This window comes from Trachypithecus francoisi, unplaced genomic scaffold (genome assembly GCF_009764315.1).
Source record: "Trachypithecus francoisi isolate TF-2019V2 unplaced genomic scaffold, Tfra_2.0 Lachesis_group5, whole genome shotgun sequence".
Lineage (NCBI taxonomy): Eukaryota > Metazoa > Chordata > Mammalia > Primates > Cercopithecidae > Trachypithecus > Trachypithecus francoisi.
Window position 1 is genome coordinate 130,373,618 of NW_022681470.1, and position 66,040 is coordinate 130,439,657.

Consider the following 66,040-nt stretch of genomic DNA (forward strand, 5'->3'; position numbering starts at 1 on the left):
CCGTGCGTGGTCATGTGTGCTGCAACTAAAGGCCCATGGCACCCCTGGTGCCCTCCCCTACCAACCAGGGCTGGAGTTAAGGCCGGCCCCTCTGGACCTAGGACATGTGCCCCAGGAGGGGACTCTGTCCAACAAGCCAAATCAGAGGCCACAAGGCATGCTCCTGGCTGGCCAGGGCTGGGAGGACACCATGTTCACCCCTCCCTCTGGCAGCCTGAGAGGGACCAGCTTCCCTGTTGAGAAGGACTTCATAAGGCCCAGGAGCCATCTGGGGTTGCAGAGCAACTGGCTGGGAGCTGCCCTGGTTCCTTCCACGCCATGCTAGTCATTGCCCACCAAGAGGGGTCCGATGCAAGTGCCCGCATGCAAGGGACTTACCTCTGGACCTGCCTCTCCGTTCTCACGGGGCCCAGCAGGGCCTAGTGTTGTGGCCAAGATGGGGTTGCAGGGCTGGGCCCCATTAATGGTCCTGGGGCTGGGTAGGGTGGATATGGAAGGGACGGAGCACAGCATCCCTGTTCAAAATTTTACAATGGGAACCACGGGCCTCTGACAGCCAAGTCTCTGGGCAGCTTCCGAAGGGAGTGCAGAAAATGCATGGCTCCATTCTGAACCCTCAGGATCCCCAGAGAGCAACCTGCTGCCCTGAGTTTTCTGGAAGCTCCTTCGTGCCCCTGGGCCTCAGTCTTGGAGACTGCCAGCCAGGCCGGGGTGGGAGAGGACCAGGGTTGCATTCCAGGGTAGGGGGCTGGCTGCATGGGCCTGTGGAGCTAAGCTGGTAGGCAGGGGTGGGCCAGCCTGTCTCCCTTGCAGAGGGGCTTAATGCTCACGGAGGCCTGGGTGCCAGGGACCCTCGATCGGGTTTGGCTGCAAAAATAGCAGATGTGAGTGGTCAGCTTCTCCACCAAGTCCATTAAGTCCCCACAAAGCTGGGCCCCACAGACCTGGGTCTTTGGTGTCCTCAGCATCCCTGTGTGGCTTCTTGAGTCTGACTCTCAGGACACCCCAGCAGGCTGCTGATCACAGAGCAAGGGGTGCATGGATCCTTCAGGGCACAGGGAGCTATTGGGGCACCTCTTGTCACTCCTGGGGCAGTGGCTTAGGATTCGGGCTGGCTCCAGACTTCCTCCTTCACCTCTTCATCCCAGGGCTGTGTGGTCTGGGTAGCAGCCCTGATTCAGAACCAGGTGGGAGAGGCCTTGGCTGTCACCTAGTCCCCTTGCCACCTCACATGAGACACTGTCTCCACAGTGGGTGAGATGGTCCCAGGCATGGGTCCCCCTCTGCCCTCCGGGACCGTCCACTCCATGCCTGGACTAGATCATTCCCACACCTGGCTGAACTCTTGGATCTGGCTCTGGCCAGGGCTCCTACCCGTGTCCTCTCCACAAATCCTCTGGGTCAGTGACACTGATTCTCTTGTTCCCCTGGCTCAAGGCTTATTGCCCTGACATCCTTGGAGGGGTGCTCTGGAGCAAGCGGCCCCTGCTCCTCCCGGCATCTGTTGATGTTGGGATGGTGGTTCAGGGAGCTCGCACAGAGGGGAAAGGATGTAAAAACCACAGGAGGCGTTGAGGGGTCTTTCCCCAGCCCCCGCCTGTCTGAGCAGCATGTCCATTACATATGCGCTCAGCACCTGCCCAGAAGCTGCTTAGCGTAGAGGAGGAAAAGGCAGAAAAAGAGGTGTAGAAGGAAGGGCCAGGTAGTAGGGCTGGTGGAGCCAGGGCCCTCTCCACTATCAAACACTCCAGAGGGTGACTCGGGAGGGGACCTGGTGCTGGAGCCCACCGGGGGTGGCAGGTTCCAGCACTGGCTCATCAGTTCCTCCACAAAGGCTTCAAAGTGCCTGAGCCCGGTGGCATCCTCCAGGACCCATGCCTGGGAGAACTGGTCCTGAAAGAACTCCTTCCCCCATGCTGGACTGGGACAGGTTCATGGTCACTCAAGGGACAGGGAGGGCATCAGGCCAGGAGGCGTTCCTGGGAGGGGTTGGTGCCCACACCCCGTTTCCAACACTGCCACCTCCCACTGGGCAGCACTGGGTCATTCTGTGGCCACCCCTGGGGTCCAGCTGTGCACAGGAGGCCACGGCCGGGGGGAGGCCCAGGCAAGGAGGTGCCCACCATACTCCCACCTTTCGCATGGATCATTCATTTCAAGGGTGGGCTCAGGGTCTGGGAGAACTCGCTCTGCCCTGCCCAGCCCTACAGGCCAGGCCTGGCCATCCCTGGCCATCCCTTCTGACCAAAGCAGAGGGTCATGGGGACAGCTGTCTGTCCCGTGAGCTCCCCCAGGAAACCTCAGGCACAGGGGTACTTGCTTCTGTGACCCTTGAAGGCTGTGGGTGCCATTGCCATTATTGCATGCTTCATCTTCAGGCTGAACCCCAAGGGGATCTGTGGGAACAGCAGGTGTGAGAGGACCTGGCCCTTCCAGGCTGGAACCTGGTGGCCCAAGCAGGGCCCATTGTGGTTTCATTCCCCTGGAGTGCCAAGGACCCCTCCCCATGGGATGAGCTGCCACTGTGAGGCTGGGTCAGAAGAGGTCTTGCAGCTCCTCATGGAGGGGACTCATCTCAGCAGGGATGTGGCTCCTGGAAGGAGGGGCTCCCCAGGGCCTTGGACTTCCCATGTGGACACCTGGCCCATTCTGCCCTGGCCTCTGCTGTGGGATGCCCCTTCTCGAGCGTTGCCTACCTTGTGTGACCTATGGGGACCCGCCTGTGTCTCCTGCTGGATGGGGGTGAGCCAGGTCCTCCTGGGGGAGCCAGGCAGTGCAGGGCAGGAGGGTCCCTGGGCTGGGGGCTTCCAGTGCCTCATTACCCCCATTTAAAGCACCAGAGGGGCCGACGTAAACATGGAATTCTGGGCACGCAGCTCATCCTTGTCCTGATGGGAGGAGCAGAGGTGCTCAGGGCCCCTTGGGCTGCCCCCAAAACATCCCTATTTCAGGCCCCTCTGCAGCCGTTCCCTAAGGGGCAGAACACTGGGCAGTCCCCAGGGCGCCCCGCCACACCTGCCCCCTGCATGGACTTTCGGTGGACACACTTCCCTTATCCTCGTTCAGCCAGAGCCCAGCCCCCGTCCCAGAGCCTCTGCTTGCTCCAGAGCAGAAAAAGGAAACCCAACTACAATCCCATGGAGACCTCCACATCCCAGGTCTGACCCCTGCTGGGACTCGACCTCTCAGCCCCCATGAAGAGGAGCCAGAACCTCCCTCTCCCCCTGATCCCCAAGCTTCTGGGGAAGAGCCGAGGGGACCGTCTCCTCATCAAGTCCTCATGAGCTTCGGGGATGATGTGCATAACACGTGTCCCGGCTGGGCTTAGAGTCTCTGGGGCCTGGCACAATTTGAACTGTAGAATCCTGAGATCCCACAACTTTTCACAAAATCAAAGCCTGCTCCCTAGATGTGGAGCGGTCAACTGGAAGAGCTAGGCACTGGCAGGGGTCCTCAAACCCCCAGACCTCCCACCCTCCCATTTGGCCACTCCAGCATGCAGCCTTGACCCAGGAGAGGAGGGGCAGGAATGTCCCCTGGATCCTGGCAGGAGGAGCTGCCCAGTAGGGCCCTGAGCTGAGGTATTAGGAGGAGAGGGCTGCCATGGAGGCCGAGAGGGAGAACGTGGCAGGTAGGGGCCAGGAGGGTGAGCGGGGTGGGTGCTGGGGGTGCATTACCATCTTCTGGAAGTTCGTGGGATCAGGCGAGGGGACATGCGATGAGGAAGCATTACTGTCTGGGTTTCATCTGCCTGTCCGAGGGTGGCGAGGGTGGCTAGGAGCACAGTCAGCCACCAGGAGGCAGGAGGACCCTCAGGGAGGTGAGCATTGCCTGCGCAGTCGAGGCTGGAAGACCGAGGCTCCAGGATACAGAAGGCAGCCACAGGGAGGCTGCAATGCCCTCTGCTGATGGGGATGAGAGGTGTCTAAGTCAGGGTGTGGGGGTCCCTATCCAGTCCCAGGCTCCTACTTGACCCACAGCAGGCAACATCCCAGAGGCTCCAAATGAGCTGGGGACACAAGGAAGGCGCCTTGCCTGGACGGTAGCCAGGGTGACCGTCCCCGGGCCTGGCTGCGTGAGTCCCTGGGGGCAGCTGTCCACCTACCCTGCAGGGAGTGGCTCTCACTGGCCAGCAGCTGGGCCAGCACTCCGAAGGTGTCTTTTCCGGGCAGATAGAGGAGAGTGACAGCAATGTGGCTCATGATCCTACAGTAGCCCAACTCCTGCAAGAGTCAGAGTCACCATGGAAGGATGTCACCTGGGAGGGCTGAGGTCACCTGAGAGTACTGACATCATTGGGGAGGCTTGCCACAGGCCCTGGGGAATTTGGGGTGCAGCCTCTTCACCCCTTTCCTGACACTGGGTGTCAGGACTGAGCAGGTCATGCATGTCTCAGTTGACAAGGAGTCCAAAGAGACCCCTATGGTGAGCATCCAAGCCCATGTGGCCCAAGAGGACATAGGAGAGGACCATGAATGTCCTTCCCCTTCAGATGCCAGACCAGGGAGGCCACCGTGCCAAGCTTGGGACAGCATCTGTGAGCTAGGCTGGCCAACAGGGCGGGCTGGGGGCCTGCCACATACAGGGTCCTGGGAAGACCCAGGGGCTGCCTGCCAGGTACGAGAGGGAGGCTGGGTCCAGACCCTGTGTGTGCAGCCCATGGAGCCAGCTCAGTGGCTGTCCCTCCAGGATCGATCTGGAAACTGGGGACCCACGGGGAGCAGGCACTTTGGGAACCCCCTCCCTGTCTGCTGCACTCCAATGGGGTTCGGGCAGAGGGGACATTGGATCCCTGCCAATTTTCCAGTGAAGAAGCAGCTTCCGCGGGATCCACACTCATTTTGTGACAAGAGCCACGCCCATCAGGTACTGTGGCAATTTGTCAAAAATGCCTCCTGGGAGGACCATTCTGGGACACTGACCAACTCCTGGGCCTTGGGGCAAGCCCAGGAGGAAGGCGTCATTTCTTGTTCTGAGATTGGGGGTCAGGCTCAGGTCAGACCAGGAATCCGTGCCTGAGCCCCCTCCATCTCAACATGACCCCTCCGAGACCCTCCCTCCCAGCCTTGCTTGAATATTCAAGCCAGCAGCGAGCTTGAGTCCTACCCGCTGCGTCTTGGTAGGTATCAGATACTGAATTTTAAAGAAGCGATGATACCCCGACCCAAGACACCCATGCCTGTGGATATGGGAATGTGACCCGGGAATATCGTTGCCCGGGAATACTCAGGGGTTAGATGCAGAAAACGCCACCAGGACAAGAAAGACATGCTGCAGCCTAGGAAAGAGAGAAAAGAGGGTTTGGGTTCACACGGATGCTGATTTGTTCTCTCTGTCGTGTTCCAACAAGGAATCCAATTCCAGGTCCAGACGATGCGTGGAATAAGCAGTGAGCTCTTCAGGGTCACTGAGTTTTATGAAATGTTTTGGTAAAAGTGGATTTTACTATTCCCGTGTTGAAGGTTGTCTTGGTAGCCTTCAACTGTGGGTGACGGTGGATCAAGCCGTGGACGTGGCATGCGGGCTTTACGTGGCCCTCAGTTTTCAAATCAGTGGGGTCAGTCTCTGAGACTCTTCTGGGACATGTGGCGCGAGGTCCACTGAGTTTCATGAAGAGCCGTCCAATGGGCTTTCAAAGGGGCTGTGCCCTGTCGCATTCCCACCTGGCAGGGACAAGGGTCCCCGGGGCCCCACATCCTCCCGGCATTTGGTGTCGTCAGTGTTTGGGAAGGCTCCCGAGCCCCTCATCCTGCCACCCTCCCGTGGGTCACCGCACTTTCCACCATTTCTCATGATTTTGTTCATTGCTCTGTCTCCTTGGGAGCCACTTGGGCTGTGGCCCCACATATCCCAGCCAGGCCCAGGGCTTGGAGCCAGGAAGGCACTAGGTTCATGGTGCTAGCTTCCCCCTGGGCCTGGAGAGCTTTTGGTGGCTCTGTCACCCCTCCTGGGTGACCCCTGCCTCTCCTCTGGTGAAGCCCCCATCCCTCTGGTTCACCCCATCTCCCCAGGGAATCTCTAGCCCGGCAAGCCTCACTGTATTGTGGCTGGAACATCATGTGATTTCTCAGTGTACGGCTGACATCCAGGTTGATCTGGTGGAAGTTCCCAGGGGGACTTCTTTCCCTTCATCTTCATGACCTCCAGGGCAGGGCCAAGAAGAGGAAGCAGCCTCTGAATAGAAGACTCACTGCCCCACACGGCAGTCATCCACAGGCAATCCTTCAGGAAGGAGGGAAGGACGGAAGGAAGGAAGGAAGGAAGGAAGGTTGATTTCCTTCTGCAGAAAGCTCCTCCTCTGGCTTGGTTCCTTACAATCCAACTAGTCCTAGAGCTTAACTCACCTTTGGTGCTCGTGTCACCAGTCTCTGCCCAGGATGTTCATCTGACCACGCCACCTCCACCTTCAACCCAGGCTCCGTGTTCCCTCCAGCTGGAGGCTTGGGCTCCTGTCACAGCCTGGCTTGTTTGTCCTGCTCTGGCTGACTTCGGAAGGGTTATACCTCATATTTCCACCAGTTCTCGGCCTTCACCTTCTGGATGTTCAGGAAGTGTGACCACACTTGGCCCCACACCTCTGGAGAATTCCTTTATACATTCTGTCAATCAACTTGCGACAGAACACTCTGGAGAAACAGGCTCTGGGACAGCCCCAGGGAGGATCAGAGCCTGAGGATTCTGGAAGTCTCTAGCCTTTGACTTGTTGGTTTTTCAGGAGAGGTGCAGTCTACCTAGGACCAGGCCTCCCTCCCACGATTCAGAGTTATGAATTCTGATCTTGACCTATTCCTTCCTTCTGTTTGCCAGGGAGTGTCCTTATCCCTGAGATAGTGCAGGCCCATGCCCTGGCATCACACTGTCTCCAGCAAGTTGAGGTTTGCAGGGACAAACAGGAGAGCTGGTGACCAGACCTGCTGTCCCGGGTGAGGACCATGTGTCACCCACCCTCTGAGAGGCAGGCAGTGCCAGGACCCAGCCATGGGAGCCCGTCCCCCTAACTCTGTAGAGAACAGTCATGGAGGCCCTCCCTCCCCATGTCATCTCCTTGCCACTCCTATATCCCTGCCCGTTTTGAAGCATCTTGAGTCATTTCTCTGTGTCTCTCATCTCCCGACGTCTTTGCTGTCAACTATGATAAGTTAGCGGAACTGCCAAGGCTTCCTGGAGCAGCCTTTGGACGCTGTATCCTGGGCTCTGAGGCCCTGACAGGACTGAACCACAGAAAGAACCAGGAAAGGGCAGGCTCCGGGGACTGAGACCTTCTGACTGAACAGGCATCCGTGACCTGGCCTCATGACCTGGGACATGCCATCCTCAGGCCACAGACACCGGACTTTGGTCAAGTACCAGCCTCCAGGTGGGCTCCTAGTGCAAGCAGGCAGCAACCTCCGAGCCATGACTGCAGTTCTCAATTTGGAGTTTGGTCAAACCACCATGGGGACAGTCTTGTGGTCGGGTCCAGCAGGAACTGCCGCCCCTCCTAGGGACAGCCTGTCTCTCCCACTCACCGCCGCCAGTGCCCATGGGCTGCTGACCACCCGCCGAGTCCTCCTGTCCCTGGACCAGCCTCTCAGAAAGCAGGTCTTACCTTTGCCTCCAGGGCACTGACGGATGGCAGCTTCGTCTCACCGTAAGGCAACTCAGGCAGAGCCGAAGACCTGCGCTGGGCTGGGAGCTGTCCTCCTCCTCCCCTAGTGGTCCTAGGGAAGGACCAGCCATGTCTCTCCCCGCCCCACCCCTGGTCTCAGCCCAGGAGACACACAGGGAAGGTAGGAAGAGAGTCTCCCTGTGGGCTGATGCCTGTGAAGGGACAGGAACTGGGAGAAGAGGGGTGTGTGGCAGGCAGGGACCACTAGGGTCCTGTAGAGCATGGGCTTGGGCTACACAACAGGGCTGCCCCTCCTGGGCTGGAGGCAGTGCTCTCTGCAGGAACTGAGAATGTCCAGGCCTGAGAAAGGACGTGTACGGCCCAGGGTGGGTGACCGGGTCCCAACAGCAGTCCCCGAGGGAGTGACCACATTACCAGGCCAGGATCCTGAGACCTACCCAGTGCACTGAGGGTGCACCTGGGGCCTGTCTCACCTGATGTCCCAAAGTGCCCCACAGGGTCTGATCTCCTAGCCTCCATCTACCTCCCCTGGGCGGGGGGGATTTGCTTTGAGTTGTCCCCACCTTTCTGAATGGAACTAATGTACTTCTTACATATATTGACTGATGTCTCATGTCGCCTTAAAATGTATAAAAGCAAGCTGTGGCCCGAGCATGGTGGCTCACACCTGTAATCCCAGCACTTTGGGAGGCCAAGGCAGGTGGATCATGAGGTCAGGCGTTCGAGACCAGCCTGGCCAACATAGTGAAACCCCATCTCTACTAAAAGTACAAAAAATCAGCCGGGTGCGGTGGCTCACGCATGTAATCCCAGCACTCTGGGAGGCCGAGGAAGGCGGATCATGAGGTCAGGAGATCAAGACCATCTTGGCTAACACAGTGAAACCCCATCTCTACTAAAAAATACAAAAAATTAGCCTGGCGAGGTGGCGGGCGCTTGTAGTCCCAGCTACCCAGGAGGCTGAGGCAGGAGAATGGCGTGAACCCAGGAGGTGGAGCTTGCAGTGAGCTGAAATCGCACCACTGCACTCCAGCCTGGGCGACAGAGCAAGACTGTCTCACAAAAAAAAAAAAAAAAAAAAAAAAAAATTAATTTGATTAGCTGGGCGTGGTGGCAGGTGCCTGTAATCCCAGCTTCTCAGGAGGCTGAGGCCCGAGAATTACTTGGATCTGGGAGGCAGAGGTTGCAGTGAGCTGAGATTGCACCACCGTACTCCAGCCTAGATGACGGTGCAAGACTCCGTCTCAAAAAAAAAAAAGCAAGGTGTGTTCCGACCACCTTAGGCACGTGTTGTCAGGACTTCCTGAGACTGTCACGGGCACATCCTCAACCTTGGCAAAATAAACCTTCTAAATTAACTGAGACCTGTCGCAGATTTTCTGGGTTCACCCCTCAAAGGGTAAAGAGTCATGCAAATTAAGACAACTGGCACTGGTTCCCTGACCAGGAATTGAACCTGGGCTGAAGTCGTAAAAGCCCATATTAGTCCCTGTACCACAGGATGGAGTGTAAATTCAATAGAAATCCAAAGCAGGCAGTACAAGCATTTAAAGGACTTTAACAAAGGAGGAGTTTCTACACTAGAAAGGAGGTTGGCATGAGTTGGGGAGATGTGTCCTGCCTCAATGAGGCCTTTCTAAAAACAAAACCCATCCCTGGGGTGAGATTGGTGGTAAGAGTGGGAACAAAGGACTCACTGCAGAATCCCGAGGTGATCGGTGACTTTGTAGCTGTCAATATCCTCAGGCCCCATGTCTGCAGGAGCCTCCGCTCAGCGTCCCTGTGACCCAGAGGGGATTCAGGGTGAGGGGACAGAGGTGAGGGGTGTGGAGGCACGAAGTTCACAGCGGCTGGTCCTGGGCCTGCATCTGAAGGGAGCCCAGGACACTCCAACCAGGACACAGCTGGAGACGGGTGGCCCCACCTCCCTCGAGGGAACAGCCCGACCCGGACCTGCTCATATTTGTCAATGATGTCCCTGCTCCTGCGCGGGCAGGGCAGCTGTAATCCTTTTCCACATCCATCCTGAGAGACAACATTGTCCAAAGGCCACGCTGCACCCGGGCGCTTCAGAGAACACCCAAACTGCTTCCACCCAACTCTGACACACCGCTGGCCAGGTGAACCCCATGCCACCACCACTCCGGGTGAAAAGGGGCCAGACCTAGGGTCCCCATGCATGCTGGGGTTTCTGGAGTCCCTGCCCCAGCCAGAGGTGGGCTTCTTTCTTTTTTTTTTTTTTTTTTTTGAGGCAGAGTCTCACTCTGTCGCCTGGACTGGAGTGCAGTGGCCGGATCTCAGCTCACTGCAAGCTCCGCCTCCCGGGTTTACGCCATTCTCCTGCCTCAGCCTCCCGAGTAGCTGGGACTACAGGCGCCGCCACCTCGCCCGGCTAGTTTTTTTTTTTTTTTTTTTTGAGACGGAGTCTCGCTCTGCCGCCCAGGCTGGAGTGCAGTGGCCGGGTCTCAGCTCACTGCAAGCTCCGCCTCCTGGGTTACGCCATTCTCCTGCCTCAGCCTCCCAAGCAGCTGGGACCACAGGCGCCCGCCATGTCGCCCGGCTAGTTTTTGTATTTTTTAGTAGAGACGGGGTTTCACCATGTTAGCCAGGATGGTCTCGATCTCCTGACCTCGTGATCCGCCCGTCTCGGCCTCCCAAAGTGCTGGGATTACAGGCTTGAGCCACCGCGCCCGGCCCCGGCTAGTTTTTGTATTTTTAGTAGAGATGGGGTTTCACCGTGTTAGCCAGGATGGTCTCGATCTCCTGACCTCGTGATCCGCCCGTCTCGGCCTCCCAAAGTGCTGGGATTACAGGCTTGAGCCACCGCGCCCGGCCAGCTTCTTTCTAATGATTTGAGAACGGGGAGCCTAAACACAGAGGCCCATTGTCCCCAAATGCCCTGAATCAGGCACACACGGGAGGAATGGTGTCCATTTGCCGAGGGTAAGGGGCCCGTGGTGCGCTATTTCAGACACCTGCAGGCAGACTGGGGTCAGGGACCAGAGAGCTCCATATGCTCAGCCTCCCAGGGTCACGCAGGCACCATGAAGATGCCTAGATTCTTACAGGGAACGAGACACCTCGTGACTGCTCCATTTCACCCCCATCTCCGCTCCCTCTGGCCAGCGAAGCCACTTCAAGAATAACACCAACCAAACGGGAGGGTGCTTGGTTTGGGGTCAACGCAGCCTCTCGGCTCATGAAGATGTCTCAGGTGGAGAGACAGTGGATCCCAACTTCTGAGCTGTCAACAGAGGAAGGAGCCTCATGTTCTGGGGTCACTGAGAAAGAACTCTGAGGACTTGGTGCTGGAGAACCCCAGAGGGTCCCTTCCCACGAACATTCAGAACAAAGAAAGGGCGAGGTCTGTAGAGGAACAGACAGAGAAAAGGCCTCGTGGGGAAGAGCCCGAGTGCCCGGTGAAGAGCACCAACGATCATCAGCCTCCAGCCAACCCTCCAGGGCACCTTCATTATCCACAACTGCCCGAGGACAGAGGGCTCCCACCCCACTCCCAGACAAAAGACCCCGTATGTCCAGTGGGTCCCCACAGTGACCCCCACTGACTGCACCCGAAGTCAGGGTTGATGAGATCTTCTCTGGCAGGGACCCACGTTAGGGCACAGATGGATGGGAGACCACCCTCCACCCCCACCCGCAGGGGCTCTTCCAAGGCCACGCTCTATCCTATTGCTGTGAAAACTTCCGGAAAGATTTGGGATCTAGGGCATAAGGGGCACCGCGTAAGGGAGTGAGTCCCACACAGCACAGGGCAGGGGTGAGAGCATGGCCCAGGGTCACGTCTGGGTCCCTGGACCAGTGACCACCCCTATAACCTCAGACATCTCACCGGTCGAATGGCTACGCTTGGGGACAGCACCCACCCCCTGGAGTCACCATGAGGATGAACAAGACAACCATGTACATGGTCAACACAGAACAAGCACTGGTGAGTGCCCAGGAATGACCCTCTTGGGCAGCTGCCCAGAGACCAGCATCACCCACCAGGTAGTGACTGTCACCAAGTCAGCAGAGAAGGAAGAGAGCAGGTCATACACTCGAGTCACATCTGGCAGCTGTTCTGAGATGTGCCTCTCGCCTAGAAAAGAGCCCTACATGCACAACACACAGACACCGATGTGTCTCTGACTGCTCCATGACACAGAGGCAGGCGGATAGGCATTTGGCACAGTAATATTTTGGGGTCACAGCACCCACAAAGGTCCCAGAGTCAGCGTCCTTCGCCCCCTGAACTGTCCACCTGAGTATGTGTGATGTGTCTGTGCATGTGAGCATCACGTGTGGGTGAACACATGTGTGAGTGTGTGTGTCACTTCTCAGGCCAGGCCTGGCTACCCCACTCACGTGCACACCCACGTCCTCTTCACTGTCACCCCAGGGCCCATGGTCAGCATCAGAGCATCCATGGGTGCTCCTCAGTCTCTGCTCTCTCCACATGGGTCTGTCCTGGGGATATAGACAGAGTAGGGGCAGAGGACAGAGAGCTGGCCCCTCCCTTGGGGAACTCAGGTAGTACATAAAGTGCTAGGCTGAGGGGCAGGCCTGGATTCAACTCACCTTCTCACCTCCTCCTCCCAGTAGACCTCCAGGGGGCTGTGACTCAGGGATGGAGGCAAGGAGGCATCAGGGACAAACTGCCTACCCGAGGTCACCCAGCAGCCAACTGACCAGACCCCACTGACCCAGTCCCCGCTGACCAGGTACCACTGGCAAGTTCCCCAATGACAAGGCCCCCACTGAACCAACCTTGGATGACCAAGTCCCTGTTAACCAATCCTCCCTGACCAGGTTCCTTTTCTTTTTTTTGGACATCTTTAACTTTTGTTTTTCTTCATTTTTTTTGAGACAGGGTCTCACTCTGTCGCCCAGGCTGGAGTGCAGTGGCACGATCTTGGCTCACTGCAGAGTTGACCTCCTGGGCTCAAACGATTCTCCCACCACAGCCTCCTGAGTAGCTGGGACTATAGGTGCACACCACCACACCCGGCTACTTTTTGTATTTTTAGTAGAGAGGGGGTTTTACCATGTTACCCAGGCTGGTCTAGAACTGCTGAGCTCAAGCGATCCTCCCGCTTGGGCCTCCCATAGTGCTGGGATTACAGAGATGAGCCACCACTCCCAGCCCTGACCAGGTTCCTAATGACAAGACTCCCGCTGATCAGACCCCTGACACGCAGTGCCCAAAGTCCTCTACCAGTGCCCCCTGACTCAGCCCACAGACCCTCTTCCTGTGGCTACACCCGCAGGCCAGCCCCTGGGGGTCTTCTTAGGACAGGGCTCCTCATCCAGGACAGTCAGCCTCAGGCTCCAGGTGTCCCCAGAAGACTCTCTGGGTCCGTCTCCAAGGGGACAGTGAGGGGTCCTGGTACCAGCTGGACATGTCACCCAGCCCTGTTCCTGAGCCTTGGAGCCAGAGGAACAGAGGGATGTTTGTCAGACCAGGCTCCCCCTTCTGCTGGGCCTCCCAGGGCCCTTCCAGCAGAGACTGGATCTAGAGATACAGTAGAGGCAGTGTGGTAGCCAGCCCAGGACCCCCCAGGCTGGGCTGAGGACCACATACAGAGACTCTCCCCAGGCAGCCAGGAGACCCTTTGCTAGTTTCACCATACCTGAGCAGATGGGCAACAGTTCTTCCCACTGGGGCCTAGTGAAGACGCACGCAGGGAGGGAGCTTTCCACCCCTGCTTCTAAGAAAAATGGCTGGTTCCAGGGCTGGAGCAGAGAAAATACAAGATAAGCTTGGAAAATCTTATGTTCATCATCTTATGTTAGGCCAGAAAGTAGGGAAGTGCTCAGAGGAAACCAGTGACAGATCAAAACCACATTAAGTCAGGTTGACATGACTACCACATCAGGGAGCATTTGAGCAGCAAAATAACACGCTTTCCTTCCCTTCTCCCCTCTTTGTTAGTTTTGTTTTGTTTTAGTTCTTTATCCACGTTGAAGGAATGAACAAATAAGAAAGCCATCATTTGGGGCCAGGTGAAGTGGCTCATGCCTGTAATCCCAGAACTTTGGGACACAGAGGTGGGGGGATCACTTGAGGCCAGGAGTTTGAGACCAGCCTGGGCAACATAGTAAGACCCTATCTCTACAAAAATGAAAAAATTAGCCAGGCATGGGAGCACGGACCTGTGGCCCCAGATACTCAGGAGGCTGAGGTGGGAGGACCACTTGAGGCGAGGTTGCAATGAGCTACGATCACATGGCTGCACTCCAGCCTGGGTGACAGAGGGAGACCCCCTCTCATAAAAAAGAAACAATAAAACAAAAAAAGAGTGAAAGAGGAAAGAAGAATTGGACGAAGTGGGGAGATTATCTCACACTTTAAAAGGGCATTTGGCTGAGAATATAAAATGAAGTAGAGACAAGATAAATTATACAGATCACATAACTGATATAATAAACAATTTTATTAAACCCTGTCTTTACCTTATGTGTTATTAGCATAACTATTATGATAGTTTGATCTGAATTAAAATACAGAGTAGACAGGCATGGCCGTGGTGATACACACAGGCCTATTTTTAGTTGAGAAGAAAGGCAATTCGGCTGGGCGCAGTGGCTCATGCCTGTAATCCCAACACTTTGGGAGGCCGAAGCAGGTGGATTATCTGAGGTCAGGGGTTCAAGACCAGCCTGGCCCCTGGCCAACATGGTGAAACCCCATCTCTACTAAAAATACAAAAATTAGCTGGACATGGTGGTACGTGGCTGTAATCCCAGCTGTTAGGGAGGCTGAGGCACGAGAATCACTTGAACTGGGGAGGTGGAGGTTGCAGTGAGCCGAGATCGCAGCACTGCACTCCAGCCTGGGCGACAGAGTGAGACTCCATCTCAAAAAAAAACAAGAAAGGAAACTCAATATTCTGCTGAGACACAATGTTCTATCACATAAAAAGTTAAAGGCTTAGGAATATTATTTTAGCTTTGAGGTATCTGTATTACCACATTTAGAGAGAGTTCCTGAATTGGCCGGGCATGGTGGCTCACACCTGTATCCCAGCACTTTGGGAGGCCAAGGCACGTGGATCACTTGAGGCCAGGAGTTCAAGACCAACCTGGGCAACATGGTGAAACCCCATCTCTACTAAAAATACAAAAATTAGCCAGACGTGGCAGTGCATGCCTGTAATCCCAGCTACTGGGGAGGCTGAGGCAGAAGAATCGCTTGAACTCAAGGTTGCAGTGAGCCGAGACTGCATCACTGCACTCCCGCCTGGGCAACAGAGCAAGACACTGCCTCAAAAAAAAAAAAAAAAAAAGCTTTATTTAAAAAATTTTTAGCCGGGCGCGGTGGCTCAAGCCTGTAATCCCAGCACTTTGGGAGGCCGAGACGGGCGGATCACGAGGTCAGGAGATCGAGACCATCCTGGCTAACACGGTGAAACCCCGTCTCTACTAAAAAATACAAAAAAAAACCTAGCCGGGCGAGGTGGCGGGTGCCTGTAGTCCCAGCTACTAGGAGGCTGAGCCAGGAGAATGGCATGAACCCGGGAGGCGGAGCTTGCAGTGAGCTGAGAACCGGCCACTGCACTCCAGCCCGGGCAACAGAGCGAGACTCCGTCTCAAAAAAAAAAAAAAAAAAAAAAAAAAAAAAAAAAAAAAAATTTTTTAAAGAGTTCCTAAATCGGCCAGGCACGATGGCTCATGCCTGTAATCCCAGCACTTGGGGAGGCCTTGGCAGGAGGATCACTTGAAGTCAGGAGTTCGAGACCAGCCTGGCCAACATAGGGAAAACCCTATGTTTTAGTCTCTACTAAAAATACAAAACTAAGCCAGGCATGGTGGCGCATGCCTGTGATCCCAGCTACTCGGGAAGCTGAGGCAGAAGAATCGCTTACACGCGGGAGGTGGAAGTTGCAGTGAGCCGAGATCGCGCCACTGTACTCCAGCCTAGGCAGCGAGACTCTGTCTAAAAAAAAAGAGAGAGAGAGAGAGAGAAATTGGTGAGGAGGGCATGACCAGCAGTTCAGTAATGGCAGAGAAAAAGGCAGACAGGGAAAAGGGCTAAAGTTGGAGAGCTAGCCTTACCTCACTCTAAGAGTTGGCTAATCTCACTCTAAGTCTCAGCTCAGGCGTGATCTCAGAGCGTGACTCTGTCTCAAAAAATAAAACAATAAATAAAGCATCAATGCCTAGTATAGGATGAATCTTTGTGTGTGCGTGTGAGACAGGGTCTTGATCGGTCACCCAGGCTGGAGTGCAGTGGCACGATCATGGCTCACTGTAGCCTCAACCTCCCAGCCTCAAGTGATCCTCCTGCCTCTGCCTCCTCCTGCCTCTACAGGTGTGTGCCACCACACTCAACTGATTTTTTTATTTTTTGTAGAGACAGGGTCTCGGAATGTTGGCCTGGGCTGGTCTCAAACTCCTGACCTCAAGCGATCCTCCTGCCTCAGCCTCCCAAAGTACTGGGATTACAAGCGTGAACCATCATGCCCAGCAAAATTGATAACTTTTGTGTTTCAAAGGACACCATAAAAAAAGTGAGAACACCTTTTGGGATCCTTGTGCACTGTTGGTGGGAATGAAAAATGCTATGGCTGCTAGGAAAAAGAGTATGGCCATTCCTTAAATAAATAATAAATACGAAGTAATCATATGATCCAGGAAGTCCGCTTCTGAGCATACCTTAAAAAACTGAAAGCAGCAACTCACATATTTGTTCACCCATGTTCACAGGCATATTATTTACCATAGCCAAAGGTGGAAGCGACCTAAATGTCCATGAAAGGATAAATAAGGCCGGGGGAGGTGGCTCATGCCTGTAATCCCAGCACTTTGGGAGGCCAAGGTGGGCAGATCTCTTGACCCCAGGAGTTTGAGACCAGCCTGGGCAACATGGTGAAACCCCATCTCTGCTAAAATTACGAAAATTAGCTGGGCATAGTGGCACACGCCTGTAACCCCAGCTACTCGGGAGGCTGAGCCATGAGGATCGCTTGAGCCCAGGAGGCGGAGTGCAGTGAGCCGAGACTGCACCATTGCACTCCAGCAAAGCGACAGAGCAAGACTCTGTCTCAAAAATAAATTAAATAAATAAATAAATAAATAAATCCAGAAATGTGATATCGACGTACAATAGAATATAATTCAGCATTAAAAAGAAGTAAATTGGGGACAGGCACAGTGGCTCATGCTCCCAGCACTTTGAGAGGCCAAAGAGGGCAGATCACCTGAGGTCAGAAGTTCAAGACAAGCCTGGCCAACATGGTGAAACTCCATCTCTACTAAAATACAAAAATTAGCCTGGAGTAGTGGTGGGCACCTGTAATCCCAGCTACTCAGAAATCTGAGGCAGAAGAATCGCTTGAACCTGGGAGGCGGAGGTTGTGGTGGCTGAGCGCCACTGCACTCCAGCCTGGGCAACAGGAGCAAAACTCCATCTCCAAAGAAAAAAAAAGAAGTAAATTGGCCGGTGGCAGTGGCTCACACCTGTAATCCCAACACTTTGAGAGGTCGAGGCAGGAGGATCGCTTGAACCTAGGAGTTCGAGACCAGCCTGGGCAACATAAGGAGACGCACATCTCTACAGAAAATAAAAATAAAAATTAAAACAATTAATTAGCCAGCCCTGGTGGTTCGTGCCTGTGGTCCCAGATACTTAGGAGGCTCAGGTTGGAGGCTTGCTTGAGTCCAGGAGTTGAAGACTGCAGTGAGCAATGATTACACCACTGCACTTCAGCCTGGGCCACAGAGCAAAACCCTGTCTTCTAAGAAAAAAAGAAGAAGAGATAAATTCTAACACATACTTCAAGGTGAAGCTCGAGGACATTATGCTAAGTGAAATAAACACGTCAGAAAAGGACAAATACTTTATGATGCCATTTACATGAGATTCCCCCAGTCAAATTCACGAATTCAGACAGTAGAATGGAGGTTGCAAAAGACCCTGAGGGAAGCGGTGCACAGGGACTTGTGCAACGAGACAGGTATCAGTGTTGCAAGACGAAAACAATTCTGGAAATTGGCTTCACAATCTGAATGTATTTAACAATACTGAAGAGAACACTTAAAATGGATGGGAGGCAAAGAATACATTCGGCTTAAATGCAAACGTCCTGGCAGGGACAAGCCGCACTGAAGCCAGGCCAGCTCAACCACGCCCCTTCCTGCTCCCTTGTCACTCAGTGACAAAGAGGCGGGGCTATTGGATTTGTCCAATCAGGACCTCAGCTGAAAAGCTGTGCGTGGCCAAGCTGCGCATGCGCAGTGCGGACGTCGCCATTCCTGGCCCACGGCAAGATTGCGTTTCATCTGCTTCTGAGGGCGAAGGTGGCTCTGGCGCATCCTTTGTCGCGCCGTGACTTGCAGCTACTGACAGATCCTTAGGTAGGACACCGGGACTTCCCGGACGCTGGGAAATGGTGAGTGTGCGGGGCCAGTGTCCGAGGGGAGGTTTCTGGTTGGAATCGTCTGTGGCCGAGGCCGGGCACCTCGTTGCTGTCAACTCCGGGGTCTGCAGACCCAGGGGCCACCACGGGCGCAGTTCGGCCCTCGGTCCTCTCCGTGGGGCCTGGACCGGCAGTCGGGAGCCCCAGCGTCCTATCCCATCCCCGCGAGGCGACCTCGGCCCCCGGCCCTGGAGCCCCTCTATGGGCAGCTCCGCGCCCGCAACCCCGCATCTCCCCGGATTGTTCGGTGACAGCGGGAGGGTCCTGGGGAGATACCATCTCGGTCTGTGGGGTTTGTGCGTCTAAGAATCCACTTGGCTGGAAACCTTACGAAGAATCCACGGGCACGTTTCCTCACTTGTGATAACCGAAGCCTGGGGAGGTCCTTGCTGCCGGGGTCAGGAGGACAAGAGGAGCTCCCAGAGGTTCCTGTGACTGCTCAAACGCCCCTGCTCTCACCACCAGGGACGTCATGACCCCTTCTAGTGCTCCCAGCACTCAAGCCTGGGGTTTTTTTTGACCTTCTGAATGTGGGCTTTCTTTTCGAACTTCGAGGACGGGGACTCCTTGTCATAACTGATCAGAAAGATTGTGTTTCTTGCCTTTGGACTCCTTGATCAAACATTAATTCTAGCCACCCTTCATTCTCGTTTCCCTTTGCTCTGGGTAATTTTGTTACCTTGTGTGAATGTGTGCGATTTTTAGTTTCTTTGGTTTCTGGATGGAATTTATCGTGAGCTTGTTCAGGTTTTTAAATTTTTCTTGTTTGTGTTTCTTTATCTGCGTGGTTTCCACCCAAGAGATTTCTTCTGTGTTGCAGTGCCACGATGATGGAAAATCTCTGTATGTCATTTCTTCCATATAAGTGGTAGGACTTTTTTTTTTTTTTTGAGACGGAGTCCCGCTCTGTCGCCCAGGATGGAGTGCAGTGGCACGATCTCGACTCACTGCAAGCTCCGCCTCCCGGGTTCACGCCATTCTCCTGCCTCAGCCTCCAGAGTAGCTGGGACTACAGGCGCCCGCCACCACGCCCGGCTAATTTTTTGTATTTTTAGTAGAGACAGAATTTCACCGTGTTAGCCAGGATGATCTGGATCTCCTGACCTTGTGATCTGCCCGCCTCAGCCTCCCAAAGGGCTGGGATTACAGGCGTGAGCCACCGCGCCCGGCTAAGTGGTAAGCTTTGAGATTTGTGAGAGTGATGTTTATGACATACACCACTTTGATACATTCCGATTGTAGGTGTACGTTGTGATTTTTCTTTCCTCGTGTGGTTTTAATAGGTCAGTATGTTTTTCTCTGAGCAATTATCCAGTGGAAGGTTCCTATGTCTAGAGTCATTGTGGGAATTTTTTTGTTTGTTTGTTTTTATTTTCGTTTTTGTTTTCGTTTTGAGATGGAGTCTCACTCTGTTCCCAGGCTGGAGTGCAATGGCGTGATCACAGTTCACTGCAACCTCTGCCTCCCTGGTTCAAGCAATTCTCCTGCTTCAGCCTCCCGAATAGCTGGGATTACAGGCGCCTGCCACCACGCCCGGCTAATTCTTGTGTTTTTTAGCAGAGATGGGGTTTCACCATGTTGGCCAGGCTGGTCTTGAACTCCTGACCTCAGGTGATCTCTGCCTCAGCCTCCCAAAGTGCTGGGATTACAGGCATGAGCCACTGCACCCGGCTGATTGTGGTTATTTTTTTGATACTGATATGTCAGTAATCTAGTTTGGGTACCATACCCTGAAAGGTGTAATATATAGTTTTTCAGAATTGGAATGCTAATTATTTTTGTATAAAATAATCATCAGTAAGTAATGGTTTTCCTAAGGTGGTTATTTGTAGATCATATCTTTTATCTGTCTGTGTACTTGGGTCAAAAGCTAGTAGTGAGTCTCCTCATCTTAATTCAAGTAGGCTTAATATACATTACTTTGAATCTTCACATCCTGATGGTTTGGATGTATCCAGTTGAGCTATAGCTGCTTTATGATCTGCCAGTGTTTTGTAAATAGTTTTCCTGACTGTATTGGGTTTCTTATGTTATTCCAAGTCTCAGTTAGCAAAATACTTCGCTTAGTACATTGGGTTTGTAGTCTTTCACCATCAAGTTTCTTAATATAAATAGATTGGTTTTTAAGATGCCTACCTTGTAATCAATATTGTAATTAAACACCTTTTGATATTCTGTGAGGTAATTTATATGAGTCATCATTGATTGTATTTCATTAAGTGTCTGTGAGATAGAGGAGAGTATGGAAGTGGTAGTTGACATGTGGGAGTTAAGTTTGTGTTTAAAATCAAACCCTGCTCTTAAGAAATAAAACTGTGGGCTGGGCACAGTGGGTCACGCCTGTAATCCCAGCACTTTTAGGAGGCTGAGGCGGGCGGATCACCTGAGGTCAGGAGTTCAAGACCACCCTGACCAAAATAGCAAATCCATCTCTACTAAAAATACAAAAAAAAAAAATTAGCCGTGCATGGTGACGCACACCTGTAATCTCAGCTACTCGGGAGGTTGAGGCAGGAGAATTAGAATTGCTTGAACCCAGGAGGCAGAGGTTGCAATGAGCTGAGATAACGCCACTGTACTCCACCCTTGAGACTGTCTCGAAAAAAAATTAAATAAATAAATAAAGGTAGTTTGCATATATTGTAGCCAAGTTTGCCATCCAATGTGAATTTAGTATGTGTTGTATTATGTCAAATTCTGAATGGTGCTGTGTCTGTTCATTCAGTTTGATTTGTAAAGCTTGTTGGTCTAGGTACGTGTAGCCATTTTAGTAAATTATACTGAAAAATGGGTGAGGGTAAGGTTTTTTCACCTGTAGGATGATGAAATATAGTTCTAATATATGTTAAGGTGGAAGCATATTAATGTTGGTTGCCCCTTAAAATGTATGTCTCATTGGGTGGTGTTGATTCTGTACATATTTTTTTGTAAGTTTCTCAGTTGCGGTGTTTAACTGGTACCCTTGAAAACAAGTATATTCGCTGGCACTATGGTCATGGCGGAGGGGACGGCAGTGCTGAGGCGGCACAGGCCGGGCACCAAGGCGCAGGCAGTTCTGCCTTGAGCTAAATGGACTTGCTGTCAAACTTCAGAGTGAATGCCATCCAGATACTTGCACACAAATGACAGCAACTGAACAATGGATTTTTCTTTGTGCAGCTCATAAAATTCCAAAAGAGTGTCCTGCTGTAGACTATACTAGACATACACTTGATGGTGCTGCATGTCTTCTGAATAGCAATAAATATTTTCCCAGCAGAGTTAGCATAAAGGAATCATCTGTAGCGAAACTAGGATCAGTATGCCGTAGGATTTACAGAATATTTTCACATGCTTATTTTCATCATCGGCAGATATTTGATGAATATGAAAATGAAACATTTTTGTGTCATCGGTTTACTAAATTTGTGATGAAATACAATTTGATGTCCAAGGATAACCTGATTGTACCAATTTTAGAAGAGGAAGTACAGAATTCAGTTTCTGGGGAAAGTGAAGCATAAAGGGAATCATATGGAAAAATGTACTGATCATATAATTAACATTAATTATGTACTGTATATATCATTTTAGACACATCAATCATGTATCCATATTATAGCATCTTTGTTTAGTATAGGTTTTTGTATGCTGGGTTTGCCTTTTAAAATGGGAAATACTTTTTAAGTTATTCATAAGCTGTATATTCACCAGTGTGGCACTCATGGTTTTTAAATAAGATTAGTATTATCTGTTTATAATGCCTGTTAATAAAAGAATTTACAGTTTGGTTAAAAAAAAAAAAAAAAAGAAAAGAAAACAAGTATATTTAAGATAACTCTGTCTACATAATCTTTTGTTGTTTTAGCATGTGTTTCAGAAGTCGTGTGTGTAGGCCAGGCATGGTGGCTCATGCCTATAATCCCAGCACTTTAGAAACCAAGGTGAGTGAATCACCTGAGTCAGGAGTTCGAGACCAGCCTGGCCAACATGGCGAAACTCTGTCTCTACTGAAAATACAAAAAATTAGCTGGATGTGGTGGCAGGTGCCTGTAATTCCAGCTACTCAGGAAGCTGAGGCAGGAGAATTGCTTCAACCCAGGAGGTGGAGGTTGCAGCCAGCCGAGATTGCATCATTGCACTCCAGCCTGGATGACAGAGCAAGACTCTGTCTCAAAAAAAAAAAAAATTCGTGTGTGTAAAGTGATCAGGATCAGTTAAGGTTATTGGGTGGGCCAGGCGCAATGGCTCACACCTGTAATCCCAGCACTTTGGGAGGCCGAGGCAGGTGGATCTGGAGGTCAGGAGTTCCAGACCAGCCTGGCTAACATGGTAAAACCCTGTCTCTACTAAAAAATACAAAAATTAGCTGGGTGTGGTGGCAGGTGCCTGTAATCCTAGCTACTCGGGAGGCTGAGGCAGGAGAATCACTTGAACCCGGGAGGCGGAGGTTGCGGCAAGCGGAGATGATGCCACTGTACTCCAGCCTGGGCGACGGAGCAAGACTCCGCCTTGTTGGGGGGGATAAAAAGATTATTGGGTGTAATCTGTTTCCGGTCTAATTCTACTAGTGAGGATTTTTTTAGTTCTGTCAAAAAATTGTGGTTCTGTCAAATAAGTTTGACTTTTGGCATGATTATAGCAAGGTTGGGGAAGGCAAAATTTCCCAAAAGTGGAAAGTTAGAGAATCATTTTAGTATGTCTTATCCTCTTCTATTATATATCACAGTCCAGTGGGTATCCCAGTGGCATTGGTGTTTTTTCCCGTGGAGGTCTGAAAGTTGGGTATATGTAATATGAATGGTTGGTGTGATAGCTGTGTCTGGTGTTGTACCATCTTTTAGATCTGCTTTGTAATCATAATCTTTACTTCCTTCAAGTCTGGGTTGGTACCAGAATTCATACCAAGTATCAACAAATGACTTGTAGGAGTATATGTCATATTTATGCTTGTCATGTTCTTCTAGTATACTTTTTGTTGTTGTTGTTGTTGTTTGTTTGTTTGTTTTTGAGATGGAGTTTTGCTCTTTCGCAGTCTGGAGTGCAGTGGCTGGATCTCGGCTCACTACAACCTCTGCCTTCCAGTTTCAAGCAATTGTCCTGCCTCAGCCTCCTGAGCAGTTGGGATTACAGGTGCCTGCCACCACACCTAGCTAACTTTTATATTTTTAGTAGAGTTGGGATTTCACCATGTTGGCCAGGCTGGTCTCAAACTCCTGACCTTGTGATCCGCCCACTACAGCCTCTCAAAGTGCTGGGATTACAGGCAAGAGCCACCATGCCTGGCCTCAGTATATGGTTTGACTGTGATACTTGGATTGGTGTTTGGTCTGACAGATTGCTTTTATCTAATGATCTGTTTTGTTTTGTTTTGTTTGTGTTTTTTTTTTGAGATGCAGTCTCACTCTGTTACGCAGGCTGGAGTGCAGTGGCGTGATCTCGGCTCACTGCAACCTCCACCTCCGGGGTTCAAGCGATTCTCCTGCCTCAGCCTCCCAAGTAGCTGGGATTATAGGCATGAGCCACCATGCTGGCTAATTATTGTATTTTTAGTAGAGACGGAGTTTCACCATGATGGCCAGGCTAGGTAATGGTCTGTTTTGATTGGCATGTCTGTTTCTGTGGCATTTTTCTATGTATTATGGGTGCTGTCCATTGGTTTGAGATGTTATTGAATGCTTGATTGTAGCTACATACATTGGCTGAGTTGCATTTATGTGGTCTTCTAAGGGGTATTTGGGAATACATGCCAAGCATCTATAAAAATGCGTTGATTGGATGTGTGTGTAGAAATTCTTTAGGCATTCATTTCAAATGGTCTGAGACTACATATTATTAGTCCCTTGATTTTTCTAGCAGTGGTTCAAAAAATAATATATTTTCATCAAGTACATGTTGTGGAGTGTGTTCTGGTAATCCTGTGATTTTAGGTATGAGTTAGTATTGTTGGATATCTATGTATTCGAGGCTCAGGAATTTTTATGGTGGCTTTAGAAGGAGTGGTAGGAACAGAAGTAGCAGTAGTTGTTGTTGTTGTATCTGTTATATCCCTTTTATATTCTAAAATATTTTAGGCTGCATGCATTGCCTCATACTTATAATTAGCACTTTGGGAGGTTGAGGCAGGAGAATGACTTGAGACCAGCAACATAGGGAGACCCCATTGCTACTAAAAAAAAAAAAAAAAAAAATTAACTGTTTTAGTCTATTTGTGTCAATCCTATGTTTTATATTAATTATTGGATATGTAATATGTATCTGATTAAACATAACACTGTAACAACTAAGATATAATAGTACACGGCCTTGAGGTTCCAAGATTAGGCCGAATAGGAACAGCTCCAGTCTACAGGTCCCAGCGTGAGCAACATAGAAGATGGGTGATTTCTGGCCGGGCGCGGTGGCTCAAGCCTGTAATCCCAGCACTTTGGGAGGCCGAGACGGGCGGATCACGAGGTCAGGAGATCGAGACCATCCTGGCTAATACGGTGAAACCCTGTCTCTACTTAAAAATACAAAAAACTAGCCGGGCGACGAGGCGGGCGCCTGTAGTCCCAGCTACTCGGCAGGCTGAGGCAGGAGAATGGCATAAACCCGGGAGGCGGAGCTTGCAGTGAGCTGAGATCCGGCCACTGCACTCCAGCCTGGGTGGCAGAGCAAGACTCCGTCTCAAAAAAAAAAAAAAAAGGGCCGGGCGCAGTGGCTCAAGCCTGTAATCCCAGCACTTTGGGAGGCCGAGACGGGCGGATCACGAGGTCAGGAGATCGAGACCATCCTGGCTAACACGGTGAAACCCCGTCTCTACTAAAAAATACAAAAAACTAGCCGGGCGAGGTGGCGGGCGCCTGTAGTCCCAGCTACTGGGGAGGCTGAGGCAGGAGAATGGCGTAAACCCGGGAGGCGGAGCTTGCAGTGAGCTGAGATCCGGTCACTGCACTCCAGCCCAGGGGACAGAGCGAGACTCTGTCTCAAAAAAAAAAAAAAAAAAAGAAATGGGTGATTTCTGCATTTCCAACTGAGATACTGGGTTCATCTCACTGGGGTTTGTTAGACAGTGGGTGCCACCCACAGAGCAGGGCGGGGCATCGCCTCACCTGGGAAGCACAAGGGGTCGGGGTATTCCCTTTCCTAGCCAAGGGAAGCCATGACAGACGGTATCTGAAAAATTAGGACTCTCCCACCCTAATACTGTACTTTTCCAACAGTCTTAGCAAATGGCACACCAGGAGATTATATCCCACGCCTGGCTCGGAGGGTCCCATGCCCACGGAGCCTCACTCACTGCTGGCACAGCAGTCTGAGATTGAACTGCAAGGTGGCAGTGAGGCTGGGGGAGGGGCGTCCACCATTGCTGAGGCTTGAGTAAGTAAACAAAGCAGCAAGTAAACAAAGCAGCTGGGAAGCTCGAACTGGGTGGAGCCCACTGCAGCTCAAGGAGGTCTGCCTGCCTCTGTAGACTCCACCTCTGGGGGCAGGGCATAGCTGAACAAAAGGCAGCAGAAACTTCTGCAGACTTAAACGTCCCTGTCTGACAGCTTTGAAGAGAGTAGTGGTTCTCTCAACACAGAGTTTGAGATCTGAGAACGGACAGAGTGCCTCCTCAAGTGGGTCCCTGACCCCCAAGTAGCCTAACTGGGAGGCACCTCCCAGTATGGGCAGACTGACACCTCATACAGCCAGGTGTCCCTCTGAGATGAAGCTTCCAGAGGAAGGATCAGGCAACAACATTTGCCATTCTTCAATATTTGCTGTACTGCAGCCTCTGCTGGTGATACGCAGGCAAACAGGGTCTCCAACAGACCTGCAGCAAACTCCAACAGACCTGCAGCTGAGGATCCTGACTGTTAGAAGGAAAACTAACAAACAGAAAGGACATCCACACCAAAACCCCATCTGTATGTCACCATCATCAAAGACCAAAGGTAGATAAAACCACAAAGATGGGGAGAAACTAAAGCAGAAAAGCTGAAAATTCTAAAAATCAGAGCACCTCTTCTTCTCCAAAGGAATGCAGCTCCTCGCCAGCAGTGGAACAAAGCTGGACGGAGAATGACTTTGACGAGTTGAGAGAAGAAGGCTTCAGACGATCAGTAATAACAGACTTCTCCGAGCTAAAGGAGGATGTTCAAACCCATCGCAAAGAAGCTAAAAAACCTTGAAAAAAGATTAGACGAATGGCTAACTAGAATAAACAGTGTAGAGAAGACCTTAAATGACCTGATGGAGCTGAAAACCATGGCACGAGAACCACGTGATGCACGCACAAGCTTCAGTAGCTGATTTGATCAAGTGGAAGAAAGCATATCAGTGATTGAAGATCAAATGAATGAAATGAAGTGAGAAGAGAAGTTTAGAGAAAAAAGAGTAAAAAGAAATGAACAAAGCCTCCAAGAAATATGGGACTATGTGAAAAGACCAAATCTATGTCTGATTGGTGCACCTGAAAGTGACAGGTAGAATGGAACCAAGTTGGAAAATACTCTTCAGGATATTATCCAGGAGAACTTCCCCAACCTAGCAAGGCAGGTCAACATTCAAATTCAGGAAATACAGAGAACGCCACAAAGATACTCCTCAAGAAGAGCAACTCCAAGACACATAACTGTCAGATTCACCAAAGTTAAAATGAAGGAAAAAATGTTAAGGGCAGCCAGGGAGAAATGTCAGGTTACCCACAAAGGGAAGCCCATCAGACTAACAGTAGATCTCTTGGCATAAACTCTCCTAGCCAGAAGAGAATGGGGGCCGATCTTCAACATTCTTTAAAAAAAGAATTTTCAACCCAGAATTTCATATCCAGTCAAACTGAGCTTCATAAGTGAAGGAGAAATAAAATCCTTTACAGACAAACAAATGCTGAGAGATTTTATCACCACCAGGCCTGCCTTACAAGAGCTCCTGAAGGAAGCAGTAAACATGGAAAGGAACAAACGGTACCAGTCACTGCAAACACATGCCCAATTGTAAAGACCATTGATGCTAGGAAGAAACTGCATCAACTAACGAGCAAAATAACCAGCTAACATCATAATAACAGGGTCAAATTCACACATAACAATATTAACCTTAAATGTAAATGGGCTAAATGCTGCAATTAAAAGACACAGACTGGCAAATTGGATAAAGAGTCAAGACCCATCAGTGTGCTGTATTCAGGAGACCCATCTCATGTGCAGAGACACACATAGGCTCAAAATAAAGGGATGGAGGAAGATCTACCAAGCAAATGGAAAGCAAACAAAAGCAGGGGTTGCAATCCTAGTCTCTACTAAAACAGACTTTAAAACAACAAAGATCAGAAGAGACAAAGAAGGCCATTACATAATGGTAAAGGGATCAATTCAACAAGAAGAGCTAACTATCCTAAATATATATGCACCCAATACAGGAACACCCAGATTCATAAAGCAAGCCCTTAGAGACCTACAAAGAGACTTAGACTCCCAGACAATAATAATGGGAGACTTTAACACCCCACTGTCAACATTAGACAGATCAATGAGACAGAAAGTTAAGAAGGATATCCAGGAATTGAACTCCGCTCTGCACCAAGCAGACCTAATAGACATCTACAGAACTCTCCACCCCAAATCAACAGAATAGACATTCTTCTTAGCACCACATCACACTTATTCCAAAATTGACCACATAGTTGGAAGTAAAGCACTCCTCAGCAAATGTAAAAGAACAGAAATTACAACAAACTGTCTCTCAGACTACAGTACAATCAAACTAGAACTCAGGATTAAGAAACTCACTCAAAACTGCTCAACTACCTGGAAACTGAATAGCCTGCTCCTAAACGACTACTGGGTACATAATGAAATGAAGGCAGAAATAAAGATGTTCTTTGAAACCAATGAGAACAAAGACACAACATACCAGAATCTCTGGGACACATTTAAAGCACTGTGTAGAGGGAAATTTATAGCACTAAATGCTCACAAGAGAAAGCAGGAAAGATCTAAAATTGACACCCTAACATCACAATTAAAAGAACTAGAGAAGCAAGGGCAAACACATTCAAAAGCTAGCAAAAGGCAAGAAATAACTAAGATCAGAGCTGATTTTTTTTTTTAATGGGCTTCATTGATGTTATTGCAGAGGACATGCAAAAGGAACTACCATCAGAGTGAACAGGCAACCTACAGAATGGGAGAAAATTTTTGCAATCTACCCATCTGGCAATGGGCTAATATCCAGAATCTACAAAGAACTTAAAACAAATTTACAAGAAAAAAACAACCCCATCAAAAAGTGGGCAAAGAATATGAACAGACACTTCTCAAAAGAAATTTATGCAGCCAACCAACACATGAAAAAATGTTCATCATCACTGGTCATCAGAGAAATGCAAATCAAAACCACAATGAGATACCATCTCACACCAGTTAGAATGGCAATCATTAAAAAGTTAGGAAACAACAGATACTGGAGAGGATGTGGAGAAATAGGAACACTTTTACACTGTTGGTGGCAGTGTAAACTAGTTCAACCATTGTGGAAGACAGTGTGGTGATTCCTCAAGGATCTAGAACTAGAAATACCATTTGACCCAGCCATCGCATTACTGGGTATATACCCAAAGGATTATAAATCATGCTGCTATAAAGACACATGCACATGTATGTTTATTGCGGCACTATTTACAATAGCAAAGACTTGGAACCAACCCAAATGTCCATCAATGACAGACTGGATTAAGCAAATGTGGCACATATACACCATGGAATACTGTGCAGTCATAAAAAAGGATGAGTTCGTGTCCTTTGTAGCTACATGGATGAAGCTGGAAGACATCATTCTGGCAAACTATCACAAGGACAAAAAACCAGACTCCACATGTTCTCACTCATAGGTGGGAATTGAACAATGAGAACACTTGGACATAGGGTGGGAAACATCACACACCAGGGCCTGTCGTGGGGGTGGAGGGAAGTGGCAGGGATAGCATTAGGAAATACACCTAATGTAAATGACGAATTAACGGGTGCAGCACACCAACATGGTACATGTATACATATGTAACAAACCTGCACGTTGTGCACATGTACCCTAGAACTTAAAGTATAATAATAAAAAAAAATAACAGTGCTCAATGGGTAAGTTTCATCCTAAACTCTTCCTTAAGCAGCATAGTAGAGAGCTGTTACTAGCAGCAGTATGTATCAAGCGAAATATGTGTTTTCTCTTCTCTCATTAAGCAGTTAAGCAATACAACTTATATAACAGGTTAGTAGCCAAGCCAGACCACCGCAGCCCTTGGAGTCTGCAGGTTCACCTAAGCCTGCGATGGTTCCTAATGCTGCATTTAGTTCACAAATGTAAGGAATAGAAACCTGGCTGTGGCATCTAGGTTCTACCAGGTCTGGTCTGACATCCATTCTGAGCCTGATCGGCCAGTCTGCTTCAACTAAGTTAATCAAATAAATCTGATGCAATGGTTCCGAAGTCTCTAGGTGGCAAAGACAAGTCTCAAGATGAAAAGAAAGGTGAATTAGGTGAGGCATAGGAGAACTTAGAGAGGCTAAAGGTGATTTTGGAGAAACTAAGTCTCCATGCTGAGAGTGCACTGTTGCTGTCAGTCTGCAAACTATTTTTTTTTTTTTTTTTTTTTTTTTTTTTTTTTGAGACGGAGTCTCGCTCTGTCACCCAGGCTGGAGTGCAGTGGCCAGATCTCAGCTCACTGCAAGCTCCGCCTCCCGGGTTCACGCCATTCTCCTGCCTCAGCCTCCCGAGTAGCTGGGATTACAGGCGCCGCCACCTCGCCCGGCTAGGTTTTTGTATTTTTAGTAGAGACGGGGTTTCACCGTGTTAGCCAGGATGGTCTCGATCTCCTGACCTCGTGATCCGCCCGTCTCGGCCTCCCAAAGTGCTGGGATTACAGGCTTGAGCCACCGCGCCCGGCCAGTCTGCAAACTATTAATCAGATACGGTGCTTGGCAAGCAGATGGTGCAATTTGTCGTTTGTCTGCAGTGATGTGTATGCTTGTGTTACCCTGGTTTATCTGGTTGGAATTTAAGTAATAACAAGATAGTAAAGTTACTCTGATGACTAGTAGAGGTGGATGAGAAAGGCAGTAAGACCAGCCAAGAAGCTACACAAATTTGTAGCCAGGTTATTGTTCTTTTTTTTTTTTTTTTTTTTTTTTTTGAGGTTGAGTCTTGCTCTGTTGCCTAGGCTGGAGTGCAAGGGCTCACTGCAGCCTCTGCTCATTGCAGCCTCCGCCTCCTGGGTTCAAGCGATTCTCCTGCTTCAGCCTCCCTGATAGCTGGGATTACAGGTGCCTGCCACCATACCCGGCTAATTTTTGTATTTTTTAGTAGAGACAGGGTTTCACCATGTTGGTCAGGCTGGTCTTGAACTCCTGACCTCAAGTGATCCACCCGCCTTGGCCTCCCAAAGTGCTAGGATTACAGGCATGAGCCACCACACCCAGCCCAGGTTGTTGTTCTTAAGCAAGTAAACTTGTTATTCCAGTGATGGCTATAGCTGATGTTGAAGTTAAAAATACTAGGTAAGTGGCAAGTAAAACTGGGTTGAAGTGCACCTTCAATTATTCTTTTTTTTTTTTTTTTTTTTTTTTTTGAGACGGAGTCTTGCTCTGTCGCCCGGCCTGGAGTGCAGTGGCCGGATCTCAGCTCACTGCAAGCTCCGCCTCCCGGGTTTACGCCATTCTCCTGCCTCAGCCTCCCAAATAGCTGGGACTACAGGCGCCAGCCACCTCGCCTGGCTAGCTTTTTGTATTTTTTAGTAGAGACGGGGTTTCACCGTGTTAGCCAGGATGGTCTAACTCCTGACCTCGTGATTTGCCCGTCTCGGCCTCCCAAAGTGCTGGGATTACAGGCTTGAGCCACCGCGCCCGGCCACCTTCAATTATTCTTATGGAAACACTGATGCAATCAGTGACTTGAAGAAAACAGTGTAGTGCCACTGTTGTAGAAGGTGTAACAAATCTAGGTCTAGTGAAAATTTGGAGAAAAGTTGGAGATTTTGAATAATTCTGTCTCCTCTTTTTCCTGTAGTCAATAAGTATATCTATATCCATGGGCCAGGATGTCCTGCTGGGAGATAGTGTTGTCATTTAGTCAAATGCTCACCTTGTAAGGTATAATCTTTGTATCATTGTCTTCCTTATCCTTTGTGACTGTTAAGGTTGGTTGATTAAAGTAAGAGTAGAAGGGCCGGGCACAGTGGCTCATGCCTATAATCCCAGCCCTTTGGGAGGTCAAGGTGGGCAGATCACTTGAGGCCAGGAGTTTGACACTCACCTGGCCAGCATGGCAAAACCCCATCTCTACTGAAAATACAAAAAATTAACTGGGCATGGTGGTGCGTACCTGTAATCTCAGCTACTCAGAGGCTGAGGCGGGAGAATCGCTTGAACCCAGGAGGTGGAGGTTGCGGTGAGCCCAGATCGTGCCACTGCACTCCAGCCTGGGCAACAGAGTGTGACAGTCTCAAAAAAGAAAAAAAAAAAAAAAAAAGAGTCTGACTTAATTCATATACATTTTTATAACAAAGATGTTGTTTGTTCCTCCTGTAACTTCTTTCAAGGTTTTTCCTTGTCTTTTAATTTTCTCTTTGAATATGATACACCCAGGTGTGGATTCGGGGGTATTTATGTTGCTTGGCATTCCTGGATATGTCCTTTCATGTATATCGTTAATTTTGGGAAATTATCAGTCGTTATTGCTTCAATTATTTCTTCTGTTTCTTTCTGTTTCTTCTTTAGTTAGTACTATTATGTGTGTGTTCCACTTTTTGTAATTTTCTGACAGTTTTTGGATCTTCTGATGTCTTTTTTCTCCTTTTCAGTTTAGTGGGTTATACTGACAGTTCTTCAAGATCACTGATCATCTCTTCAGACATTTCCACTGTATTGATGAACCTCTAAGGTTGTTCTTCATTTCGTTGTGTTGTATTTTATGTCCTTCGTTACCTTTTGATTCTTCGTTAGAATTTCTATGTCTCTGCTTAAATTGTCTATTTTTTCTTTCATATTGTTCAACATTTCCTTGAGAACCCTTAGTATATTAATCATATTTGGTTTAAATTTCTTATCTGACAATTCCAACATCTCTTCTATACCTAATCTGGTTCTGGCGCTTGACCTCTGTCTTCTAATTCTGTTCTTAAAACCTTTTCGTATTTCGTGTATTTTTTGTTGAAAACTGGACAAGATGTACTGGGAAAAAGAAACTGAGGTAAATAGGCCTTGAGTGTGAGTTCTAGGTTTATCCTACTGGGTTTTGTCTCTGTTTACTGTTTTCAGTAGCTGTAGATGTCGGAGGTTAAAATTTCCTTTGGTGTCCTTGCTTTTCTCTCTCCTGTCATCTTTGGGGTTCTCTAGACACTTGCTAAATAAAGTCTGAAACATGCAGAAAGAAATTGCAATATTCTTTCATTGCAACCACCTGTTTTTAAACAGAAACCCTAATGACAATACTGGTAAGCTGTAGGTGGAAGGGAAACATGTTATAGTCCTATGATTTGATCTCAGTCTTTTAGTGAGCCTGTGCCCCTGAGCTGCAATGTTTTGTGATATGATATGATTAGTCTTTGTATGTGATTCCTAGCACAGAGCTCCTAAATCCCTTGAATTTCATAAGTGAGAAGGGTGAAAGCATCCTCCTTATTTGCAAAGTAGCACTCTTAGGAGATCCTAGATGACTTTAGGATTAGGATTGGTGACCAGAAAGACCCACCCTTGAACTTTCAGCCCTAGCCCCCAGCCTCACCAAAGAAAAGAGGAGTTGGAGATTGAATTAATCATTAGTGTGTAATGATTTAATCAATCATATCTATCTGATGGGATCTTCATAAATACTGGGGCTCTGAGAACTTCCATGTTGGTGAACATATTGAGGTGCCGTGACGATGGCACACCCAGGGAATGCATGGAAACTTCCCACCTCCTCCCCATACCGACCAATGGGCCCCTTCCACTTGGCTGTTCGTGAGTTGTATGTTTTGTGATTAAACCGGTGATGCTAAGGAAATCACTCTCCTGACTTCTGAGGGAGGCCCTAGTGAATTATTGAACTATAAAGGGTGTTGTGAGAACTCCAGATTTGTAGTTGGCATATAAAAGCATGAGTGGCCTGGGCACCACACTGTGTGACTTGCGTCTGACATGGGGGCAGTCTTGTGGGACTGAGTCCTTAACCTGTGGAGTCTGACTAATTCTGGGTACTTAAAATTGAATTATATTTTAGGGCACAGTCAATGTCAGAGAGTTGGAGAATGGCGTTGGAAAAGACACCTTGTATTGGTGTTGGGAAGACAAAAAATGGTTCACCTTCACACATGCTTCTGTGTCCCTGCCCCTAGGTCACATAGGCTTTGGCAAAATCCTAGTAGGTTAGGCTTTTGTTGAAATGGATTTTTTTGAGAACAGGCCTTCTTAAGAAGAACATGATGTTCTGGGAATATTATAAAATTGTAACTTTTCCTATTTGTCTCTCAAATTTTGGAGAGAAAACTTTGCCTTATGACCCTCAATTGGATCTAAGAAGAGTAATTGATTTGATGTTTATTTTTTACTTGCGCAGCTGGGAATGACAATTTCTACGTTCCTTACTTGTAAGACCAGAAATTGGAAGTCTCTGACTTCATTTTTTTGTGATGTTTGATGGATGATCGCTTTAAAATCTCATTCTTGCCAGGCATGGGGGCTCATGCCTGTAATCCCAGCACTTTGGGAAGCAGAGGCAGGCAGATCGCTTGAGCCTAGGAGTTCAAGACCAACCTGGCCAACATTGTGAAACCCTGTCTCTACTAAAAACACAAAAATTAGACGGGTGTGGTGGTATACACCTGTAATCCCAGCTACTCAGGAGGCTGAGGCACAAGAATCACTTGAACCCAGGAGGCGAAGGTTGCAGTGAGCCAAGATCACGCTACAGCACTCCAACTTGGGCAACAGCGAAACTCGGTCTCAAAAAAAAATGAAATAAAATAAAATCTCATTCCTCCTTTTCCACTATATACCCCACATCCAGATATGATAGGAAGAAAGCCTGGGTCACCCTCATTTGGTGCTGGTGAGACATCCAATCCACATTAGCCCCTGCCTGTATGCATGAACTCCCACACTAGCCCACTCCCTAACCTCAGTGAAAACCCCAAGCCAGCCTAACCGCTGTTCCCAAGGTCTCAAGTATACATGTAATAAACCTTCTCCTGGTGTAGGGATTTTGTAGAGGTCTAAGTTGCCATACGTTCCTCCTCAGGCCTGAGCTCTAACTTCCCAGTAACCTCCTAGATCCATGAAATATGAGAGAGACAAAAGGAAGAACTGAGCCTGTGATAAATATTACACAAACAAGTTGAAATTAATACTTCTGCAAAGGAATATTTTCATTCAACCAGCTGGATTTGAGTACTCATAGTGGAACAGGAATTAAAAGAAATTTTAAAGATGTGTAAGCAAAAACTCAGTTGTATGTAAGAAAAACCAGTTCCCCCTGAGGAAGAGAAAGAGCTGAAGTCCTTTAAAAATCGACTGCCTGTTTTTCTGTGGCTAGTGAGCCTTATCTCTCCCTTTCCCAGGCATTGTGAAGACTCTGTTTCTCTAGCTGTGCAGCTGCAAGGTCACTAAACAGATAATCTCAAGTCGTAAAACATATTGTTCCTTGAAAAGTAAGAAATAATGTAATGCATGCCTTAATTGAATAACTGTCTTTGTTTCTCACTTCTGTCCCCCTGCACAAATCTCCCCCCGCCCCACGAAATACTGAAAAGGTAGCTTGACTCTTTGTTCGAGGCTCAGTCCTTTAGATGTTAATCCAACTGGGTCAGTGCACCTAAGTAATTAAATAATTCCTCCTCAACATGTCAATCTCTCTATTCCTTAATAATCCCACTGCAGTAGTGGCCCGGAGTCCTTCAGGACTTGGCCAGCAGCTCCTTGTGACAATTTAGCTTTCCCCAGGCCTCCTGGCCTCTCGTTTGTTGATGGGAATAAAAGAAAAGCCTACTGTTCTTGAAGGTGTATTTATTTATTAAAACCTTATCCAGATTGATTCCATGTTTAATGAAATGCTGAGTGATAAGATGCTTAATAAGGTAGGAAATGAGTTTTTGTCACAAGGGATTAGAGGTCTTAAAATTTGTTTCATTTGTATAGCATTTCTCTTACTTTTCCAATGTGAGCTTGAGTCCACCTTTAGAGAACAATAAAGTTCCAAATGATCACAGTAAAAATATAGAAGTAATTGATCAGGCACAGTGGCTCACACCTGTAATCCTAGCACTTTGGGAGGCCGAGGGGTGGGGCAAATTGCCTGCGCTCAGGAGTTCGAGACCAGCCTGGCCAACATGGCAAAACCCCATCTCTACTAAAAATACAAAAAATTAGCTGGGTGTGGTGGCACACACCTGTAGTCCCAGCTCCTCAGGAGGCTGAGGCACAAGAATCATTTGACCTCCAGAGGCGGAGGTTGCAGTGAGCCAAGATCAGACCACTGAACTCCAGCCTGGGCAATAAAGCAAGACTCTGTTTCAAAAAAAGAAAAAGAAAAAAGAAAAAAATAGAAGTAATTTCTGTGTGTTCATGATCGCATGAATTTTATGAGGAAGTCAGTGTGGACAGTTGTAGTTCTGACAGCCGAGTCACACACCAAATGTTTGGAGAACACAGAATTGTATGGGAACTTCTTATAAATCGAGTATAGATCCCCAGTACCACCAGTGTTACCCATCCTCCTGTAAACATATATGGAATGTTTCAGAACTCAGTCTCCTTTGAGGATGTGGCTGTGAACTTCACCCTGGAGGAGTGGGCTTTGCTGGATTCTTCACAGAAAAAGCTCTACGAAGATGTGATGCAGGAGACCTTCAAAAACCTGGTCTGTCTAGGTAAGGATATCAACATTTCTCTCCTCAGTTAAATATATAACACAGAACAAGTGTTTCTTGCTTGACAGCTGTGTTCCAAGATTTGAAATGTGGAAAGGGAATCTTTCGGTGATTGAATCAGACAGAGTCACAGCTAATCATGAAACTAAGACTGGAATGATTTTCTGTAATTTGTAATAATTTATAATGGTGTTTCTGGGTGTGCATTTTAGGAAAAAAGTGGGAAGACCAGGACATTGAAGATGACCACAGAAACCAGGGGAGAAATCGAAGGTGAGTTGCATCCACAGAAGAATAACGGCCCGTGGGGGAATTTCAGAAGAAAGCAGGTGAAACAATTAAGCACAGCTTCAAATTTAGTTATTCCTAGAAAACTTTCACTGAAAATGTTTTCTTAAAAACATCATAGATGTTCAGGATGTGAAAAATAAATCACGTTGAAATAACATTCAGAAAATCCTTCTATAAATATGATTCTTTTGGTCAGGCACAGTAGTTCGTGCAGGTAATCCCAGCGGTTTGGGAGGCTGAAGTAGGAGGATCACTTGAGTCCAGGAATTCAAGACCAGTCTGGGTAACATAACAAGACCTCATCTAAAAAAAAAAAAAAAAGGCTAGGCGTGGTGGCTCACACCTGTATTCCCAGCACTTTGGGAGGCCGAGGGGGCGGATTACGAGGTCAGGAGATTGAGACCATCCTGACTAACATAGTGAAACCCCATCTCTACTAAAAATACAAAAAAAAAATTAGGCCGGCATGGTGGCAGGCGCCTGTAGTCCCAGCTACTCAGGAGGCTCAGAGGAAAATGGCATGAACCTGGGAGGCGGAGGTTGCAGTGAGCCGAGATGCGCCACTGCACTCCAGCCTGGGCGACAGAGCGAGACTCCATCTAAAAAGGCCTGGCACGGTGGCTCATACCTGTAATCCTAGCACTTTGGGAGGCCAAGGCGGGTGGATTACCTGAGGTCAGGAGTTCAAGACCAGCCTGGCCAACATGGCAAAACCCCATCTCCACTAAAAATACAAAAATTAGCCGGCCGTGATAGTGTGCTCCTATAATCCCAGCTACTCAGGAGGCTGAGGCAGGAAAATCACTGGAACCCGGGAGGCAGAGGCTGCAGTGAGCCTAGATCACACCACTGCACTTCAGCCTGAGTGACAGAGTAAGACTCTGTCTCAAAAAAAAAAAAAAAAAAAAAGCATTAGCCAGGCATGCTGGCACGCATCTATAGCACATCTATAGTCCCAGCTGCTCAGGAGGCTGAGATGGGAGGATTGGTTGAGCCCAGGAATTCAAGGCTTCAGTGAGCTGTGATCGTGCCACTGCACTCCAGCCTGTGTGAGAGAATGAGACTCCATCTCTTATTTAAACAAAACAAACAAAAAAATTGACTGTTTTGATCATAACTACGGTTGAGTCTTCTTCCAGAGCATTGAATATATTAACGTTCAAACAATTCAGACAGGGCAGATATCCTACACTTTCTTCGAAAATGGTTAAAATGTAATTCTCATACCTACTAATAAATACAAAATAATTAAAAAGCCACTAATAATGTACTGCTCATTTTTTACAGAGGTCATATGGTTGAGAGACTCTGTGAAAGTAGAAGAGGTAGCAAATGTGGAGAAACCACAAGCCAGATGCCAAATGTTAATATCAACAAGGAAACTTTTACTGGAGCAAAACCACATGAATGCAGCTTTTGTGGAAAAGACTTCATGCATCATTCATCCCTTAATAGGCACATGAGATCTCACACTGGACAGAAACCAAATGAGAATCAGGAATATGAAAAGCAACCATGTAAACGTAAAGCGGTTGGGAAAACCTTCAGTTATCGCCACTGCATTCGCAAACATGAAAGAACTCACACTGGAGGGAAGCCCTATGAATGTAAACAGTGTGGGAAAGCCTTTATATATTACCAGCCTTTTCAAAGACATGAAAGGATTCATGCTGGAGAGAAACCCTATGAATGTAAGCAATGTGGAAAAACCTTTATATATTACCAGTCTTTTCAAAAACATGCTCACACTGGAAAGAAACCCTATGAATGTAAACAGTGTGGGAAAGCCTTTATATGTTACCAATCTTTTCAAAGACATGAAAGGACTCACACTGGAGAGAAACCCTATGAATGTAAGCAATGTGGTAAGGCCTTCAGTTGTCCCACATACTTTCGAACTCATGAAAGAACCCACACTGGAGAAAAACCCTACAAGTGTAAAGAATGTGGTAAAGCTTTCAGTTTTCTCAGTTCTTTTCGAAGGCATAAAAGGACTCACAGTGGAGAGAAACCCTATGAATGTAAAGAATGTGGAAAAGCCTTCTTTTATTCTGCAAGCTTTCAAGCACATGTAATAACACACACGGGGGCTCGACCTTATAAATGTAAAGAATGTGGGAAAGCCTTCAACTCTTCTAATTCCTGTCGAGTGCATGAAAGAACGCATATTGGAGAAAAACCATATGAATGTAAACGGTGTGGCAAATCATTCAGTTGGTCCATTTCTCTTCGAATGCATGAAAGAACTCATACTGGAGAGAAACCCTATGAATGTAAACAGTGTCATAAAACCTTCAGTTTTTCAAGCTCCCTTCGAGAACATGAAACAACTCACACTGGAGAGAAACCCTATGAATGTAAACAATGTGGGAAAGCCTTCCGTTTTTCAAGTTCCCTTCAAAGACATGAAAGGACTCACAGTGCAGAGAAACCCTATGAATGTAAACAGTGTGGGAAAGCCTTCAGGTGTTCAAGTTATTTTCGAATTCATGAAAGGTCGCACACTGGAGAGAAACCCTATGAATGTAAACAGTGTGGAAAAGTTTTCATTCGTTCCAGTTCCTTTCGACTGCATGAAAGGACACACACTGGAGAGAAACCCTATGAATGTAAACTATGTGGGAAAGCCTTCAGTTTTTCAAGTTCCCTTCGAGAACATGAAAAAATTCACACTGGGAATAAACCATTTGAATGTAAGCGGTGTGGTAAGGCCTTCCTTCGTTCCAGTCAAATTCGATTGCATGAAAGGACTCACACTGGAGAGAAACCGTATCAGTGTAAACAATGTGGAAAAGCCTTCATTTCTTCCAGTAAATTTCGAATGCATGAGAGAACTCACACAGGAGAGAAACCCTATCGATGTAAACAATGTGGGAAAGCCTTCAGATTTTCAAGTTCTGTTCGAATTCATGAAAGGTCTCACACTGGAGAGAAACCTTATGAATGCAAACAATGTGGAAAAGCCTTCATTTCTTCCAGTCACTTTCGACTGCATGAAAGGACTCATATGGGAGAGAAAGCCTAAGAATATAAGCAACATTCTGAAGCCTTCAGTTTTTCCAGCTCCTTCTGAATACACGAAAGAGTTCATACTGGACAAAAGCTGTGTGATATACAAACATTGTTTTAAAACCCTGGATTGTTCCAGTTTCTTTTGAATACATGAAAGAATTCCCACTGGTGAGAAACCATATGAATGTAAACATTGTGATTAATCCTTCAGTTGACCTAATTCATTTCAAAGACAGGACTCCTGCTGCAGTGAAATCTGTTTTTTTTTTTTTTTTTTTTTTTTAAAAGCCAAGCTTGGTGGCTCATGCCTGTAGTCCCAGCACTTTGGGAGGCCAAGGCAGGCAGATTATTTGAGGTCAGAAGTTTGAGACCAGCTTGGTCAACATGGTGAAACCCCAGGTCTACTAAAAATTACAAAAAAATTAGCCAGGCATGGTAGCGCATACCTCTAATCCCAGCTGCTCAGGAGGCTAAGGCAGGAGAAATTGCTTGAACATGGAGGCAGAGGTTGCAGGGAGCTGAGATCACGCCACTGCACCCCAGCCTGGGCAACAGAATGAGACACTGTCTCAAGAAAAAAAAAGTGGGAAAATCTTCAACTGTCCTCTGGAGTGTGAATATATGAAAAGACTCAGAGTAGGGTAAAAGTCTATAAATGTAAGAAATTTGGGAAAGCCTTCACACAGCCTTTTGAGCACACATGAGAATATATACTGGAGAGAAACCCTATATATATTAAGAATGTGGGAAATTCTTCATGCTAGTTCTTTCGTTGTTGTTGATGATACAAAAATATTTTCATTTAATAAAGATTGTCAGGTTATATTTAATGAGAAAGAAAGTATCATGTAAACAGCCCACTAATAAAATTTTATGTTCTTATAAATTATTTTATTTTTCTTTAAAATTGGAACATATTCTCATTATGCTTTCCAAAGGACATATTGATTTAGATGTGACTCATTCTTCAGTGGATTCTACAGAAGAAATCATATGAGAGCTAATTTCCAATTCAGCAACAGCATTTTTTACTTCTGTAGTTATTTTTTTCTATCCAATCTGGCTGAGTCTTGGTTGAGTAGTTCATGCTGCTATTTGAAGTCCCTGGGTGTGAGGTAGGGATCCTTAAGTTTTCTCTCATAATATTTCCTCTGTTGAGACCTACACTATTAAGATTTTCAACACAAGATAACTCTTGGACTGGCCTTGTGAAAATGGAGAGTAAACATTTGACCCACTTTGTCTGTAGAAGCTTGGTGCAGACTGCTGCTAATATCTCATTCGTTCTGTAGATGGACTTCTAATTTTTGTCTCTCTTGTCTTGCTCTTTCTTCAATCTCCCATTTAAACTTCTCTACATATTATATATCATGTTCATTTCCATATGACTTTTCAGATTTACTACTTCTGTTACAGTCTTGCCAATGCACCACAGTATAGCAGTTTTTTGTTTTCTGAGGTAGTATGTAGAGTTCTTTGTCTTACTTCCAAGGATATTAAGGAATGCAGACACAAGGGTGAGATTGGAGCAAAAGTTTAATAAGCAAAGAAAGAAAGCTCTCCACAGCAGAGAGTGGAGCCCAAATGGATTGCCCACTATGAGGCTGGGTCTGGGATTTTTATAGACTGGAAAGGGGAAGAAATGTGCTGACTAGTCTGAAGGCTGTCTTGGCAAAGCATGATTCAGCCTGGCCCAGGACCTTGGCCTGGGATCAATCAGAGGCTGAAGTGATGATTCATAGAGGCTAAAGAATGTCTAAAAAAAGAAAGTTTCCACCAGAGCCCACCAGGTATATGCCCATAAAAGGAGTAGAGGCTATTTCCTGGAAGCCCACTAGTTATACAAAGGATGAAGGCATTTGTATGTTGGGCCTTGTTCCTTTCTTTAAGTGAGCTAAAGGTTTGTGCAAGTTTCCTCATCTGAGTGGGCTAAAAGTTCTATCTGTGCAGCTGTGGGCATATCTCTAGGCACAACTCCCTGTGCTAATTATTACTATTTTTTAATCCAATCAGAGAACTTGTGATATGTGGGAAGAAGGCACTAACCGGTGGGTGAGGGGCTCTCCAAAAACCCTTCCCTTGCTGTTTACCTAAGGCAAGCTAGCTAACTCCTCTCACTTCTTGTTCTAACACCTTTTTATTCTTCTCAAATTCTTTACATTTCTGATATATCATTTTTGTAGATAATAATTCCTGTTGAAGAACTTGATTGTTTTCAGCCAGATATAGACATTTTGAAGATGCACCTTCCAGTTCTGCTATAAGATTATCAATCTTATGTTTTATCTTTTTAATCTGAATATTCATTTCAGGTTGACTGGTTTTTAAATATCCGTGGAAACTAAACTCTTCAGTTTCATATTCATTTAACTTCTTTCCTGTCATTGCTAAGAGTTTCTTACGCATCCTAGTTCATTTTGAGACCATGAAACCATGCACACATTTAAGAGCAGCTTCTTGAATGTAAGCAATATGGAAATGTCTTCAATTACATATGCAACCCTTTCCACCACCTTAGGACGAATTGAAGGACTGAGGAGGGAGGACTTGGGTCCCAACAGGCCTTTCTTGGAACCCATTCTGAAGTTAAGAAACACTCCCAGCCCTTAGCTCACATATGTGACTGCACAGAATTGAGAGGGCTCCCACAATCTGCCTTTAACTTTTCATCAATGTCCTTGGTTCAGATCTTTGGGGATGCTGTGGTTCTGAAAACAAAGGTGCATCCCACAGTTTTCCAATGGGATCTGCCTGTGGACACCCTAATTCATGGTTGTCAGCATCATGTTATTCCAAGGCCGTCAGGAGGTCATGTCCAGCTCCATTTCCCATCCAAACCCACACTACAGATTCTTGCTAGTAAATGTGTTTAAAAGTTCACACTAAGGCTGGGCACGGGGGCTCATACCTGTAATCCCAGCACTTTGGGAGGTCAACGCAGGCAGATTGCGAGGTCAGGAGATTGAGACCATCCTGGCTAACGTGGTGAAACCCATCTCTACTAAATACAAAAAATTAGCCAGGCGTGATGGCACGTGCCTGTTATCCCAGCTACTAAGGAGGCTGAGGCAGAAGAATCACTTGAACTTGGGAGGCAGAGGTTGCAGTGAGCCAAGATCACACCACTGCACTCCAGCCTGGGTGACAGAGACTCTGCCTCAATAAATAAATAAAAGTTCACACTAGAACATTTCTCTGTGACAACCCAGGTAGCTCTAAAGTGACAGGGTGGAAGAAGCCGTGGCAGAATGTGTGTCATGGGACACATGCCCCTTGACCATACAAGATCCACTGTCCCATAACCACCAGCTCTGCACCAACCACCACAGAAGCCTCAAAACCAACAGTGGCATCACAGAGATGTAGCCCTACCATGTCCCAGCTACAGGACACAGTCGGACAAGATCAGGCACGTTCAGGGTGGTATGGCCATAGACTGCAGGACACAATCAAACTTCTTACCTTCCCTAACTTGCCCACCCCAGATTTTCTGGCACATTCCACCTGGCTCGGGCACTGACAATGACGAGGTCTTCTCTCCTCTGTGCGTGTCACGTGTGCTGCTGCAGGGCTGGTTTCATAGCCTTGCCTCCAAGGCCAGCACTTACTGCTTTGTGGAACAGAACCCACCCTGCAGAACTCCAGCCTTGTGGTATATGGGAAGCTGCCATGTCAGAGAGGTGCCACTGGCCATGGAGCCCACTTGCTTCATGTCACTCCCAGAATGCAGAGTGTACTGAACTCGCAAGAAACTGTGTCCTGACAGCACCAAAGAGTTCCTTCTTTGCTGAGCTGTGCAGCCATGGTGGGTGTCAGGCCCTTCCTTTGGTGGAGGCAGTGCCCACTGTTACCTGGATAGCAAGTCAGAGTGTCCTGCCAGGGATGTGGCAGGAATGAGGGAAACCAGCTCACCATCATCTAACCTCGCAAAAACTTCCTGTCTTTCCCTGGATACCAGAAGTGATATTTCTGTCACTTCAAGATGTTTAGTCTGTTTTGTAGGCCTCCATCCTACCCCAACAGCAGATGTGGGTCAGGGGGCAACCTTGCAAGGCTTGAGCATGGTCAGGTCCCGTGGGGCCATCTGGAGCGAAGTCTGCTGGCAGATGTGCCCTTAGTGGAGGTGAGGGCTACCAGGAAGAGCTCAGAAGAGGGCATGCGGCTGAGCCATGAGATCCACACCTTTGCTGCCCTCACTGTGCTCTCAGTGGAAAAGCAAACGGACACAGGGTCAAGTGATGAGGGATGTTTCTGGAATCATCTACAATTTATAACAATTGAAGGACTGAAGCAGCAGCATCAATCCACTTCCAGCCCTTTTGCATCCTTGAACTCCCATTTTCTACTTTTACAGAAAAGCACTTTTTAGAGTCTATATGCTCAAGTAGTGTAAAATGTCTTCCCCATCAGGATGGGCTAAAGAGCCACTTTTTGTGAGAGGCTTGGGGTCTGGAAGGCACCTCTCTGCCACATGGGATGTGGGTGAGAACAATTCACTCTTTGAAGATTAAGTGTATGTGAGCTTATGGTGAGGTTTGTATAAAACCTGTTTGTGTGTCTGTTTAAGTCCTACAATTCAGTAAGTGCTTCTTTGTTTTGTTTTGTTTTGTTTTGTTTTTTTTGAGACGGAGTCTTGCTCTGTCGCCCGGGCTGGAGTACAGTGGCCGGATCTCAGCTCACTGCAAGCTCCGCCTCCCGGGTTTACGCCATTCTCCCGCCTCAGCCTCCGGAGTAACTGGGACTACAGGCGCCCGCCACCTCGCCCGGCTAGTTTTTGTGTATTTTTAGTAGAGACGGGGTTTCACCGTGTTAGCCAGGATGGTCTCGATCTCCTGACCTCGTGATCCGCCCGTCTCGGCCTCCCAAAGTGCTGGGATTACAGGCTTGAGCCACCGCGCCCGGCCGTTTTGTTTTTTGAGACAGAGTTTCGCTCTTGTTGCCCAGGCTGGAGTGCAATGGTGCAGTCTTGGCTCACTGCAACCTCCGCCTCCCGGGTTCAAGCAATTCTCCTGCCTCAGTCTCTGGAGTAGCTGGGATTACAGGCGTGCACCACCACACCCAGCTAATTTTTATATTTTTAGTAGAGATGGGGTTTCACCATGTTGGCCAGGCTGGTCTCAAACTCCTGACCTGAGATGATCCGCCCACCTCCGCCTCCCAAAGTGCTGGGATTACAGGTGTGAGCCACCGCACCTGGTCAGTTCAATAAGTATTAATCTCCTTGATATAACAGGTTCTATAGTTGATGTAATGAACAAAGCTATACTAATATCCCTGTCTCCTCCAACCTGACATTCTAGAAGAGAAGAAACAAGAAAATAAGCAAAACTATACAGATCACAGTGGTTATTCCTCAGGAAGGAGAGAAACCTGGAGTGGAGGGGGCAGGCCTGGGCTCTGTGTGTCTCTGCAAGCATCTGTTGGTATCTCTGGGCCATTGTATCTGTGAGTTTGTGAGATTATGTGTTTGTGTCTGGCTGTGTCCACCTGTGTGTACAGTGAAAATGGTTATGTCTCTTGTATATTGGTCTGGGAGGCTGTGGGGGCTGTGTGTATATTTTTAAATCTAGAATGCTTTCATTTCATTTTCTTGCCTGATTTCCCTGACAGCATCTCCTTTAACACACTGAATAAAACTAGTTAGGGCCGGGCACAGTAGCTCACGCCTGTAATCTCAGCACTTTGGGCAGCCAAGCGGGCAGATCACTTGAGTCCAGGAGTTTGAGACCAGCCTGACCAACATGGTGAAACCCCGTCTCTACTAAAAATACAAAATTTAGCTGGGTGTGGTGGCGTCTGCCTATAGTCCCAGCTACTCGGGAGGCTGAGACGGGGGAATCACTTGAACCTCTGGGAAGTGGAGGCTGCAGTGAGCCGAGATGGTGCCACTACACTGCAGCCTGGACAACAGAGTGAAAACTCTGTCTCAGAAAAAAAAAAAAAACCTGTTAGAGCATGCATCCTCTTTTTCCTGATCCAGTTTTTCACCATCAAAATGATGTGGGTTTTTCATATATGGCATCAATTGAGATGATTGTCATTTTCCATCATTTTGCTAATGTGATATATGACAATTATCAGTTTTCATATTTTGAACCATTTTTATGTTCCAAGAATAAATCTCACTTGGAACCATTTTTATGTTCCAAGAATAAATCTCACTTGTGGTTATGTAATGCTTTTAATATGTTGCTTCCTATGGTTTCCTGGTATTTATTTGAGGATTCCTGCATCCCCATTCACAACAGGAATTAATGCAGTCTTCCTTGCTGTCAAGCCATTTCACACCTGCTTGTGAGCCCTGCCCTGAGATCTCAATTATGTAATAAGCCTTTTTTTTTTTTTTTGAGACGGAGTCTCCCTGCGTCGCCCAGGCTGGAGTGCAGTGGCGCGATCTCGGCTCACTGCAAGCTCCGCCTCCCGGGTTCCCGCCATTCTCCCGCCTCAGCCTCCGAGTAGCTGGGACTACAGGCGCCCGCCACCGCGCCCGGCTAGTTTTTTTGTATTTTTAGTAGAGACGGGGTTTCACCGTGTTAGCCAGGAGGGTCTCGATCTCCTGACCTCGTGATCCGCCCGCCTCGGCCTCCCAAAGTGCTGGGATTACAGGCTTGAGCCACCGCGCCCGGCCTGTAATAAGCCTTTTTATACTCACTACGTGTCTGCCACATAGCCATGCGGGTCAGAACCACACGTTTTCAGGCGACACTGGCAGTTGGCACCATGAACAAGATGTCTAGATGCTGGTCACCACACCACGGGTCTGTTCTCTCCTCTGGGTTGCTAACCTGCTCTGCTGCCCAGCAGCCAGCATGTACTTTAAGCTGCTGCTTGCTGCCCTGTGTTGCATTGCTGAGGCCTAGGTGGCCTCAGTTCCAGATTCAGCTGAGCTAAGTCAGCAGTTTGCATAATTCCTTTACATTAAGGAGCAGAAGTATGGGATTGCAGCCCCAATTTTTGTTGTTGTTGTTAGACGGAGTTTCGCTCTTATTGCCCAGGCTGGAATGCAGTGGCACGATCTTGGCTCACTGCAACCTCTGCCTCCCAGATTCAAGTGATTCTCCTGCCTCAGCCTCTCGAGTAGCTGGAATTACAGGCATGTGCCACCATGCCTGGCTGATTTTTTGTATTTTTAGTAGAGATGGGTTTTCTCCATGTTGGTCTGGCTGATCTCGAACTCCCAACCTCAGGTGATCTGCCCGCCTCAGCCTCCTAAATTGCTGGTCTTACAGGCGTGAGCCACCACGCCCGGCCAATTGCAGCCCCCCTTACACAGTCCTGGGTCATATGTTTTGACTGGGACCTAGCTGTGGTTTTTTTGGTTTTGTTTTACTTTGTGTTTTTTAGACAGAGTCTCGCTGTGTTACCCAGGCTGGAGTACAGTGGTGTGATCTTGCTCACTGCAACCTCTGCCTCCCAGGTTCAAGCAGTTCTCCTGCCTCAGACTTCCAAATAGCAGGGATTACCGGAGCGTGCCGCCACACCCGGCTAATTTTCGTATTTTTAGTAGAGATGGGGTTTCATCATTTGGCCAGGCTGGTCTCGAACTTCTGACCTTAAGTGATCCATCCGCCTCGGCCTCCCAGAATTCTGGGATTATAGGTATGAGCCACTGCACCCGGCCTAGCTGTGACTGTGTATTTTAGAATGAAGCTGTGACTAATGCTGGGTATTGGCCTTCATCTAGGGTGCAGGCTGGTGGGAAGATTTTTTTTTTTTCTGTGCAAGTTGTGGACCCATCAGGTAGTCATTCCCGAAAAAGTAGTCATCAGAAAAACAGAACAAAAAGAGTGGGGACAGGGAAGCTGCAATTAGATGCTGTCTTGAGGTCCACACTCTCCAGGAACCTTAAATACCTCTGCTGTTGCTGCTGCTGCTCATGCCTCTAATGCAACAAAGACCCAGATCTCCAAGGTTGTCAGAAATAACCCTCGTGGCATCCTTGTAGCTCAGCAAAGATGTTAGTTCAGACCTAAGATAAAGCCCTGTGTCCTTAAACCACACAAAGCATCTCTCACCATGCAGGAGGCCCCTAACTGATAGTAGTTATTTGAAGATCTCTGGAGGAAAAAAAGTACACATGCTGTAGTAGAGAGGGCCCTCCCCTCCCCAAAGTATTTCCAGTGAGCAGAAAACAAAACAGTGAAGGAGAACTGGGCGCGGTGGCACATGCCTATAATCCCAGCACTTTGGGAGGCTGAGGCAGGTGGATCGTCTGAGGTCAGGAGTTCGAGATCAGCCTGGCCAACATACCAAAACAACGTCTCTACTAAAAATACAAAAAATAATTAGCTGGGCCTGGTGGCAAGTGCCTATAATCCCAGCTACTAGGGAGGCTGAGCCAGAATTGCTTGAACCTGGGAGGCAGAGGTTGCAGTGGGCCAAGATCGCACCATTGCACTCCAGCCTGGGCAACAAGAGCGAAACTCCGTCTCAAAAAAAAAAAAAAAAAAAAAAAAAAAAAAACAGTGAAGGAAGGAAAATAGATTTTTGTTGTTTTCTTTATTCCAACAACAAAACCTGAAACAAAAGTCCATAATTTGAGCCATTTGGAAATTGAATATATACTAAAAGCATCTGACAAAATTCAACACCCCTTTCTTGATTAAAAAAAGAACAACCTAACAAACTAGGAATAGAGGAAAAATACCCAGGCTGGGCGTGGTGGCTCACGCCTGTAATCCCAGCACTTTGGGAGGCCGAGGTGGGCAGATCACCTGAGGTCAGGAGTTCGAGACCAGCCTGACCAACATGGAGAAACCCCATCTCCACTAAAAATACAAAATTAGCCAGGTGTGGTGGCACATGCCTGTAATCCCAGCTACTTGGAAGGCTGAGGAAGGAGAATCACTTGAACCTGGGAGGCAGAAGTTGCCATGAGCTGAGATCGCACCATTGCATTCCAGCCTGGGCAACAAAGAGAAACTCCATCTCAAAAGAAAAAGAGAGAAGAAAGAAAAATACCCAGCATAATAAAAGCCATATTTGAAAACACAGCTAATACCATATTCAGCAGTAAAAGACAAAGCTTTTCCTCTAAGATCCGGAAAAAGGACATTCCTTCTGTTCGACATACTGCCAGCCCTCGCAGACCAATTAGACAATTAAAAAAAAAAAAAAATTGAAGGCATCCACATTGGACAGGAATACATAAAATTATCTCTTTTCGTCAATGGCAAGATCCCTGTGAAGAAATCCCTAAAGATTACACTTTTAGGCCAGTCATGGTGGCTCATGCCTATAATCCCAGCACTTTGGGAGGCTGAGGAGGACAAATTGCTTGAGTTTAGGAGTTCGTGACAAGCCTGGGCAACATGATGAAACCCTATCTCTACAAAAAAAACAAAACTTGGCCAGGCAAGGTGGCTCACACCTGTAATCCCAGCACTTTGGGAGGCCGAAGTGGGTAGATCACTTGAGGTCAGGAGTTTGAGACTAGCCTGGCCCACATGCTGAAACCCTGCCTCCACTAATAATACAAAAATTAGCTGGGCGTGGTGGCACGCACCTATAGTCCCAGCTACTCAGGAAGCTGAGACATAAGAATTGTTTGAACCCGGAGGCAGAGGTTGCAGTGAGCTGAGATCGCACCACTGTACTCCAGCCTGGCCGACAGAGACAGTTACAAATATATATATATAGAGAGAGAGAGAGAGAGACACACACACACACACACACACACACAAATACAAAAATCAGCCAAGTGTCATGGCTCACGCCTGTAGTCCCATCTGCTTGAGGGGCTAAGGCAGGACGATCGCTTGAGCCCAGGAGGCAGAGGTTGCAGTGAGCCAAGATTGCTCCACTGCACTCCAGCCTGGATGACAGGGGGAGACCCTGTCTAAAGAAAAAAGAAAGATTCCATTTTTAAAACTTAAAATTAATGTAGTTCTTCAGTATCCCTGGGGAATTGGCTCCAGCGTGACCCTTGGTACCAAAATTTATGGAAACTCAAGGCCCTTATATAAAATGGCCCAGTATTTTTACAGAAAGATCAACCTAAGGCCAGGTGCAGCACGATGGCTCACGCCTGTAATCCCAGCACTTTGGGAGACCGAGGCAGGCGGATCCTGAGGTCTGGAGTTCAAGACCAGCATGACCAACATGGTGAAACCCCATCTCTACTAAAAATACAAAAGTTAGCTGGGCGTGGTGGCACACGCCTATAATCCCAGCTACTCAGGAGGCTAAGGCAGAAGAATTGTTTGAACCCAGGAGGCAGAGGTTGCAGTGAGCCGAGATCATGCCACTGCACTCCAGTCTGGGCGACACAGCAAGACTCGGTCTCAAAAAAGAAAAAAAAAAAAAAAAAAAAGAAATGCCAACCTAAAAGAAAGAGGCTGAGGCACAAGTATAATTTAACAAGTTTACTTGAACCAAAGTGAGAACAACTTCCTGGGAGACTCAGACCAGAGTAACGTTGGATATGAACTCCGTTCCACCTTTGTTACAAGCAGGTGTGTTTTTTTGGTTGTTGTTGTTTTCTGGTTTGTTTTTGTTTTTGTTTGAGACAGAGTCTTACTCTGTCATCCAGGCTAGAGTGTAGTGGTGTAATCATGGCTCACTGCAACCTCCACCTCCTGGGTTCAAGCGATTCCCCCACCTCAGCCTCCCAAGTAGCTGGGATTACAGGCACCTGCCACCACACCCGGGTAATTTTTGTATTTTTAGTAGAGACAGGGTTTCACCATGTTGGCCAGGCTGGTCTCAAACTCCTGACCTCAGATGATCTGCCTGCCTTGGCCTCCCAAAGTGCTGGGATTACAGGTGTGAGCCACCACACCTGGCCAGAAGCAGGTTTTTAAAGGCAAAATGGGGTACAGGGAGGGGCTGGTATAAAGTTGTTTGGCAGGAATCCTCATTGGCTTACAGACACTGATTAGTAATTGGCTATCCATTGTTAAGCTATAGGACATGGGTTATAGTGTCTGGTGCAGCATTAGTAGGTTAATTTACAGCTGCTTGTGACAGTAGCAAGCAGTTTTAACAGGTGAATGCATCACTTAAAGTGGGGGGAGGATGTGATTACTGTCTCATTTTCATGCTGTCTCAGCCTAATAATTTTTTTTTTTTTTTTTTGAGACGGAGTCCTGCTCTGTCGCCCAGGCTGGAGTGCAGTGGCTCGTCCTCAGCTCACTGCAAGCTCCGCCTTCTGGGTTCACACCATTCTCCTCCCTCAGCCTCCTGAGTAGCTGGGACTACAGGCGCCCGCCACCACGCCCGGCTAATTTTTTTTGTCTTTAGTAGAGACAGGGTTTCGCCTTGTTAGCCAGGATGGTCTCGATCTCCTGACCTCGTGATCCGCCCACCTCGGCCTCCCAAAGTGCTGAGATTACAGGTGTGAGCCACTGTGCCCAGCCCTCAGCCTAATAATTTAAAAGATCTCATTCCAGACCAAACTGAGGGTTGGGCTGCGATTTCTCGTGGCCCAATAACAAGACACAGATGAACTGGGGAAGAAGAGAGTTTTTATTTCTGCACCTGTTACAGGGAGAAGGCCTGGAAATTATCACCAGACCAACTCAAAATTACAAAGTCTTCCAGAGCTTATATACCTTCTAAGCTATCTGTCTACGTGTAAGTGTGCACTCTTCTAAAGACATAAGTGATTGAGTGATGTGACATGCAGCTTGCGGTCTGTACGTGTGTGCACTCACTCCTTCCTCGACTCCTATCTTTGTGGTAGCAGCAGCTGGGGCCACAGTTCAGTCACCAACATGCAGCTCTTTGCGCCCAGGAGCTACACACCCTTGAAGTGACCGGCCAGGAGACGGTCGCCCAGATCAAGGCTCATGTAGCCTCCCTGGAGGGCATTGCCCCAGAAGATCAAGTTGTGCTCCTGGCAGGCATGCCCCTGGAGGATGAGGCCACTATGGGCCAGTGTGGGGTGGAGGCCCTGATTAGCCAAGTAGCAAGCTGCATGCTTGGAGGTAAAGTCCATGGTTCCCTGACCCATGCTGGGAAAGTGAAAGGTCAGACTCCTAAGGTGGCCAAACAGGAGGAGGAGGAGGAAGAAGAGGAGGAGGAAGAGGAGGAGGAGGAAGGGAAGGTGGGAGGAGGAGGGGAAAGGGGGAGGAGGAGGGGAAGGGGGGAGGAGGGAAGAGGAAGAAAGAAGATGACAAGCCAGGCTAAGCGGCAGATGCAGTACAACCGGCACTTTGTCAACATTGTGCCCACCTTTGGCAAGAAGAAGGGTCCCAGTGCCCACTTTTTTTTCTTTTTGAGATAGAGTCTCGCTCTGTCGCCCAGGCTGGAGTGCAGTGGTGCAATCTCGGCTCACTACAAGCTTCACATCCCGGGTTCATGCTATTCTCCTGCCTCAGCCTCCCGAGTAGGTGGGACTACAGGCGCCTGCCACCACGCTTGGCTAATTTTTTTATTTTTATTTTTTATTTGTTTTTTATTTTTAGTAGAGACCAGGTTTCACCATGTTAGCCAGGATGGTCTTGATCGCCTGACCTCGTGATCCACCCGCCTCAGCCTCCCAAAGTGCTGGGATTACAGGTGTGAGCCACCACACCCGGCTTCCCAATGCCAACTCTTAGGTCCTTTGTAATTCTGGCTTTCTCTAATAAAAAAGCCACTTAGTTTAAAAAAAAAAAAAAAGATATAAGCGATTGACTTAATCTTATTTAATTGACTTAACTAAGGTCTGAGTCCTGAAGACCTTCTTCTGGAGCCTCAGTAAATTTACTTAATTCTAAATGGGTCCAGGTGCTGGAGTGATTACCCTTCTCTTGTCTCCAGCTAAATCATGGAGGTTTGGGGAGTTCCTTCAGACCCCAATAAACTTGTTTGTGGAGGCCTGGGGCATTTCTTCAGACCCCCAGTAAAACTTGTTTAACGCTTAATGGTTCTTTTAAGAATTCCTTCGTGGCCCTGCTCAGTGGCTCACGCCTGTAATCCCAGCACTTTGGGAGACCGAGGTAGGCAGATCACGAGGTCAGGAGATCGACACCATCCTGGCTAACATGGTGAAACCCTGTCTCTACTAAAAGTACAAAAAATTAGCCGGACATGGTGGCACGCACCTGTAGTCTCAGCTACTTGGGAGGCTGAGGCAGGAGAATCGCTTGAACCTGGGAGGCGGAGGTTGCAGTGAGCCGAGATCGTGGCTGGGCAACAGAGTGAGACTCCATCTCAAAAAAAAAAAAAAAGAATTCCTTCATTATTTTTGTCATGCATTAAAGCCCAGGAAAGGCCTAGGAAAAACTTTTTGGTGGGCTTTTGTTACATCCTAACCTTTATGTAAGGGCTCTGGCTTTTAATATTTAACTTAACCACTGAGTACTGAAACAGTTGTTACGGAGGTCTGCGTTAGTGAGACCTGGCCTGCCACAGTCTCACATTCTTCAGATAAAAGTTCTTTTCTCATAACCTACATTCATCTTCCTATATACTTTAAATCATCTCTAGGTTATTTATAATACGTAATACAATGCAACTGCTGTGTAAATAGTTGTTATAATAAGTCGTTTAGGAGATAATGAGGGGGAGAAAAGCACATATTCATTACAGACACAGCCAACCAATTTTTTTCTGAATATTTTCAATTCGTAGCTGGTTGAATCCATGGATGCAGAACCTAGGAATATGGTGGGCTGACTGTATGAGATTTCAGCAAAGTTGAAAGAAACAAAATCAGTGAAAAAATAATAATAAATTGTGTTTCTACACACTAGCGGTGACCAGGCAGAAAAGAAAATTAAGAAAGCAATCCCATTTACAATGGCACAAAAACAAACACATACTTGAGAATAAATGTAACCAAGAAGATAAAAGACTTTTAAACTGAAAGCTACAACGTATTGCTAAAAGAAACTAAAGAGGCCGGACGCAGTGGCTCACACCTGTAATCCCAGCACTTTGGGAGGCCTAAGGCAGGCGGATCACCTGAGGTCAGGAGTTTGAGACCAGCCTGGCCAATATGGTGAAACCCTGTCTCTACTAAAGATACAAAAATCAGCCGGGAGTGGTGGTGCACACATGTAGTCCCAGCTCCTCAGAAGGCTGAGGCAGGAGAATCACTTGAACCCAGGAGAAGGAGGTTGCAGTGAGCCGAGATCACACCACTGCACTGTAGCCTGGGCAACAAGAGTAAGACTCCATCTAAAAAAAAAAAAAAAAAAAATACCTAGAAAGACATCCGTTATATTGTGAAATACTGATTTTGATTTGTTTCCTTGGCCTACAGCTCCTAAAAGCCTTGGAATCACCAAAGTGATGATGAGGTGACTAGTGACTGGGGGCCCTGGATAGCCTCAGGATGGGGTGGTTGCCAGGGGAAGCAGCCGTGTGATTGGATGGCTGCAATACTCTGCTTCACCCCGACCTCCCTGTGTTACTGGAAGGAAGGCCATGAGTGTGAGTTGTCCAGGTCCTTGGAGTTTTTGAACAAAGAACCGAACAAAACAAACAAAGGAACAAAACCCAGGAACAAAGCCGCAAAAGCAAGGATTTATTAAAGGGAGAAAGCACATTACAGGGTGGAAGTGGGCTTCAGCAAGCAGCTCAAGGGGCCAGTTGCAAAGTTTTCTGGTTTTTTTTTTTTGAGACGGAGTCTCGCTCTGTCACCCAGACTGGAGTGCAGTGGCCGGATCTCGGCTCACTGCAAGCTCCGCCTCCCGGGTTCACGCCATTCTCCTGCCTCAGCCTCCCGAGTAGCTGGGACTACAGGCGCCCGCCGCCTCGCCTGGCTAGTTTTTTGTACTTTTTTTTTTTTTTTAGTAGAGACAGGGTTTCACCGTGTTAGCCAGGATGGTCTCGATCTCCTGACCTTGTGATCCGCCCGCCTCGGCCTCCCAAAGTGCTGGGATTACAGGCTTGAGCCACCGCGCCCGGCCCAGTTTTCTGGGTTTTAAGTACTCCTTTCGAGGTCCCCATCAGTTACCCCTTATCTGGATGAAGGATTTAGCTGGTGGCTAATTAAAGGCTGAGGTGAACTGGTGCCCTCTGAAGATGAAGGGATGGCCAGTGCTTGGCCCGCAGCCAATCCAGGGCACTTTCCCTTTCCATCTGAGATGTGGCGGAAGTGGGAGGGCTGGAGGGAAAGCAGCCTTTGATCCTTTGCTACTCCAGGCTTGGGGAGATGGGGTTTTCCATTTGGTTTAGCTTTAGGCAGTGGGCGTTAATTGGCCTTAGATTCCCTGCCCCCAGACCTTGGTGTTTTCCTTTGATCCAGCTTTAGGAAGTCAGCACGAATTGGCCTTAAGTTCCCTGCCTCATCTGGAGGAGAGAGGGGCTGAAGTTTATCACCAATATCCAATGATGTAGTCAAGCCAGATGCTTGATGATATCATTTCTTCAGACCCCCCAGTAAAATTTGTTTAATCCTAATGGTCCTGCTAAGAATTCCAGGCCGGGCATGATAGCTCATGCCTGTAATCCCAGCACTTTGGGAGGCCGAGGCAGGCGGATCACAAAGTCAACAGATCGAGACCATCCTGGCCAACATGGTGAAACCCCGACTCTACTAAAAATACAAAAAGTAGCCAGGCGTGCTGGCAGGTGCGTGTAGTCCCAGCTACTCGGGAGGCTGAGGCAGGAGAATGGCTTGAATGCAGGAGGTGGAGGTTGCAGTGAGCCAAGATCACACCACTGCACTCCAGCCTGGCGACAGAGACTCCATCTCAAAAAAATTAATTAATTTAAAAAAAAACTGGCATGTGAGGTGAGGGCCGTCTTATGGCACTGGGACCTGAACCTGTGGAATCTGATGCTATCTCCAAGTAGCATCAGAATTCAGTTCAGTTAGGCGGCAGCCTCCTGGTGTCTGCTGGAGAGGAATGGTCTGCAGAATTGCTTGCTTGGTGTGTGTGGAAAAACCCCCCACATCTGGTCGCAGAAGTGTTGCATGTTATTGTTTGATAGTAAGAAAAATAACTATTGTGTTTTTCTGTATTCTCAGAGAATTCCATGCTCATAGATCGGATGACTTAACATTGGTTTTTTGTTTTTTGAGACACAGTCTCGCTGTGTCTCCCAGGCTGGAGTGCAATGGTGCCATCTCGGCTCACTGCAACCTCCGCCTCCTGGGTTCAAGTGATTCTCCTGCCTCGGCCTCCTGAGTAGCTGGGATTACAAGCATGTACCACCACATCTGGCTAATTTTTGTATTTTTAGTAGAGACAGGGTTTTGCCATGTTGGCCAGGCTAGTCTCAAACTGGCCTCAAGTGATCCACCTGCCTTGGCCTCCCAAAGTGCTGGGATTACAGGTGTGAGCCACTGCATCCAGCCCTGAGGACATTAGGCTGAGTGAAATGAGGCAGTCATCAAACAATAAATGCTGTAGGATTCCATCCATACGGACTAGCCGAAGTAGTCAAAATGCAGAAACAGTGCAGCAAGGTCGTTGCTGAGAATGGGGGCTGTAGAATGGGGCTGGGGTGGTAGGCAGTTGGTTTAATGGGTATAGATTTTGGGTTTTGCAAGATTGAAAAGGTCTGAAGATCTGTTTTCCAACAGTGTGAATAGACTTAACACTGCCGACCTATACACTTGGGGTTAACATGGTATATTGAATTTTTTTTTTTTTCAGACAGTTTGCTCTTGTTGCTCAGGCTGGAGTGCAGTGGCGCGATCTGGGCTCACTATAACCTCTGCGTCCCAGATTCAAGCAATTCTCCTGCCTCAGCCTCCCGAGTAGCTGGGATTACAAGCACAGAGCACTGCGCCCAACTACTTTTTGTATTTTTAGTAGAGATGGGGTTTCACCATGTTGACCAGACTGGTCTCAAACTCCTGACCTTAGGTGATCCACCTGCCTTGGCCTCTCAAAGTGCTGGGATTACAGATGTGAGCCACCATGCCCAGCCGGTATATTTAATCTTAAGAGTTTTTGCCACAAGAAAAAAATAATACATCTTCAAGCCTTTTAAATTTAAAAGAAACTACTAAACAGAATTTCCATATGACATCAGTTTCTGTTGTAGGTAGATATAAATAGAAACATATGTCCACACAAGACCTTGAGCATGAATGTTGATAGCAGTTTTATTCATGACAGCCAAAAGGTAGAAACCAATCCATTATTGAATACATGGATAAAATATGTAATAGCCATACAATGGAAAATATTAATAATTCCATCATAAATCTAAATGATGTACAGGACCAAACTACAACATGGATATCCCTTCAAAAAACGATGGTAAATGAAACCCAGTTAAAAATTCCCCATATGGTATGATTTCCTTCATACAAAAGTCCAGAGCAGAGAAATCTGCAGAGAAAGAAAGTCAATTGCTGACTGCCTCAGGCTGGGTGTTGAGGAAGAAAGATGGGAGAGGATGGGGGGAGTGGATACCTAGAGGGTACCGGGGTTTCTCTTTCAGGTGATGCAAATCCACTGTGGTGATGATTGCATGTATCTGTGAATATACTATACCTATGAATTGTACACTTTAACTGGGTGTATTGTGTAGGATATGCATATTTGAATAAAGTGGTTGAAATAAGTAAATGCATTAGGAGTTTTAGCCCAATTTGTTGACAGTATTGAGTTTCCAGGTTTATGCCAAATTTACATATCCCTTTTTTCTTTTTCTTTTTCTTTTTTGAGACAGAGTCTCGCTGTGTCACCCAGGCTGGAGTGCAGTGGCACAATCTGGGCTCACTGCAATCTCCACCTCCTGGGTTCAAGCGATTCTCCTGCCTCAGCCTCCTGAGTAGCTGGGATTACAGGTGTGCGTCACCATGCCCAGCTAATTTTTGTATTTTTAGTAGAGGCGGGGTTTCACCAAATGTCTTGGACAGGCTAGTCTCGAACTCCTGATCTCCAGTGATCCGCCCACCTCAGCCTCCCAAAGTACTGGGATTACAGGCATGAGCCACCACACCCAGCCTCTTTTTTTTTTTTTTTTTTGAGACAGTCTCACTGTCACCAAGGCTGGAGTGCAGTGGCTCAATCATACATAGCCCACTGCAGCCTTCACCTCCTGGCTCAAGCAATCCTCTCACGTTAGTCTCCTGAGTAGCTGAAACTACAGAAGCAGGTGACCATGCCCTGCTAATTTTTAAATTTTTAATAGAAATGGGATTTCACTATATTTCCCAGGCTGGTCTTGAGCTCCTGGGCTCAAGCAATTGGCCTCCCAAAGTGCTGGGATCACAGGTGTGAGCAAATGCGTATGGTCTGTTTTTCTTAATATACCAGTAGGAATAGAAATTTGATTGCCTTGGAGGTATCATGGCTTTTTACATTTCAAAATTCTCTAAGAGTCAGGAGTGGTGGCTCATTCCTAGAATCCCTTTATTACATATGGTGACATCGCTGTTAGATGTCTGTTTCCAAATGAGGGTGACAGTTTATATATATATATATATATATTCTAGACACTAGTTCTTTGCTGTATGTACAATATGTACAGTTTGAAAAGTTTCCCACTCAGGAGCTTATTTCATCATCTTAACTGGGTGTTTCTTTCTTTCTTTCTCTTCTTTTTTTTTTTTTTTTCCAAGACAGAGTCTCACTCTGTTTCCCTGGGTGGAGTGCAGTGGCGCGATCTCAGCTCATTGCAACCTCCACCTCCTGAATTGAAGCAATTCTCCTGCCTCAGCCTCCCAAGTAGCTGGGATTACAGTTGCCCACTACCACACCCGGCTAATTTTTGTATTTTTAGTAGAGATGCGGTTTCACCCTGTTGGCCAGGCTGGTCTTGAACTCCTGAACTCAAATGATCCTCCCACCTCAGCCTCCCAAAGTGCTGAGATTACAGGCATGAGCCACTGAGCCCAGCCTAACCGGGTGTTTCATAGAGCTAAAGGTTTTTTAAAATGATCTTTAAAGTTTTCATACCAAATTTTATTTTATCCATTTTAAGTGCACCATTCTGTGGCATGAATTATATTCATAATGTTAAACCATAACCATGCCAGGTGCACACCTGTAATTCCAGCACTTTGCGAGGTCAAGGCGGGAAGATAGACTGCATCCAGGAGTTGGAGACCAGCCTGGGCAAAGGAGATCATCTCTACAAAAAATAAACAAACAAACAAAAAAATTTAGCTGGGCCGGGTGCGGTGGGTCATGCCTGTAATCCCAGCACTTTGGGTGGCCGAGGCGGGTGGATCACCTGAGGTCAGGAGTACGAGACCAGCCTGGCCACCATGGTGAAACCCTGTCTCTACTAAAAATACAAAAATTAGCTGGGCGTGGTGGCAGGACCTGTAATCCCAGCTACTCCGGAGGCCGAGACAGGAGAATCACTTAAACCTAGGAGGCAGAGGTTGCAGTGAACCGAGATTGCGCCACTGCACTCCAGCCTAGGCGACAGGAGTGAAACTCCATCTCAAAAAAAAAAAAAGGCCAGGCCCAGTGGCTCATGCCTGTAATCCCAGCACCTTGGAAGGTCAAGGTAGGCGGATCACAAGGTCAGGAGTTCGAGACCAGGCTGGCCCACATAGTGAAACCCCATCTTGACTAAAAATACAAAAATTAGCCATGTATGGTGGCGAACACCTGTAGTCCCTGCTACTCAGGAGGCTGAGGCAGGAGAATCACTTGAACCCAGGAGGCAGAGGTTGTGGTGAGCCAAGATCATACCACTGCACTCTAGCCTAGACAACAGAGTGAGACTCCATCTAAAAAAAAAAAAAAAAAATTAGCTGGGTGCACACCCATAGTCCCAGATACTCGGTATGTTGAGGCAGGAGGATCATTTGAGCTCCGAAGGTCGAGGCTGCAGTAAGCGGTGATCCTGCCACTGCTCTCAGCCTGGGTGAGACCCTGTCTCAAAAAAATAAGAAAAAGAGGCAGAGGCCAGGTGCGGTGGCTCTCACGCCTGTAATCCCAGCATTTTGGGAGGCCAAGGCAGGCGGATCACAAGGTCAGGAGTTCGAGACCAGCCTGGCCAACATAGTGAAACCCTGTCTTTACCAAAAAAAAAAAAAAAAAATAGCCAGGCTTGGTGGCGCATGCCTGTTGTCCCCGCTACTCGGGAGGCTGAAGCAGCAGAATCGCTTGAACCTAGGAGGTGGAGGTTGTAGTGAGCCGAGATCTTGCCACGGCACTCCAGCTGGGGCAACAGAGTGAGATTTCCTCTCAAAAAAATAATAAGAAAAAAAAGAATTTTTGTGAAGTTGAAGACCTGGACAAACTGATACATTAATTTGTTAATACAAATTGAAACAGACACGGCCTTTGGTGGGGCAGGTGAGTGTTGACAAGTTACCGAGGGGCTGATTCCTGAGTTAATGGACATAACTGATAGTGCTGCTATATGCTGCAGGGTATATAAAGTTTTAAAAAGCTGTAAAGCCCTGCAGTTGATGGACACATTTCACTTTTTTTTTTTCTTATTTTTATTTTTTAATTTTTGAGACAGAGTCTCACTGTGTTCCCCAGGCTGGAGTGCAATGGCACAATCTCGGCTCATTGCAACCTCCACCTCCTGGGTTGAGGCAATTCTCCTGCCTCAGCCTCCCAAGTAGCTGGGATTACAGTCGCCTGCCACCACACCGGGCAAATTTTTTGTATTTTTAGTAGAGACGGGGTTTCATTATGTTGGCCAGGCTGGTCTCGAACTCCTGGTCTCAAGTGACCCACCCACCTCAGCCTCCCAAAGTGCTGGGATTACAGGTGTGAGCCGCCGCAGCCCAGCCTCATTTCACTATCTTTTAATTTTATATAAGAACAAGAAAGAGGGGGAGAAGAATGATTACACAGCAATGGAGGCAGGCCCATTTCATTTACAAATCCCACTGCCCAGTGCAAGCTATATAATGGACCAATCCGGGATGCCTGTTGCTGGCTGGGTTCCAGGCAGAATGTTGAATTTGGAATTTGTCGTGATAGTGGGATCCATGGTTACCGAGTATAGTCCTGTGGTGGCTGCAGTGCCACGGAGGGGCTGTGATCCTCTGTGGAGCTGGGCTCTGGGCTGACCCTTGGGAACCTGGGCGAGGTGGTGGTGGAGCTGCTGCCCCGTGACCTGAGTCCACAGCTCACTTTCCACAGCCTCAAGGGGGCGACACTGGTGCGTACACATCTCATCAGCTTACTGGTGGGTCTCCTGTTTTTTTTTTGTTTTCATTTTTTTTTTTGAGATGGAGTGTCACTCTGTCGCCTAGGCTGGAGTGCAGTGGTGCGACCTTGGCTCACTGCAACCTCCGTCTCCTGCGTTCAAGTGATTCTCCTGCCTCAGCCTCCCAAGTAGTTGGGACTACAGACATGTGCCACCACGCCAGGCTAATGTTTTGTATTTTCAGTAGAGACAGGGTTTCACCTTGATAGCCAGGATGGTCTTGATCTCCTAACCTTGTGATCCGCCCACCTCAGCCTCCCAAAGTGCTGAATTACAGACATGAGTCACCATGTCTGGTCATGTCTCCTGTTTTTATTGAGACTTGTTCAGTCTGTTAGGAGTCAACTTTATGGAAGACATGAAAAGCAGCTTGCAGAAGCCCTGGCTGCTCAGATTGAGAAGAAATGCCAACTCTCGCCAAGCTCAAGTGCTGCCAAAAAAGAGTATGCAGAGAGGGAGGCATCTTTGGAGAATGCCAGGCTAGAGAAGGCATCTTTAAAAATACCCAGCCTTGGCTGGGCGCAGTGGCTCACACCTGTAATCCCAGCCCTTTGGGAGGCTGAGGCAGGTGGATCAGGAGGTCAGGAGTTCAAGACCAGCCTGGCCAAGATAGTAGAACCCCTGTTTCTACTAAAAATACAAAAATTAGCCAAGCGTGGTGGAGGGTGCCTGCAATCCTAGCTACTCGGGAGGCTGAGGCAGAGAACTGCTTGAACCCAGGAGGCAGAGGTTGCAGTGAGCTGAGCTTAGATCACACCACTGCACTCCAGCCTGGGCGACAGAACGAGACTCTGTCTCAAAAAAAAAAAAAAAACAAAACCAGCCTTACAGATGCTTACAGAACGATGAAAAGGATCAACTCGATGCTGATGGAAGAATTAACTTCCCTGGTTCAAGAACTGCAAGAGGAGAGGTTCAAAAACTCTAAACAAGAAGAGGCAATGGAGGAGATGCTAAAAACGCTGGAGTCCCTGGAAGAGGTCATAAGAGTCACTCCATCCCAAGGACCTTTTCCAACCTGCCCAGAGGCAAAGAGCTGAGCCTTGCTGGTCCCGTCCCCATCAGCAGGCCTGAGCTTAGAGCAGTGCTATTCCCTCCCCTCCATTCAGGCCTCCTGAGCTTCCAGGCTATGTTCACCACCCACTTCGACTGCATCTGAGGGTCACTGAGGCCAGCAGATCCCAGATCCCAGATCAGGGAGCCACTTCTCCCTGGGCTGGAGTCCCTTCACCTCCACCAGATACAGCAGTCAGCTCTTTCATGGCTGAATCCTCCAAGTCTAAAAAGTGGACTTCCTGGAACACACCAAGAAATGAGGGACTTTTGCTTCACAGAAAGTTTGGATTATCTTTCATTAGCAATGAAAAAAAAAAAATGCTGTCCTTGAGAGCCTAAAGAGGCTAATCTTTTGGGTTTTTGTTTTGTTTTGTTTTACAGGGTCCCACTCTGTCGCCCAGGCTGGAGTATGTCTTGGGTGCACTTAGCTAGAGCCAGTTTCAGGGGCAGTAAAGGAATTTACCAAGACAGTTGTGGGTAAAGAAAGGCAAGTTTAATAGAGAAAGTATGAAAATACATTGCAAGTGCAACGGGCAGCCACAGCAGAGAAGGAGCTGTCTGCCAAGAGGTGGGGGCTGGAGGGAAACTTTATAGGGTCATGGGGGAGGTCATTGTGCCCCTGAGCTGTTTTGTGATTAGCTGTTTCTCAGAACAATTGTTGCGTTTTCCCCCACCTGGGGCCCCTTCCTTTTTGTTGTTTACTTATCTTAGCAGGACACCATGGAGGGCACCCAGCATTTCCGTTCGTTCCCAAGCCCACCATGTGTCTGGCCACCACTGGACTTTTTTTCTCTTTTTTTTTGGGACGGAGTCTCACTGTGTTGCCTAGGATGGAATATAATGGCTCGATCTCGGCTCACTGCAACTTCTGCCTCCCAGGTTCAAGAGATTCTCCTGCCTCAGCCTCCCGAGTAGCTGAAGTTACAGGTCTGCGCCACCATGGCTGGCTAATTTTTTTGTATTTTTAGTACAGATGGAGGTTTCACTGTGTTGGTCAGGCTGGTCTTCAACTCCTGACCTCAGGTGATCTGCCCGCCTAGGTCTCCCAAAGTGCTGGGATACAGGTGTGAGCCACTGTGCCTGGCCTTCTTTTTTTTTTTTTTTTTTTGAGACAGGGTTCTATCACCCAGGCTGGAGTGTAGTGGTGCGATTATGGATCACTGCAGCCTTGACCTCCTTGGCTCAAGCGATCCTCCTGCCTCAGCCTCCCAAGTAGCTGGGCTTACAGGTGTGCACCACCACAACTGGCTAATTTTTGTATTTTTTATAGCAATGGGGTTTCACCATGTTGCCCAGGCTGGTCTCAAACTCCTGACCTCAAGCGATCTGCCTGCCTCAACTTCCCAAAGTGCTGGGATTACAGGCACGAGTCACAGTGTCTCCTGAGAGGAGACTTGAGACTGGGACCTTTTGTCACCAGAGTAGAAATGCCAAGTGCTCAGGAGGATGTGAGGTAGAGGACGCAGAGGAGTGAACACAGCTGCCCCGACGGGTCATGGGGGAGTGATGCTATGCAAGGAGAAAATATGCTCAAGGTCTGGGTGGATTCCAGGGGTTGAATTCAATGGTCCTTTCAGAGGCCAGAGCTGTCCCTGGGTCTCCTAGTATCAACAACATCCCAGACTCTCAAGTGTGACCACCCCAACTCGGTGTCCACACGTCAGGGCTTCAGCTGTGCAGAATCCCCTTAATGCAGTCTCCAATATACACAGGTACCTGTATATTTCACGTGCTGTATATAACGTTACATATTGGCAAAAGATTCAGTCCTTGACCAAGCTCTCACAAGGCTCTCCTGAGCCCTCTTAACAACTGGGCCTCTTCCTTGGCATATAACATCCACCGACTCAGCACAAATGATTTTCTCCACTTCTCCCCCCACATTCAATGACTTGAATGAGGCCAGGCACAGAGGTTCACGCCTATAATCCCAGCACTTTGGGAGGCCGAGGCAGGCAGATCACATGAGGCCAGGAGTTCGAGACCAGCCTGGGCAACATGGTGAAACCCTGTCTCTACTAAAAATACAAAAATTAGCTGGGCGTGGTGGCACACACCTATAATCACAGCTGAGATTTCAGGAGGCCGAGGCACAAGAATCACTTGAACTTGGGGGTCAGAAGTTGCAGTGAGCCGAGATTGAGCCACTGCACTACAGCCTGGGCAACAGAGCAGCAATACTCCATCTCAAAAATAATAATAGTAATGAAGTGTGTCCAATTTACTGATTTTGAACTTCAAGCAAGACTTTGTCTCAAAAAAAAAAAAAAAAAGGTTGTGGGATATGCTGGGCACGGTGGCTCACACCTGTAATCCCAGCACTTTACGAGGCTGAGGTGGGTGGACCACTTGAGGTCTGGAGTTCAAGACCAACCTGGCCAACATGGTGAAACCCCGTCTCTACTAAAAATATTTAAAAAAAAAAAAAAAATTAATCAGGTGTGGAGATCCCAGCTACTCAGGAGGCTGAGGCAGAAGAATCGCTTGAACCCGGGAGGCAGAGGTGGCAGTCAGCCGAGATCACGCCACTGCACTCCAGCCTGGGCAAGAAGCATGAAACTTTGTGTCAAAAAAAAAACCGGATCATCCCAATAGATGCAAAAAATCATCTGAAAAAGTTCAATACCACTTGATGAAACACTCAATAAATAATGAACAGAAGGGAACTTCTTCAAACTGAATTAAGGCATTTATTAAAAACCTGCAGCCACTTGATAAGGAGACTAAATGCTTTCTCCATCAGATTAGAGAAAAATATTGTCATATGACAGGGCTGTCCTTAAGTCAAAATGAACCATCCAAATAATACTCAGAAATAACAACAAAGAGTAAAAGGCAAAAAATGAGAATGAGTCACATGAGACAATACTCTATGGTAAACTTTACATACTTATAAATTGATACCAAGTCCTTATTAGCAAAGAAAATGGAGTAAACATTGAATCATGCCAAGAAAGAGTAGTTTTCCCCATAAAAAAGAGGCGTTTTCCCCATAAGAAAGGAAAGTGGAATACATATGATGGGTGAGGAATATGCAGAACCTGCCACATAACACTAGTAAGAAATCTCTATTAATACAGACTCATGGGCCAGGCGTGGCGGCTCACTCCTGTAATCCCAGCACTTTGGGAGGCCAAGGCAGGGTGGATCACAAGGTCAGGAAATCAAGACCATCCTGGCCAATACAATGAAACCCCGTCTCTACTAAAATACAAAAAATTAGCCAGGCATGTCGGCGTGCACCTGTAGTCCCAGCTACTCGGGAGTCTGAGGCATGTGAATTACTTGAACCCGGGAGGTGGAGGTTGCAGTGAGCCAAGATTAGGCCAGTACACTTCAGCCTGGCAACAGAGCAAGACTCTGTCTCAAAAACAAAAGAAAACAAACAAAAAAAAGACTCATTTTGTAGTGGCTCATTAATCACAGAACAATTAAACACTACATAAAAATTAAATCTGCTTACATATTAGAAATAAATTTCAATTCACCCACAGATCCAACACTCTTTAAAATGGATAGAAAAAAAATGAAAACTAAAATGGATAGAAAAAAATTTTATTAATTGACTTAAGATAAAAACACTTCCTATTAAACCTCAGGTACCACTGCTTAAAGAGTATCTTGGAATTCTCAGGTTTCCTTGCAAAAGTGGAAACCCATAATCCAAAGAATGAGCCACAGGGGCCAGGCACAGTGTCTCATGCCTATAATCTCAGCACTTTGGGAGGCCGAAGAGGGTGGATTACTTGAGGTCAGGAGTTCAAGACCAGCCTGGCCAGCGTGGAAAAACCCTGTTTCTACAAAAATACCAAAAAATTAGCTGGGCATGATGGCGTACGCCTGTAATCCCAATTCGGAGACTGAAGCAGGAAAATCGCTTGAACCCAGAAGTCAGAGGCTACAGTGAGCCAAGATCGCGCCTCTGCACTCTAGCCTAGGCAACAGAGCAAGACTGTCTCTCGGGGTGGGGGGGGAGAAGGCTGGGCGCTGTGGTTCACACCTGTAATCTCAACACTTTGGGAGGCCGAGGACGGCAGATCACGAGGTCAGGAGTCCGAGACCAGCCTGAACAACATGGCGAAACCCCATCTCTACTAAAAATACAAAAAAATTAGCCAGGTGTGGTGGCATGCACTTGTAATCCCAACTACTCAGAGGCTGACGCAGAACTGCTTGAACCCAGGAGGCAGAGGTTGCAGTGAGCCAAGATTGCGCCACTGCACTCCAGCCTGGGCAACAGAGCAAGACTCCATCTTGAAAAATAAAAAATAAAAGAAAAAAGAATAAAAAAATAAAAGAATGCCGGGCGTGGTGGCTCAAGCCTGTAATCCCAGCACTTTGGGAGGCCGAGACGGGCGGATCACAAGGTCAGGAGATCGAGACCATCCTGGCTAACACGGTGAAACCCCGTCTCTACTAAAAAATACAAAAAACTAGCCTGGCGAGGTGGCGGGCGCCTGTAGTCCCAGCTACTCCGGAGGCTGAGGCAGGAGAATGGCGTAAACCCGGGAGGCGGAGCTTGCAGTGAGCTGAGATCTGGCCACTGCACTCCAGCCCAGGCGACAGAGCGAGACTCTGTCTCAAAAAATAAAATAAATAAATAAATAAAAGAAAAAAGAAAAAAAGAGCCACTGATAAATGCTATAAAACTTTGTATAGTAACTCATTCATGATTAAGTTTTTGAGCATTATATAATTATTAATTTGCATCAAGCTTTCAAAACTACTTACATTTATAGGATTTCTTTCAAGTGGGTGTTCTCACGATTTTTTAGACAAGGTCTTGCTGTC

General features: G+C 47.7%; 1 protein-coding gene, 1 long non-coding RNA gene and 1 pseudogene across 4 annotated transcripts; all 3 read left to right on the top strand.

Annotated features, from left to right (window-relative positions):
* The first annotated feature begins 17,799 nt into the window (after window positions 1-17,799).
* ZNF14 (zinc finger protein 14) lies at window positions 17,800-39,982 on the top strand. 2 transcript variants are annotated; one of them, XM_033200357.1, is made up of 4 exons: window positions 17,800-18,000; window positions 35,743-35,869; window positions 36,082-36,142; window positions 37,448-39,982. In XM_033200357.1, exons 1-4 carry the CDS (start codon window positions 17,998-18,000, stop codon window positions 39,183-39,185), a joined length of 1,929 nt encoding a protein of 642 aa, XP_033056248.1. In that variant the 5' UTR covers window positions 17,800-17,997; the 3' UTR covers window positions 39,186-39,982. The 2 variants fall into 2 exon arrangements, with proteins under 2 accessions (XP_033056248.1, XP_033056249.1); XM_033200358.1 differs by having other exon boundaries at window positions 17,840-17,965.
* On the top strand, window positions 21,002-21,798 carry LOC117076643 (annotated as a pseudogene). Its single transcript, XR_004434432.1, has one exon. The product of XR_004434432.1 is annotated as an MOB-like protein phocein (transcript).
* Window positions 39,983-59,698: 19,716 nt separating the features above from the next.
* On the top strand, window positions 59,699-61,568 carry LOC117076646. The gene is made up of 2 exons (XR_004434433.1): window positions 59,699-60,172; window positions 61,017-61,568. It is a non-coding gene; the product is annotated as an uncharacterized LOC117076646 (long non-coding RNA).
* Window positions 61,569-66,040: the final 4,472 nt, after the last annotated feature.

Coding starts and splice junctions, on each gene's coding strand:
- ZNF14 (XM_033200357.1), top strand. Junction 35,870..36,081: donor CAAAAACCTGGTCTGTCTAG/GTAAGGATATCA, acceptor TGTGCATTTTAG/GAAAAAAGTGGGAAGACCAG. Junction 36,143..37,447: donor AACCAGGGGAGAAATCGAAG/GTGAGTTGCATC, acceptor CATTTTTTACAG/AGGTCATATGGTTGAGAGAC.